The sequence below is a fragment of the Astatotilapia calliptera genome, chromosome 7 (genome assembly GCF_900246225.1).
Source record: "Astatotilapia calliptera chromosome 7, fAstCal1.2, whole genome shotgun sequence".
Classification (NCBI taxonomy): Eukaryota; Metazoa; Chordata; class Actinopteri; order Cichliformes; family Cichlidae; genus Astatotilapia; species Astatotilapia calliptera.
The window spans coordinates 35,203,924-35,276,012 of NC_039308.1; the positions used below are offsets into that span (position 1 = coordinate 35,203,924).

The 72,089-nt window shown below is 38.2% G+C and overlaps 1 protein-coding gene across 2 annotated transcripts; it reads right to left on the reverse strand.

The window, feature by feature from the left end:
• Positions 1-11,848: 11,848 nt before the first annotated feature.
• On the reverse strand, positions 11,849-50,281 carry onecut2 (one cut homeobox 2). Of its 2 annotated transcripts, none has more exons than XM_026174502.1 (2): positions 48,507-50,281; positions 11,849-12,161 (listed from the first exon to the last, which is right to left on the reverse strand). In XM_026174502.1, the coding sequence occupies exons 1-2, from the start codon at positions 49,726-49,728 to the stop codon at positions 11,872-11,874; spliced, it is 1,512 nt and encodes a 503-aa protein (XP_026030287.1). In that variant the 5' UTR covers positions 49,729-50,281; the 3' UTR covers positions 11,849-11,871. The 2 variants fall into 2 exon arrangements, with proteins under 2 accessions (XP_026030287.1, XP_026030288.1); XM_026174503.1 differs by having other exon boundaries at positions 12,102-14,604; positions 48,507-50,280.
• Positions 50,282-72,089: the final 21,808 nt, after the last annotated feature.

Here is a 72,089-nt window from a genome sequence, read left to right on the forward strand (position 1 = left end):
AAGAAAAAAGGGTTTTCCAAAGTCAGACTGTTAATTTTCAGGTGATAGATGCCATTTTCTGACTAGTTTCTCTAAGTTAGAGTAACACTTTGACCACGTTCACAAAACACTAGCCTTAAGTGAGCTTAAAGATTTTTTTTTCCTCACTGAAACACTGAAGTAACTTTTGTTTAATTTTCATTTTAGTTATTGAGTTATGAGGGGCCATTTGTATCAAGATTCTCATCACTTAAAATGTTCTTTTCCTTTGGATACTGAAATAACTCAAATTTGATCAACTGTCCATTTGTTCTTTGGCTCTTTTTGTTCATAAATAGCCTTTAAAAATGAATTAAATCTTGAGTTTCTCCTAAACATCCCTCTTATAAATGGTCAGAGCATGAGATACATGAACAATTTCTTAAAGCTTTGCTGCTTAGTGGTTTCAAGTTCACGTCCAGCAATATTCAAACCAAGCAAAAAACAAAACAAAAACAGAATACTACTTTGATTATTGTTTGATTTCAGTCAAAACCGTTTCTACGTCAAAGGCATCACATTTACTTTAACGATCACAGGAAGGGCCAGCTTCTAAATTGTATGATAAATTTTCCTTTAAACTATCAGTACCCTGATAATCCCTTCTCACTGTGGGTGCTGATGCTTCAATACTCCAAATGGAAACAAGTTATCAGGTTAAACATCAGGAGGTCAAAGGTGTGCCAATGCGAGATGCAACACAAGGGTCTGTGTGTACAGCATATAGTCATGAAAATGAATCAAGAAGATGACAACAAGAAGATGGTTAATAATAAGACTCACAATGCATTACATGGCTAGCTAATTATACTCATGCATAAAATCTGGGCTATAGAACTGCTGTATGGGTTATGTAATGTGATGCTAGCATTACGGCACTGGTAAGGAAAGAAACCAAAACTAAAAATGTAAAAGAAGTACATGAAAGCAGCCGTTATTATTCTGGGCTGAAACATGTAGATTGTGACATCATTCCAACAATGTTCCCAATCCCAAAAATATCCATACGAGGGGACAAAAACCCCCTTTAAAAGAGCCAAAAAATAAGATTTAAAATGATGTGTCCTTCAATCCTTGGCAGATGGGATAGACGGAGAACAGCAATACATCAACAAGAAAGAGCATAGAAGAAGACAAGCATTTTTAATTTTTGGTTTTAGCGCACCTTTTTAGCTATCACAAAAAAGAAATCACAAATTAAAAATGTATAAAGCTTTTTCCCCACATTTGTTTTATTTTAAAGTCACAGTTACCAAAAAAAGAAAGAAGAGCAAGTGAATAATTTATGACATACGCTATAATAACATCATCCTAACACTAGTGTCTATGAGGTATATCTGCAACAGTTTGGTAAAGAGAGCACGGTCTGCGCACAACGCTCATAAGTTTGTCTCCATGTTTAGTTTTATTTTTAAAGCTTTGCGACCATTTAAAAAGAGAAGAAGAAACAGAAAAGAGGAAAACAAAGAGCTAATTTTCCACCAGATCTGGTTGAGTATTGTGGTTTCTGTCTTGCTCAAGATTGCAAAATTTTCATTTCAAGAACAAGATCTACAATTGAAACCAAAAATGGAGTCAACATTAGAGAATCTGCACAGCTTTTGCTGTGTGAAATGACTTTAAAATTCCATCAGATTTGCACACTGGAGTTACTTTCACAAATAATAAAACTAATGCAACAATTGTGAAATATTTTTTGTTGTACTGAAAATCTTTCTTTTCTCATCACTTTATTTACTTAAAATTTTATGTCTCGTTGGCTTCAGTGCACAAAGATATTCCATATTTCCCTGTGAAAATTCCAGGTCACTTGAAATTATGTGTATTATAAAACATTTATTTTTGACTTTCTGTACACATAGAAAGCCAAGAATTAAAAAAAATTAATTTATTTCAAGGATGTCATGAAGTAACTGGATAAATTGAGAAAATTAGTTTGTTAGCATATTACATTAAACTGAGAAAGAAAAGCAAAGACCAAAAATGCAAATTGTTTGTGTCTTTGGCCAAGATGCCAAACATTTCATTCATCACTGTCAAAGTTTGACAATTGGAATCATCAGTCATGGTAAAATGGTAAGTAAACTTGAAGCAAGCAATGATTAATCATGACATTAATTTTTGTACATTAGACGCTGAATAAAGCCACAATGAAAATGATGAATTTTGTGGTATCTAAGAAACTGCTTTGTAGCATAATCATAGAAATATCTAATAAGATTTTATCTGTTTTAAAAAATTACATTTTTAACATTGTAACAGAATACATAGGCTTTTTGTTCTACCACATTATGGAAAAACTGTTCATTCTTTTACTGTACAAGCAAAATCCTCGCAAAACTGGGATTTGCCTTCTTGTGATCTACACAAATATTTGTACTGATTTGCAAAGTCTGGAACTCATAAAGCAAACTTATATTGTTTGTAAAACATAAGAGTTTTATTTTTGTGGCTTTCCATATCTATGGAGGGTCAAAATCTACTTATCTTTGTGTTGGTTCCTGGTTGGACCAACATGCATTAATTGTGAAGACAGGTTTCTTGCCTTTTAGAGTATTGCTTGTAATAAACAAAATACAATCTGATTGGCCATCCTGTTCCAGTATGCATTAAACTTACAGTAGATGATTATAGCATTAAGTATTTTGTTTTTTCTTTTAACAAAAACAAGGAAAAATGGCAGAAAAAAAGTTTTTATGTCTCTTTGGCTTTCCACATTTACAAAAGGACAAGAGGTCAAACTTTTCATTAATGTCTCTGTTAATTCTAGCAAATATGACATTGACATCTTTCAGTCAGTTAAAACAGGCACAACATCAACCAGATCATCCTGTGAAAGCCCAGCTGGGAAAAGACAAAGAACAGGGAAGGAATAGTACGTAGAAGAGGAAACCTTTGGTATTTAATGCATTTCTTCACTTTCATTACACTGCAAAGCACCACAGAGCAGTGAAGACACTCAGTGGTGGCATCCACACTGAGGTTTTTCTTATTTCATGGGAACAGGACATTTAAAGCACATCAACAGATCTAGACTTTGCTTTGGTTCAAAAAAGGCACTCATCCAAAGTTATCTCATACTTTGCAACAAAAGCGCTCTGTTTGTTTTCAAAGCATCCTGGTTTGGAAAAGCAAAGTGTATTTTATTTAGTATTTAAATAGTATTTAAGCAATTTTCTACAATGTTTTACTATGACCCTGATGAAGGCCAAAAGCCGAAACGCATCGGTCAATTATTAAAGTTGTTCATCTTCCCTCAAGTGTTGCTGGAGTTCCTGCATTGTGAATTCTTTCATCCTCTCCATGCACCTTGGAAGTAGGTGAAGTTGTGCCAGAAATTTTTGCTGCGATAAATATAAAAGGTCCCATTAAGACTATAAATGTAGAGCCATCACAAGTTCCAACTCAGCCTAGTTTTCAATGCTAATTACCAAGTATTTTTTTGTTTAAGTAAAATTAGTCTAACTGGCTTTTATCACCATCATAATGGACATGATTGAGTCATTTTGACACATCCTGGAAGTAGTTCATTTGGCTTCTTCCTGCTCAAACACAGTACTGATGATGAATAAACATGACGTGGGTGTCTGAACAGAAAACATCTCATACACAAGGTGTTGGGACTTGTTTAAAAGGCTATTTTTTTCACTCTTGTATAATTTTTGGTAATTTTTACTTTTGTGTCTCAAAGTAAAGGCCTTACTTCATATGTCATACAGTCAAGTTTAGTTGAAACGGGCCTTAGCAAAGTCCAATTTTAGCTCAGTGACTCTTAATATTAATGTTGCAGTAGATTAATTAGAAAAGACAAACACTATCAGTTAAGTTTTAGCTTCGTTTATTATTTTTTCCTTATTTTTAGGCCAATTAACCAGAATATGAGTAGAGGAACTGTACAAAATCAGACTTTTTTTATATTATCACATCACATTGAATTTTTACATTTTTTTAAGACGTTACTCATAGTTTAAGTGACATTGAGGCCCTTTTATTTACCAGCAGTTAATTTACCAACTACATTCAGCTGTAAAATATTTATAACAGATGCTAATTTTTTTTTACATTAAATCATGGGGCTGTTTTTGATCTTCAGTTGAGTGTATTTCTGAATTTGGAATCCAAACTCCGAAGCTCATCGCATGAAATGTTCAAATGACTTAGTTGAAGTCATTTGAACATTAATACCCCTACAACTGATAAAGCCCTGATATTCTGCATATAGCCCGAGCCTACACAAAGTCTGCCTTTTCACCTTCTTTGCACTTTTTGAAGATAAGAGGCCAAGTGGAGCTAAAAGAGAAACATGTAAATGTGAGAAAGAGAAAGTAAGAATAAGAGAGACAAGAAAATGTAGAATCTGTGGGATTATTAAACAGAACAGAAAGTACAAAAGCATGGAGCTGAGCGCAGACCGTACCGAAGAGGAAACAAATCTTTGGTTTCTTTGGTTTCATCAACACGATTAAAAGGACAAATGGAAAGTCAGTGAGGTAGCCTCTCTGGTTCTCACTATTGAAATAGAAAGTTTTTTTTTCTTTTTACACACAACAGACAAAGTCAGTCTTGGAAGCAGCTAGCTTTAAGGGACTCCTCATTTTTCCTTTGTAATAAGTGAAACAAGTTGGTGTGTTGGCATTCACGCAGTCATACACATTTAAATCCTGATACCAGCAGTTATTTCACATCCTGTTTATAGTGCCTGGGCAAGGACACGGTTTAAGTTTGTAGAGGACATGCTTGAGAATATGGTTTGATTTCTTGAGAAAAAAAAATCAATTTTTGGCAGCAAAATACTTATATACTGTGTATAAAAGATGGATGTAACCTTTGATCTTAGCCTGGAAAGTGAAGCCAGTGTATAACTGTCTTAAACATACTTTCTTTATAATAGTCAGCAGAGGTTGCTGCTCTGGTTGCAAAAAGAAGTCAAGTTACATTTACGTCCATAAGAAAAGGACCCCATTTCTCACAGTATTTGCAACCATGGTAAAAAAAAAAAAGCCCCAAACCTTTCTGATAAGTTTATGGTCTTAGTTTAAGTCTTCTTAAAGATATAACAATGTTACTTTTTATAAATTATGGTCGCATTTAAAGCAAAAGAGACAAGAGACTGACCTACTTTTCACATGTGATGTTTTGCTTCATAAAAACAAGATGGTAACAACCAAAAAGTGAGGCTTTAAAATGTGGTTACACCCATGTTTTATATACAATATACAGGTGCCCTATAAAACAAATATCTCGTAAACATCTGACATTATGTCCTACAGCTGTAAAAGTAAATTAAAAATTTTCTTTATTTAGTCCATTTCTTATAAATTATTTTTGTTTTGCTGAATTAAAAATGTGACAAATATACCTTAAAAAAGTCACTACCTCAAATATGCTTTTGAAGAAGTGTACATGTGGTTATATGAATACGAGCTTTACCAGGGTGTGAGCTGCGTGGATGTAAACACACACAGTTTATTGGCCTCTCAAGGACTCCAGTTATCTTTGGCGAGTCAGTTCATATCAACATGTGGCCCTTCACTTCACCTGATCAAGTGTCACTAGAACACCAGTCTCAAATTCATTGCTTGTTCAACAATGGTCAGCAGGATGCAAACAAATTAACAAAATTAAGCACAAAAATCACAGGGAAGAAAAGGGAAACAGATGCAGTGCTCATCATTCGGTAGGCTAATATTTGTCATAAAGAGATTGTTTTCATTACAAAAAATTAAAAAATAATTACCAGGACAAAAACAAAACAAACAAACAAACAAAAAATAAATTAGCTAAAGAGTGAGAGCAAGTGTTCACATTCAGAAGTACGCAAGTCTAATCTGACATTTCTACATTGTTCTGTCATTAAGTCTAAACATTCATAACACAACATCTCATTTGCTTTAAAGTAAAGCTAGCTAAGAATAAATTAACAGGCCTGGCAAATGCACTGCATCTTTGATGCACCTAACATTCTTAAATACTCATAAATATTCATCAAAAAACAATTACATCTAATTAAATAACATAAAATTATTAATAAGTACAAAACTAGCGTGTTCTAAAACACCTCATAAATAAATACAGCATCGAACAGAAAGGAAAAGAAAAATACAGTGTAAACTTTGGCAAAGCTAATCATCAAGGGTAAAAGGGTTAAGAGGGAGATTTGGCAACAAAAATGTGTTCGCTTAAATTAATTCACAATTAAAAATATAAATTACATTAAATAAAAAAATCGCATATTGCAAAAACACACAAAAAAAAAAAAACCCTAAGAAGGAATACAGTAGTAGTAAATTTGGCAAATAATTTTTAAGTACTTAAAAACAAGCAATGAAAACCTCTTTGGGACTGTTTTTGGTTTCATACCCTTCCTATTTCATTTTCATTTATCTTTTGTTAGTTTGGCAGGTTTAGCCTGTATTAAATCCAGACGAACTGCAACTAGGAATGGAAAATGGCCACCACCCCCTGAACTGTAAGTCACGCCCCCTCCTTGGGCGCTGTTAGCAGGACGGGACAGCCAGGTGGGTGGAGGATTTCTTTGGACTAGAAGCTTTACATACAGAAAGACAGAGAGAAAACTAAGGATAAAGCTATTTGACCGATATTTTAGCAGTTTCTCTCAGCAGATGTCGACTTGGTCTTTTTTGGTTTGGTTTTATTTATTGTTGTTGTATTCACGGAGCAGCAGCATAGTTCTTCCCCCCAAGGAACAAGCTAACATGAGCTTTCTTTGCTACAGAAAGGGGATTTTTAGGTTTCTCCTACAGCATGGCAAGTGGGGCTACAATTTTTACAGAAACCTTCTATCCAACTTTAAAAACTTTTTAACCCTAGCCAGCCGTGCTTTAGTCCGTCAGCTGAAATTCACTTCAGGGTTACAGTAATTATTGTTATATACTGTATGATAGAATAGATTATTGTACAGGTTTGTAAGTGGTCCAAATCTGATCTTAAACAGCATGCAGCTTTTTCTTCTTTAACAGATTTTTAGCTGGGTTTGGGTTGAAAAGCACAAAGTCAGACTTGGCATAAAATAAACTGATTGAAAAGTGACAGTGTGCTACTGTTAGTACAGCAAAAAATCTTTGGTATGCACTGTACAGTTCAAATAGCACTACCGCTGTCATTCTTTCCATAGCAGGAAGTGTGCTAGACAACAGCAACTAGCTAGAATATTTAAACTGGGTGCAAGCATCACAACTAGCTGATGTTGTTTCTTAATGCTAATTCACCAAGCTCAAATATGTTGTCCTATTGGAGTTGGAGGTAGACATTGACCTGTGTGAAAAGCTAAAAGGGAGAAACTTTTGAATTTTCCAAATACTCAAGTAGTTCTCCCTCGGTGTGCAGCAGAAGATTGTTTTTATGTGTGGTGTGGTCTGGTGGTAAAGTTTGCAGGTAATGATGGCTACATTGATGCCATGCTGAAGGAACAACCAATAAAAGTAAAAGCTGTAAGTTTGGGGTAAATGATCCACAGAAAAATAAAATTAGCTTTTTGCAAGCTCATGACCTTAAAAGCTTAGAAGTAGCTAGCTAGCTAGCTTACAATCAAACTAGGTTAATTGAAAGAGACATGTTGGGTAAGTTTGTTAGCTAACTGCATAAAGGAAATGCTACTAGTTTTAAAATCAAATGATAAACAAGGCTTTGGGATGGCCTTTATGCTAACTTCCAGAACAGCTTAAAACTATCTGATAAGCTAGCTAGATAGCTTGCAATCCAAGTAAAGTTTTCAAAAGAAAAATGTTGGCTAAGGTTGTTGGTTTTAATAAAGCTAAATGATTGCTGAAAATCCAAATTGTTTTAAAATACAAGCTAGATCAGCTAATATAAGAATCCAGAATAGTGTATAAGCCAGCTAGCTAACTCGTAATCAAAGTGAGTTCTTTGAATGAAACACGTTGACTGAATTTGTTGGTTTTAATAAAATTAGACTGAAGGTAATACTACTTGCTTTAAAGTCAACCAATGAACAAGTTGAATTAGCCTTTAAGCTAACCTTTAATGTTTAATGTATAACAGGTGATCAACAATAATAATAAAAAACAACAACACACCACTATCAACAGTACATATGCTGCAGGTATGTTCATGCTGGTTAACAAAATGGGTATTTTATTTGGGGGGGGGAGAACTGCTACTGGAGTTAACGGTGAATCTTTGGTTTGTTAGCTGATGAGGTTTCTGTTGTTCTTTTAACCTTTTTTTTACTTTGAAAAACTGCATAGGCACACGTTAAAGACACTCTTCAACCGTGAGAAACACATTAATGTTCTGCCTTTTTTTGGGTGGATCGAAGGGAAGAAAATGGTCAACGGTGTCCTCCGTTCGTTCCTTCCCTCCTTCTCATGTGGTTTTACCCTTTTTCAGTCCCCAACTTGCTTCCCCTTAAAGATTGCCTGACTTAATATCAGGCAGAACAAAGCTACTTCTCCATTCTCGTGGTGTCATCCTTCCTCATGTCCTCCCTTGTCATCGTTGTCCTCCATCCTCGACGTTGTCGGTGCCACTCTTTTTTTCTTTTTGTTTTTTTCTTTTTTTTGGTAATAATTCTCTTCCATCATCAGTTTTTCCCATTTGTTGGAACAGTTAGGTGCAGAAAAAAAGTTTTCTTTGGTTTCGATTTGTCAATAAATAGAAAAAGTCTTAAGTGTCCTTTTTTTTTTTTTTTTTAATGTTAAATCGTTCTTAAAGCCTTTGGCTTGCCTCTAACCAGGCCAAGACTCAGCCTGGGGTTTCTAAGGAGCAGGGGCTGCTGACTGGCGCGTTTCCTTTGGTTTGGTTTCCTTTCTTTTTTTGGTTTGATAGCTTGAGTGAAAGATGATTGATGAAGTGACTGCAAATGGTAAAGGCTGCCAAAACTGAGCTGGAGGTGATGGTGCTTGAGGTTTTGTGGGTTTGTTAGTATTTACATCATGCGTAAAGGCTGTAAAGTGTGACAGTAAAACCTTCAAATCAATGGGTATTGGAGGATTTGGTAGCTATGGATGCTTGGACACAAGGACAGTCACAAATATGGGGAGAAGAGTCTAGTTTTTGTGTCACAGCCCATCTGTCTGTTGACTGTCCATCCCTTTTACCAAGCATCCAACTTTCCTACACTGCAAACAAACTACATTTTTGAGTGTTGTCCTCAAACTTGCATTGCATTAGAGCTGATCTTTTCAAGTTGACATTTGCTTTATCTTAATAAATCAGCACAATTTGATGTACACATTTATCAAAGATCATTTGTTTGCAGCAAATGCTCTTTTCCAACCCACTGACCCTCTGGAAGAGACAGACTAACCAGGCATCGTCTTTAGATTGTCCTCTTTAACTATTACAAAGGCCCTGATTCGCCTGGACAGTTTGTCCTTCTTGGGCTCAGATGGTTAACTGGTTCTGCGGATGTGTTGATGCAGTGGGAGGTTTTGGTTTGCTTACCTGTGGTAGCAGTGAGGGCAGATCAAAGCTTTCCAAAAAGCATCTTGGCTTAAAACTGGATTTATACCAAAAAATTTTCAATCCAGAACATTCTTTATTCTTAAAAAAATTTAAAGTTTTGGTTTCAATATTTTTTGTGGTTGACTAAAAAAGAGCGGTAGAAATCACTCTCAACATAACGTAGCCTTGTTTTCCCAATAATTGTGCTTTTTTTTTTCACAAATTTTGACTTAAGGGTCCAAAGAAACCAATGTAGGATCATTTTTGTGGCATCTTTCCGATTTAAACTGGGGATAATGTCAAGATTATAAACCTAAATGTCACCTGCTTAGTGTTTGAATAGATGCAACTAGATGGTGAGAAAAGGCGGCTGGCCGGCCGATGCTTATTTAATGCCAAGATGTTTGCAGGGTTCTTGCGGATGACTAATTTAAAGCCCAGAACTTCTTGACATTTTTTATTGTCTTAGATTTTATGTTAATAATATTGAACTATTATCCCCATCCTACTTTTAGTTCACCACCTTGAGGATCACAGATTTTGGTCACATGGTTATAAATTTCAGCTCTAGTCTGACTTTCATTGGTTTGAAAACCTCGTTTTTCTTTGCAAACCAAGGTGGTATTAATGCTAAGATGCTTTGTGGAGTGTGCTGCCCTAATGGATGCGTTTATGGTAACAGAAGTGATGGGTAGGTGAAGCAAGGGTAAACTGGAGCTTAGCTTTGGTTTGGCTGTGAATTCAGGGAAGTGATTGGGAAATGACTCTTTAAATTTGTGTGTGTGTCTGCAATCAGTTTGTGTGTCTGCATGTTTGTTTGTACATTCGTACAGTACATTATGTGACAACAGACGCTGAATGGATTTCAGCCACTGTTTAAAAAAAATGGCATCCTGAGTTTTCTAAGATGTGATGACCACTCGGCTTGGCAGAGAGCCCCGGTTCTATTGCAAAGAAAATGTGCTTCAAGATTGTGCTCACGTACATCATATATATTCATATATTATACAGTAATACTCCATCAAACGCTAAATATGCTGAGAAAGCTTGTAGTTGGCTCAAATTATGAAGAAGTTGCATGTGCCTTGGTGAGTATTTGTGTGTGTGTGTGTGTGTGTTTGTGCTTGCATATTTTGCCATTTCCTAACTTAAAAAGAAAAAAAAATCCTCACGTTCCCCTTTAAAGAGCCAAATCTTTACATGTTTTATCCAAAAAGCTATGGAAATTTTGTCATTTTATAAACAAGAGTTGGTTATTGATCACATGCATTTAAGGGATCGGCGTCCTATTTTCACATTAAAATTTGTATAGAACATGTTAGAAATCAACTCCTCAGTTGTGATAAAAACAGAGACTGCACAGCCAAAAAATCTTCCTGAATAATATATAAAAGACTCTTTGAGCTATTAAAGGCTGAATCTGAATTTTGAGGGGTACGATTTGGAAATTTACAAGAAAAAAGGCTAAATTAACTAGATTTTTAGTGTGAAATTTACAGGAAATATACCAAAAAAAAAACAAACCCTCAAAATCTTTAAGGAAGAAAAGAACATCAAGAATTGTATAACAAATAAGAAATCCTGAAATGAATGAGGAAAAACTCTAAACTTTTTTAAAGATTGAAGTCATAACCTACAGCTAAAATTGTGAGATTTTTATTGTAAAATTTTTAGACTTTTTTTTTCTCCTGAAAATGCTGTTGTATATCAGATAAACTGATACATTTTTATCAGCAGAATACTGAGCTGGAGTAACTATTAATGTTATTTTGAATAAAACTGTCCAGATATCCTGTGAAGAAAAAGAACTACCTTCTGTTTTCAAGATAAATAACAAACTTTGATTGTGCAGTTTCTGAAACCCAGCTTCTAAATTAGGATTCTTTCGTGAACTGATGTGTCGGCTTTGGACATTTGAGATTAGAAATACCACAAAATTTCCACACAACTCCTGCTTATCTCCGAGCTTCTATCACATTCTGTGGTCTTAAAGCTTTCCTTGCATTCCTGTTTGGTTGGTTTCTAGCTTATATTGCATAATAGAAAACACGCATCGTCTTCTCGTCTTTGGTATTTGGGCTAGCGTGTCAGCTTATTGTCCAAAAGGAGACATCAGCAGTGAACGTCAGTGAGGTTTGAATGCACTAAAGATTAATTTACCCTTCAGCTTCTTAATGGATGTATGATGAATTTGCAAAAGGCGGTTTGGCTAAAACAAGTCGTGGCAGTGAGCAGCCCCTCTCTCAGTTTGTCACTCTTGACAAAAGCAAAAAAAAAACCCAAAACAAAACCAGACAAACAAAAAGAGTAAAAAGTTTGGTTTTCCTCCACGCTTCAACTGGACGAAACCTCAACCCGCGCCCTCCATCCCTCCCCAAAATTCCCACCCCCTCCCTGACTCCCCATTCCCCTCCTCGCTCTCTATTATCACGCTTTGGTACAAGTGCTTGACGCTGAAGATTGGCCGCCAGGGCTGGCTCCGTCGTCTGTCCATTTGTCCAGGCTCCGGCGGCGGGCGTTCATGAAGAAGTTGCTAACGGTGGTGAGTTCGAGGCCCAGCTGCTGCGAGATAGTGAGCTGCATCTCTTTGGACGGCCGCTTGTTCTCCTTGAAGATGGCCAGCAGGGTGCGCCGCTGCAAGTCGGTAAAGACCAGCCGCGACTTCTTTGGCGTATTGTTGCGGTCCTTCGACGTGTCCTGTTCCTTTCTCTTGCACGCTGCAAAGCAAGTGTGAGAGGGTGGGGGAAAGAAAAAATAAGAGGGGAAAAATAGAAAAGTGTTATTGTTTGCATTTGAACAACAGTTAAATATTGGAGGGGGATCTTGCAGTGTCCCTCACACGAAACACAAACAGAAGGTCTTGTTTACAGATGCTCATGTTCCTGTGTTGATCTGATCTGTGTACCTTCTGTCTCGCCATGTTTTCCATTGTGCCACCGGGCTGAACTTTACTTACTTGGCTCATGCTGTGATGTTTCACTGATTAGAAAACACAGGAGTTGCATGATCGTTTGGTATCTAAGTGTGCTTTAACCTCTAGCCTACTTGGTTCATTTCCTGATGGATTTGGTTGTATAGACTGTGGTAAAATCTGGCAATCAAGCTTTATTTGTGTAAAGTGAACAACCAGAGTAAGACTGCACTGAACTTTGAATTCTCATCTGTTGAATTATGACAGATATACTCTTATGTGTGATTTTGTTTAATACCATCAGGACTGTGTACTGTGTTTGCTTTACTTGCCACCTTGCTGTGAGTGTTTCTTCCAACCTCTGATTATGTTAAGATGGTGTACTTGTTTTTTCTGTGCACCTTTTTCCAAAAAGAAAAAAAAACTTTAGTTTTGCATCTGCCTGCCTAAAGCACATCATGTAATGCTCAAAAAGTGACCTTTAATATTTGAAGTCACTCATTCTTATTCTCATGTCTGCTTTAAACTTTAAGGATCCTAACTTAGTGAAGTGGCCTGGCAATATCTTCTTACAGTCACAGTAACAGCTAGTAGGATTCTCTAAATAGTAAGGAAAGTTACTCCAGTGCTTTCTTTTTTACTTCCTTTAGCAGAAGATACACTGGAGCATCCTTAATGAGAGGAAAGCAGACATTTATTTTCCATAATTCAAAAGGAAGCACTATCTGATTGTCATTGCGTAAACTTGTTTCTGCCACTGAAAAAACAAACAGTTGAGTTATTACATTTGAGTAACTCTAATGTAATAACTCAAAAATTAACTCAAAATCAAGAAAATAACTTGAAATTTTGAGTTATTAAGTTGAACTTTTGAGATAATAACCCCAAATGGTGACTTCTGGTTGCCAAAAAATGTTATTTTCAGTGGAAGAAACAAGCTTCTATGTGATGTTTTTCCAGCAAGTTGAAGGTAGGCTGACCTGTGCTAAGTCTACCACACCTGTCCCCAATTAGCCAATCAGCCCTTCTAATACATACACAGCCCTCCAGTCTTTCTCCTCCTGCTCGCTCGACTTTCTTGCCACTTTTTGTTCTTGTTGCAGTTCAGCAGCTCTTTGTGATTTTCTGGTTTTGTTGTTTTTTTTATTCGTGTATGACCTTTAAAGCTGTTTGTTTTTAACCTGATGCCTGCTCCTTTCCTGTAAGTGTTTGTTTTCGCTGACTGCCTACGTGTACAACCTCAGCCTGAATCAAAGATTTGGATTATTGTGGGCTGGAGCTGTCTCCTTTATCTTGGTGTAGAGCTGCATTTTAGCCCGATACTTGCATTGACCCTCTCTGACTAGATCAGAGTGCCGAGGGATCACCATTTTCCATCATGAAGTAACTGTAGTTTTTCCTGTCACTGATTAACACCTGAAATGTGTCTGCTGCTGTATAGCAGCCAGAGAGGGCAGAGGAGGAGGATGAGGAGGTCTGTGTGTTTGATTTGATTACCTCCCTGAATTAAGTATGCACGAGTCAGAGCTGATCAATACGAATCAGGTTAAGGACTCAATTCAGTCACAAAACTATTATGTAAGGGGAAACTATCCTCTCTGTAAACACACACACAGAGTGACATCCCTCTCCCAGCTTTGTATCTCAGCATTTAGCGACCTGACAAGATTAAATTAATTAAGGACAGCACCTTTATTTGTTTCCCTGTCTCATTACAGGAACAGATGGATTTAAAAATGCACCGTTCCCCCAGATATTACCTTTTAAGCTCAGAACTGGCCTTTAAGGAGTGACTAGTCCTATAAACACAATCAGTCCTTGTACCATAACGACAACTTTGTTTTTTTTACTTGGTCTGAGAGACATTTTTCTGTTGGTTCTGACCATTCATGACCCTGAAATATTGTACATGAGTAAAACAAACACCAATTAAAGAATCTGACTAAGAAAGGAATTGGTGATTTTTGCTGGCTAAAACCTCGTTGCGGAGCATTTATACAGGTTCTGGTATTTTTGGAAACACTTTTTTGGACTTTTCTAGGAAAAACTGCCTTAACTTTGAAATATGTTCCCCCTTTGAGTTGAATTTCAGGAGGTGCCTTTCAAAAAGGCGTCTGGAGATAAGTGTGAATGTCTTTGTGTCTGTGCTGTTAATCATGTGGGGAGAGATTCCTCTTCCTTTGTTCTCGCTGTCAGGAGTCTTGTGGTTGTAGTTAAAGTGTATCACTGACAGGTGGCACTGTTGATCTCTGAAAATGAAGGCAGCTGTTACCAAAAAAACCAAAAAACCAGCATTGAGAAAATATATTCATCCTCAGAGATAGAAAGGGGAGAGTCAGAGAGTCATCTCAGAATCATCATGACTGTAGAGAAGAGATATGTACAACAAATATCAATAATTATATTTTAAATCACAACTAATGACTTTATTCTGTACCTGCTCTGCATGTTGAGCCTTTTAACCTGTTTCCTATATATTCCTAATTATTTAACTATTTTTTTTAACAGTGCATTTATTTCCTATGTTTTCTTAGGACTCCTTTTATAATTTCAAATTAGATTTTAAAGATTGTTGGTTATTAATATGAAGGTAATTAGAGGGCTTAAAATCTGCCACAGGTTTGTTAATTCAAAGTTTAAACTAGAGGCAAATGTTGGACTTTGGACACGACTATTTACTGGATGATCTTTGTGATAAAATATTTAACTGTGAGCTAACAGACTGAGGGAGGTACACCACTCTTCATACTTCTTATTAACAGCTTTCATTGCTACCTGTTTCTAATACTGCTGCTGTAGTTTACCCCCGGCTTTACACTCGCTTTAATAGGCGTGAAACAATGTTCTCGACTTTGAGAAATAATATTTCATATTTTGTGTGTGAATTTGAAAGCATGCACAGCTTCAGTTCTACTGAAAGGCTGAGAAGACGGAAAAATGAAATCTTAAGCGATATGAAATGGTTAGAATCAGCTTTTTATCAGGAATATGTGACCCCTGCTCAGCACATAATCCCTATAACTGTTGTTTTTATGTGTTTCTAAAGTTGATTTCAGAATAAAATGTCACAAAAGAAATATTTACTAAAACATTTAAATTCAAGTCCGAGGCATTCAGAGTCCTGCAGCAGTCAAAGCCACCACAGACTGAAGTTTCAGCATCATACACTCCCAGATGGAAAGCCTTTTAGTAGGCTGTACACATACTCTTGAAAAAAATTTAGATGATCCGCGTGAAATTTTCAGAGCTGCAACCAAATCAATTTTACACCACTTCAAGTGCCGCAGCCTAAAGATATTGTAGCATCATCATTGGGAAAGCTGCACCAGTTCAGCCCAGTGTGGCATGTTTGATGCAAGTGTTTTTGTGAGCTTTGAGACCTCTATATCATCAGTGTTAAATAATCTATGGATGTAGCAAAAATCATACAAATTATAAAAATGTATTTTAAAATGTTAAAATTTAATTTCTTTTTTTTTCTTTGTATAAACTCCAGTTTCTAAAAGGAATTTTTTTTGCATTTCAGTGTTAACATCTGTGACACAGAACAAATTCTTTTTATATTATGGGACTCATTTTATATTAAGTTCACTCAACAGTGAAACTACCCTTTCTGTCAGTTTATCTACAATTTAAATCCTGATATTCCTTAATGTATGCAAAAGAATCACAAATTCAACAATAAGTCTCAGTTTTTCTGCGTGATGAATAAATGCTGCTGTAGTAAATGAAACAAATCTGTCAGAATGACTATTTAGGCTTAAATTGTAAGAAATAAATGTATAAAATTATAGGAAAGCTCTATTATGTCATTGCCTAAACTTATGTAATTATAAAACCAAGTTTTGTTAATTCACAGAACTCAATGTAAAACAGAGAAATTTAAAATATTAAAAAATAGGAACTTACTTGTCATTCAATTGTTTATATATTGCTCAATTACTTTTCAGTCACAGGGCAGGTTTTTATTAATAGGAAAAGATACAAAACCTTTGGAAAATCCACTTAAAAGTCCCCTCCACATTTTCCAAACCTGTCCAGTGGGCCAGGTCGGAGTCTTTGCTGGGTTGATTTTGTCCCATAAGCCTTATGTTTCACATCTGTGATGTAGAGGAACAGTAATACCCATTGGTACCCTGGATGGTTAGATCTGTGTTCTGATAATTCACTGAGCTGTTTGGCCATGGAAAAACCCCAACATGGTGCACGTTTTTTATGCAGATGTTAATCTTAGAGCGTTTCTCATCTATGTCGTTCAGCAGTCGGTGATCCTGCTCTGTAACTTTATGTGCTCTGCCACTTCTTGGGGTTCCTAAACACTTTACAATAATCCCGCTCACAGCTGATCGTGGAATATCTAGGCTGGAATGACTTGTTGCAACTGTGGCATCCACTTGAACTCAATGAAACTGTATGTTTGTAAAGGCAGTATGCATGGCTAGGTACTCGCTTTTATACACCTATAGAGGTGTGGTCTAATATTTTTTATCTGCCAGGCTTTGTTAAAGATGCTCCATTTAAAGTAGTTTGCCATGCTGTAAATAGATTTTAAATGTGCTCTCTCTGACTTTCTCGCTTCCTGCTTACTGTAGCTAAATTAAAAGCAGATCAGCAGCAGTTCACCCCACACAAGTTTTTTTTTAACTTAAAAAAAGTGCAGACACATCTACGTATAAAAAAAGGGAGCAATCAAACACAACCACCCCTCTTCCCTCCCGTTCCCCACACACACCCACACACACACGAACACACGACATTCAATGGAAGCACGCTTGGGTGGTTCATTCAGCCTTTTTTTTTCTGCCCGCGCCCTCTTCTGTTCGAGGTTACAGTAAGGATCAAACACACAATTATATTATTCAAAAGGGGTTTACCGGTTTGAGGAGGGGTGAGAGTAAAGGTGGGGTGAGGGGGTGGGTGTTCTTTAAAGGTAAGGGCTGAATCAATGGGATCAATAAGGCAGGGCCCCTCTGCCTTTCATTAGCTTTCTCAGCCACTCTAGACATCCGAGTGTTGCTAAATGTGTCTCTAACTGCACACGAGATCAGCAGAAAGTACTGAGAATCACTCCTGTTTTTTTCTCTCTGAATCAGCTGTCATGTTATTTTTACATCATCTGAGTAATCATCACTGAAATCTCAATTAAAGCATTTCCAGCACAATATTTACTCTCATAGTCATCTATGTAGTCACAAGTTAGCCTTAAATAGAGCTAAGGCTTTTATTGTCTAACCATTATCTAAAGTCTTTGATCTGCACTGCAAATTTTCCACTTTTATACTAAATTGCAACATTTATAAAAAATGATTAAGTCATCCAATAACAGTTTACTTTTGTTGTTGAATTGTTGCTAGAGAGCACACCAGAGACGTTATAATCCTGATTCTAATGGAAAACTTCAGTCTACCTGGGGATGAACTTTTTCTAGTTTCTGAGATGGGTGATACATCTTCAATACTTCAGTATGGCTATTAAAAGTAATTTGGCGAACTGAACCAAGACTGTGTTTCACAGCTAACTCAGTTCTATTAAAGCAGACATAGGTCATTAAGGGTTGGCCAGTTACTATGATCCATTTTATGTGAAATCAAAAACATGTTTCAGAGTAAAGGAACAGAGAATATTTTTTTTGCTAAGCTGCAAACTCTGGGTGCAGTTTCTCTAGTGAGCAGTTGAGGCTCACTCCAAAAGTGTGTCAGTTTCCACAAAGTCTTTACAGCAGTGATAAACATCTTTACAGACTGCAACAGAAATGGCTTTTATCTCGATAAACAGACTTTATTGCTATTTGGAGTTTGCACAAGTACTTCATGTTGGTGGTCGATTGGTCTAAATTTTTAGACCAAGTGGGTAAAAGGATCAACTAGTCGCGTGCCACACCTTCACCCCTGAAAGGCAATCTGTCTCCAACAATTGTGGTTACATTCAGAGTGACCACTGTCATTCTCAGACAGACTAATGAAGGTTTTACAAATAGTTGCCATCTAATTGCTAAATGGAGACAAATTGCCAACACGCCAACAAATCAGTCTGAATCAGTCTGCAGTAATGAGCACGACTTCCGACAAGTCTCTGCAATAGGAGACTTGACTCTACCACCTATGCCATTTTGTTGTTAAATCGCTATACTGCTGCAATTATGTCAGTATTTGTGGATGAACTTCTGTTTCAGATCTATCAGGTTCTGGCTGGACTCTCTGGCTGGATGTAGTTAAACAGAATTTCTTTGCATGTAGAAGGCAACAGATTTGTAATTTTCTAATTTCACACAGTTTTATTGCAAACAGATCGCATGTAATTGCTCACTTGGCCCAATTCACCCACCACTGATGGCAGGCCGACACAGGCTTATTGTCATCTTGTAGCCATCTTGATGCACCAAAGTCACTTTGCAGGCGACACCTGACTGCGAGTGGTCTCAGGCTGCAGTCTGCTCTCATTGTTTTTCTGAGTGTGACTAACATTAAAGAACAGTATAATTAGTAATATTAAACACACAATATTATAATAGACTATAAAAAATTGCTGAATTATTGTACATATACATTAAAATGCATATGTTACCACCTTTCTAGTGGGAACTACAAAGAGCTCTTTGTATGAAGAGACATGGAAGGTCAGGTAGTAGACATGGCTACAGTTACTTTGCTTCTTTCTTTGAATCAGCTGAAATATTAGTAACAAAAACCAACAGAACCAGTGAGCTGGTGGGAATAACATATCAAGGTGCACAACCTGAGTCAGTGAAGAGCTAAAAACCACCAGCTTTACCTAGCATGGGCTCTGAGATGCTCATTAATTGCTTGGATAAGTGAAGACTTTGACCGTGCAATGCCAGATTGAAACCGCACTACATTCACTAATAATACATGATGAGAATCTGCACAAAACAAAGGATGGAGCACCGCTGTTGCAGAAGAAAGGGCCACAATCCAGCTGACAGTCCCTCACTTTAACACACATTTAAGAGCACTTCACTGAAGTTAATTATTAACCAATTCTGAAGAAGGCTGATATAAAAACCGATCTTATGTATCTGAATCGCAGGTCAAACACAGATGTTGTGCACATCTGTGCTGAACTGTTTAAAAACACAATCAGCTTCTCTCTCCCACCTCAGCTCATGAGGTCAAGTCTTCCAATATGGCAGCTGAGAGGCACTACTCCACCTTAAAGCCCTTTCTCTTTTCATTTTTGAATTGGGGGGGGGGTTGAGTCAAGTACAGAGCCTCAAGAGATGGTAACACTCACAGCAAACTCATCAGTGTATCATACAGACGCTTTAAGAGTCAAGGGCCAATAAATGTCAATAGAAACGTCAAGTTGATGTTTTATTGAAGCAGCGATTCGAAGTGAAAACACAGATATGGAGCTCAGATACACCCGTGATTATAAGTGGAAACTGAGTGGAAAAAGAGGGGTGCAAGAAAAAGTTAGGAAACACAGAAAGGAGGAATGGATTATCAAAGATGAGGAGAACGTGACATAATAACCAAAAACAGGAGGGCTTCATTTTCAAACAACATCTGTTAGTCTAGGTTAGTCTGTGTACTGGGTCTCTACTTGCTGTTTTTGTGAGCCTCCTGTCTCCCATGTCTTGCATTTAGCTTTACATTCCTTCCCTATATTCTGTTCACCTGTCGCTCATTTTTCCCCATTTGGGTTCATATATCAACCTTTGAGTGTTAGGAGTGGCTGTGTGGAGACAGGAATAGGACCCAAGGTGCAGACTCCGGAGACAGTCGTGAACTCAAAACAGCTTTAATGTAAAACTCAAAATATAACATAACTGGAAAAAAAAAATCAAAATAAACTTAAACCAGCGGACTGACAGAACACAAAACTAGGTAAACGGTAGATCGCGACTCAGACACAGAGAAACACAGGGCTTAAATACACAGAGGGAGCAATCAGGGAATGGGTAACAGGAGGGAAACACAGCTGGGGCAAATCAGGCCTAACGAGACAAGGGGAAGTGAAACCAGATACATTAACATCAGACATGGACTTTCAAAGTAAAACAGGAAACACATAACACAGGCTGAACCAAAGACACAGACTCACATGCAGGCACTACAACAGAGGGAACAGAGACGTGGGACCAGGGCAGACACAGACACTGACTGGACACGGGGATATAGCGGACAGGGGAGACAGCAACTAAGGATTACACAGAGACAACCCATAAGACATAACTCTAACAAAGAAACCAAAGCATAGAAATGATAAATAATATATAAACTCAAAACCCTGGGTCAACGACCCAGGCATCCTAACAGTACTCTCCCCTAAAGGGCTGGCTCCCAGACAGCCCAAACCGAAACACCAAAACAAAAAAAACAACCCAACCAGGGTGGGCGGCGGTGGAAACAGGATGAAGGGCTCGAAACAAACCAAACAAGGAGTCAGAAACCAAAAAAGAAAAGTGCAAACACCGGAGCCCGGAAAGCAACATAACAAAACACAGGCTCATGACAGGCGCAGGCAGCCAGGAAAAACAGGTCACACAAAGTTCAGGGGGCCGGCCCGGAGGCTGACGACCCAAGAGCCCAGAAAAGCGTTCAGGGGGCCTGCTGGACGGGAGGCACCGGCGGCGACCGAGCAGGTCAGGAGGCCGGCCGGGCGGGAGGCACCGGCGGCGACGTAGCTCAGGGGGCCTTCCATGACGGCGGCATAGTCCAGGGGGCCGTCCATGACAGCAACGACGTCCGGTCATCAGCCTGGAAAGCGGCCGAACAGGACGTGCAGGACGTGCAGGACGAGCAGGACGAGACGGCATGGGAACCTCAGGCGCAGACGAAGCTGAACACTCGGAGGCTGGACCAGGCGGAGCTGCAGAGGCTGAGGCTGGACCAGGCGAGGGCGTGGGAGCCGCAGATGGTGGCGCTGCAGGCGAGGCAGGCTGCTGGACGGGCCCCTCGGACCCTCCGGCGGAGACAGGAGGCTGAACAAATAGGTGAGCTAATGTTTGAGCTATGGATAGAAGCTTAAGTTGTATTGACTGTTGTAACGATGGTAGTAATGGTGGGTGAGGTGGTGGATGAGCACCAAGCTGAGCTATGTCTTCCGAGCCTACGGAAAAATGCTGGACGGGCTCACCTGAGCCTCCAGCAAGGACAGAAACCGGTGCAGGGGCCTGCTGGGCAGTAGCCGCTCCCACCCGCGGAATAGGCACGGGCGCAGAGACTAGCGGAGCCTCAGCTGGCCTGGAAACTGGAGCAGGGACAAACTGGGCCCTAGCCCCCCCTCACCCGAGGAACTGATACAGGTGCAGGAGATGGCTGGACCGCAGCTGCCCTGGGCGGAGGAGCACCGGAAGGCAAAGGAGCAGGCTCACTGAAAACTGGCTCATCAAAAATAGGTGACGACCCTTTCCCACCACGTTTAACAGTCTGTACAGCCCTAGGTTTAGCAGTGTTCACAGTCTCAGAAAAAACAGACTCGGCAAACTCAGGTTTTAATTTGTTCCCACCCCAACGAGCAGACCTTGAACTAAAAATCTCAGACGAATGCTTATTGTGATGAACTAGCGCGGGAAGATTCAAACCAAAACTGGCCTCCCAATCCAAATCCTCGTCGAGAAAAGAAATCCCAAAAGTGTCTGAGGTGAGTTCATAGTCTTTACTGTTTAACGGCTCTGGTGGCGTTTGGAAAGTGTAGTCCTTTTGACTCACCACCGGAGGTTGCTCCGAAGTGTCCTTATGACGGCGACGTGAGCGCCGTTTCCTTTGGGCAGAGGTAGCTGGCGGTGTGAGCAACTGAGCCTCTGGTGCACAGAACGGTGACGCTGAGGCCGGAGCGTGAGCGCCTGAAGCTACACGGAGGACTCCCAACTGAAGCGGCCGCATCTTGAGTGCCAGCGGAGCAACAGGTGGAGACTTCTGGCAGCTCCGGGGACCGCCGAGAGCCAGCCGAGTGCCATGGAAAATGCGCCCAACGTCAGAGGTAAGCCATGGCTTCCAGCGGAGTTCCTCCTCCAGCTGGGCAAAGGCTGCTCGGCGTCGCTCCTGAAGTTCAATGTCTGCTGGGTCCATAGTATGGTCGCGATCTTCTGTTATGAGTGGCTGTGTGGAGACAGGAATAGGACCCAAGGTGCAGACTCCGGAGACAGTCGTGAACTCAAAACAGCTTTAATGTAAAACTCAAAATATAACATAACTGGAAAAAAAATCAAACTAAACTTAAACCAGCGGACTAACAGAACACACAACTAGGTAAACGGTAGATCGCGACTCAGACACAGAGAAACACAGGGCTTAAATACACAGAGGGAGCAATCAGGGAATGAGTAACAGGAGGGAAACACAGCTGGGGCAAATCAGGCCTAAGGAGACAAGGGGAAGTGAAACCAGATACATTAACATCAGACATGGACTTTCAAAGTAAAACAGGAAACACATAACACAGACTGAACCAAAGACACAGACACAGACGCACTACAACAGAGGGAACAGAGACGTGGGACCAGGGCAGACACAGACACTGACTGGACACGGGGATATAGCGGACAGGGGAGACAGCAACTAAGGATTACACAGAGACAACCCATAAGACATAACTCTAACAAAGAAACCAAAGCATAGAAATGATAAGTAATATATAAACTCAAAACCCTGGGTCAACGACCCAGGCATCCTAACATTGAGTCCTGCATTTGGGTCCTAAACCTGCACTTCATGACAATTTTGTGTTCTGTGTATTGCTCTTTGCAAGTTTTTAAATTGTAATTTTAAGGACTTTAGTTTTGCATTTGTTATAGATGCATATTGTTTAGTTTTTGTAACTTTTTTTCATGATCTTCATTATTATTATTAATATTATTATTACTACTGCTACTACATAATAATAATACAATAACATAAACTCAAAAGTAAATGAACTAAGGGGGAAAGAATTGTTTCCAATGCGTGAACATCCACAAACCAGGGACCAAACCAAAATTGTTAGTGTGAATATATTATTACTATGTTGTGCAGGAAAAGTTAAATCATGCATGCACATTCACCCTTTTTCTGAGTTCAAATACGTTATGGAAATGTTTTTTAAAAATGAACATCTGAAAATGTGTGCAGTTTCAAGACAGTTGCTTCACATGTGGTGAGAACTTACAGGTTGAAGTGGAAATACATTAAACCTTCTAAAGCCCAGATTTTTCTTTCACATCTTTAAGAATTAAAAAACACGGTCTAGCTCTAAAACCAAGTTTAACTTTCCCTTCATTTTCCCTCCTGCGTTGTACGATGCTATAGGAATGAAGCTTATTATAAAGAGTAAAAGTTTGAAGGGAGGAAGTGAGCGAGCCAGCGAGCATTGGTTTCATCTTACAGACGGGGAGAGGGGAGCTCAGCAGAGTCATTACAGACTGTTTTCATCTCCACCACAGAGATAGATCACAGCCTGGCAACTCCTCCGTGACAGCCTCGGTCTCCACAGTGCCATGCAGGAGTCCAGCTGCTGATGGACGCCAATTCCCACTTTGCAATACATAAAGGGAATGGACGAGTCGCTCACAAAATAGTGACAAATTCCTGTCGGACGGTGTGATGGCTCAGAAATATAGTGGTCTGAATGACAGTGGATAAAACGGGGCACAGTTCAGGGACAGGGCTGAGTTTTAGATCACCAGTATTAGAAGTGCTTAGAGATGAATGCACAATCCCTTTCTTCTACTCGTAAAAACAAAAAATAGGAAAACTATAAGCCAGAATAATAAAAAGCACTAATACATGTGTTCAACATAAATAAAGGATACAGATTACCTGTGACATGAAACCACATGCTTATTGGCTAAAAACCCTTCAATCACAAGTCAACAACTACTGACTGCGTGGGCTTCACAGTCAGACCCCGAACAGAAACTTCATCATCACCATCTTGTTTTTTGCAACCAAGACGGTGACGATGGAAACATAAAGCAGGACTTTAGAAACCAAAGTGATCTTTTATACTGGCTACAATCAGTCCTCACAGACTCCAGTGTTAAAATGTTCAAATTTACATCATAAATAAACATGTTTAGAGACTGCTACAAACATCCGATTTGGTCTTCATGGACAGTTTACCCTGTCATAATAACCATCTGAAGGTTGAACTCTTTTGGAACTGACATTAAGGCTTCAGTTTTTGTGAAATTGTTATATTTTACTAATGTGCTACTACTTACTTTGAACTAATGAGCAAGTATCTGTTCCTGTGCTGTAAACACCATAAAAGATGGACATAGCCTCAAGATGAACATCTTCATCACTTGCATCTTGGTGTTTTGAAACGGGACGTCACAAACACAGACTCAGATTTAACTGAGGACATAAACTCAGAAGGAAGGTGTTTACTGGGATCAGACCTAATGGCTGTTCTTCCCAGAAACTTCTATAGTCTAAAGGAAGACAGAAGACAGAATGCCAAAAGTTGATTTGGGTTATTTAAACTGTTTTACATGATTTGTTGGCCTATAATCTGCCAAACGTGTCAGTCATGAATTATATCGATTCATTTTCAGCCAGAAAGAAAATTCCTATCAAAAGATAGAAGTTGCAATCAGCTTTTGGCACAGTGACTTTTAGAGATATGGTCTCGAGGAAAGCAGAAATTGCAGCAAATATAACATTACAGTTATGTAACGAAATCTTAAGTGACCAAAAAGGACTGGATTTATTATAATGTGGGTACAAAAATGCAGAGTCATAAAGATACTTGTAAAACAAGTTAGTTATTTAATACATAACCCCTTCATAAATAATGTTGATTAAAGTCTGTTTACCAATATAACCAAAAATATCACACATAAAAACATAAAGAAACACTGAAAATTACTTTCTGGCACAAAACCTGGAAGCTAAATCCATCTTTTTATACAGCCTACAGCTATCATCCAGTCAAACTGTCAATGTAGAACTGTGCCCTCTCGTCCAAAGATGGTCACTGCTGCCTCCAAGAAGAAAAAAATAAAACAACATGGGCCAAAATGGTCAAAATGTTGACACAGACAACTCAAATCAATCCTTCAGCATTCAGTCAAGCAGCTGTCATTAAACCTGCAATGCTCTTAAACTTTTGGGAGTAAGAGTAATGTAAGAAGTCAGGGTAGCTTATGTATATTTAACATTTGGAACTGGCAAATTTAAAGACTCAATCTCTCACTTTCACTTGCCACACCTGGCTAGCAAACATTTCACGGTGAATTCCAGTGATAAAAGGTAGTTAGCAGCCCTAAGATCAAAGCACACTGCAACATGATTGGAGGCTTTTTGCTAACTTAATGCAGAAGTTTTTCCAGGTACCACAGTGGTGTCTGCTTGCATGGTGCAGAGAGATGAATTGTGGGAATTGACCCCACACACAGGCTACAGAGATAAACTTGAATTCAGTCCTCCTAACAAACCAACAGCACGATGGCAATGACGCTACGCCTGGGTAGAGGGCCGATTAGTTAATAAGCTGGACGCCATGAATAAAAAAAACACACCAGAGATCAACAAAGCACAGAAGCTCAAACAATGGCTTTAACACAGAAATGAAGCGAGGGTCATGTCACCACCAGATATTTACTGGAATGTGCAAAAATGTTTGTATGCTTATAAACTTCACAGTTAACACATGTCAGACAATTGATATGAGTGAGAGGCCCTCAAATCACTCTGTGTCAGGGTTCAGTACGTATTACTTACATAGTTTCACAGTAAACAGGTCACACTGATCACCAAAGCATATTGATCACAGGCCATTGTTTCCTGTGTGAAACCACCTCTGTATTAAAATCAATGATTCTGACTAAACTGCAGCTGCCATTTTACTTCTCCTCTGTCTGAGACGGAGGCAGATGGAAGGAAAAAGAGGAAGACTGAGAAAAAAAGAAACCGAGACGCAGACGGAGAGAGTTTGAGGATCAATACAGCTGAATATAAAGCCACAGATGTCTGTCGGGCCTTTGCAGACAGACAGGCTTCATTCAGCAAGAAACAAAAAAGGATATTCTTGCACAAAAGGAAGTTCCTCTCTCTCTCTTTCTTTCCCTGCCTTTCTTTGCATCTGTGTGTGTAGATTTTGTGCCATCTTCTGTTTTCTGTTCATCGTTATTTCATCTTTTGTCCTCTTTCTGTCCGATCCATCATTTCCCCCCCTCTTTTGTCTCCATTATCTTTTTAACTATCTTCTCCCTTGTCCTCCCTTCTTCTTCTCCATCTCTCCTCTTCCTTCCTGTCTCCTCACCGCTGCCTCTCTGTCATTTCCCCGCACCTTCTCCTCCTCCTACCTTACTGTTTCTCTCTCCTCCTTCTCCACGTCTTCCTTCTCGCTCTCCCTCACTCTGTGATTCTTTATTCTTTTTTTTTTTATTGCACCATTACCACTTAAGCTCTGATATCCATTACACAAAGGGCATATAAGTGCAGGGTAAGTAGTAAAGTCGCCCTTCAACACACACTTCCAGGCTTGTGTGTGGCGCCATGTTTTGGACGCTTCGACACTCCGTCATGGGCCGACCAGGCCGAGCGTTGTTTGGGTTCAGTCGTTAATCAGCTGTGATGCTGTTAATGTGGGCGAACCTGGCGCGGTGTCACACGCCCCTACACTGCAATAACCGTGACTGCTAACTGTCATTTAGTGCTGTCTGCTTATCTCAGTACTATAACTGTAATCTGCTGCTATGTGCTCAAGGTTTATGTCTTTATTTTATTACTTTTCTGCTAAAACGTGCAGTGACAAAATCCAGTTGACTAAATCTTACTTCATTTTAAAAAACTAACAAAAACAAACACTTCTAACTGAACCTTTAAAAGGTACTTGTTGTATGTCATTTGTCTTTTTAATACAAATACAGACACAAAATGACCTCTGCTCCTACAGACATCTACAGCAAACCAGCCCTCAGCTCTGAGTTCTGTAAACACAGCTTAAATGTTCATCTCAAGACCTCAAAACAGAACTTCACAAATCGATGGCTGATATTGGTAGTTACATTCAATCATTACAAACACGTCCTTATTTACAGTGGTGGGCTGCTGAATGAAAAGACCTCGGAAAAACCTAAAAAGAACCACACACACACACACACACACACACACACACACACACACACACACACACACACACACACACACAGACTGATATAATAATGTAGAACCAGGTCTCCGGCAGCCATATGTGTGTGTAATGTGTAAGACAGAAGCTAAAGCACAGCATGTCAGCCTGGCAATCATACTTGATGCATCATATCTCAGCACTCAGAAACAGGACTGTAGCACTTAGCAATGAGTACTCTACTACTGTATAACACTGTGTGTGTGTGTGTGTGTGTGTGCGTGCGTGCGTGCGTGCGTGCGTGCGTGTGTGTGTGTGTGTGTGTGTGTGGTCATGCTTAATGCACCATGGTGCTTTCCTGCTTCCGTTTTAAGAAAATAACCGGAAATGGAGACACAGACTAAAGCCTCTTTGTGCTTCTTTCTCACACAGACACACACTCGAGAGCATGAGTGAGACTGTAACAGTTTATCCTCTGATGTCTCCTTTAAGAATACAGTGTATGTCAGTAAGTCAGCTGAGAAATAAAGAGCACTCACTCTGTTAGACTCTAAACCAGACAAATCCTTGTTACCTTCATCTCCTTTGATCTTACACTATATCTTTTTTTGTATTGTGTCTATAAAGGCATGTAGATGTGTCTGTCTAAAATACACAGAACATGTTGACAAGGAACAGGTTTCCCTGACCAATCGCTTTTGGCAAATAAAAAAAGAAATGCCATAGCCAAACTGCAATCACCTGACAACTCCTTAGCTTTTTACAAAAAGCATTTGCCTTCATATATGGACTGTAAGAAATAACTGGGAAACACAACAGGAAATCTTGGCTGGGAGATGTGTTATCTGTATATCTGCTGCCTCTGTGCCTTTTAGCTGAAACACTGGCTATCACCCACAGAGGCTAATTCATCATATGACAGGCGATGGGTTCCCACATTGCTTATGTTGTGACCCAAAGCCCAAAACTCAGAGAAACATTAATCCCAAAGAAGCTATAAATCAGAATAGGAGGACCTCCTATAATTATTGTCAGCTGCCCGTACTCTTCCTGCTGATGCAGTTGAACCAGTCTCGTTATACTGAAATGCCTGAAGTGAATCCTAAGACTCGGCTGTGTTTATGAAACTGTTAATCTTCAAATACTACAGTGTTCTAACAAGCCTGCAAACCACCTGGAGACGCAAGCATCATCAGACAAAACAGCATGAAATTATGCCACAGGATGTAATGCATTGGGTTCAGGCTTTACTTTACTGAGGCTTTACTTTGGCCTGTGATATGATCAAGTTCTTTAAAGTTAATTATTCCATCCGTGTTCAGTCTTGGTGTGTCAGAAGGGTTTCCACATGTACAGACTGATCTGTTTCATGAGTGATGTACCGAGGAACAAAGAGAGTCTGAGAGAAAGAGTATTCAGAGTACGTAATCACTGAATCAGTGTGTGTGCAAAGATGGTTTATCAGTGTGTAATCTGTATGTCCACACAGTCTGTGGTGACATCACCGGACAAAGGTCTCTCTGCCCGCCCGCCCGCACACACATAAACGCACACACACACATTAATGTATCTCTACTTGTTTACCAGGACAAACGGGCTGCCCAATCACAGAAACTGGTGACTCAGTGATGTCATTGAGCTGATGAGGAAATGGCCTCAGAGGAGTTTGATGTCATCCACCTTCATCACTCACCCTCTGTCTTGCTTTGTGCCGCCTTCTCTAATTTTTCATTTTCTCTCATTCACTTGCTTCCCGTCCTCTCTAGTTCCGTCCGTGCAGGAGCTAAGGAAACTTTGTTCAAATTCATGCTTAAATAAACATGATGACAATCATCTGAGTACATTACAAATCTGTGTTTTTATAGATATGTTTCCAATCACTTGGTATGTTTGCAATGAACAGGGTGAACCCAACTGCAGAGCCTCGCAGCTCTATGAGGCAGGAGGATGCAAAAAATACTATAAAGAGGAAAAATATAGTATGAAAAAAGAAAAAATATAGAAAGTCTACCAGAAAAAGGGAGACTGAAGGGACTACAGAGGACAACCTGACAAAGGCTGAACGCAATATAAATATCCAGAACCAAGGAGGGATAATAAGGCGCACGTGAACGACATCTTTATCTGCTGACTCAGACACTGGGCATTATCCACAGAGAACTTAACACAGACCAAGGGAGAAAATATTGGTGAATACCGACACCTAAGAGATGCACAGATGAACTATTGCTAGACCTCCAGTCTGTACACGATTCGGCTCAAACTGCCTAAAATGTACAACCTGATATCACTGCTGTTAAGTCTTCAGGTTCTGATCTGTTTGACAAATTGTTCTCTTATATCCTGAACAATATTTTATACATTGTGGATTCACTCAGACCAGCCATAAAAATAAAACCAATAATCCTGTTACTATGTTAGATCCTCATATTCACGGACCTAACATAGCATAGCATCTTTATTAATAGGTTACTTGTAATGCTAAGAAACCAGGCAATTTTAAACCAATGACTCCATGTTAGCATCCTTCCCGTTTACATCAAATATTATGAGAATTGTAGTGGCAAAAAAGTCACATTCATCCAAAGTTAAAAACAACATAAACCAAGGACATTCGCTTTTTTCCACCAAGATTTACAATACACACATAATAAATTATATCCCTGTATAAATGATTAAAAACCCATGCATTCAAAGGGTTTAAATATAACAAAGTAAATAAAAGTTAATAAGAGCAAGAAAAAAATTACATTAAAACATCCTTCCAAGAGAAAGAATGAAAATGTTGAGAGAAAACACCCACTAACCTTTAACCTGCTGAATATTGACACTGAGGATAAGTCAGAGGGAAGCTCTGTTTGGACATTACACACACACACACAGTAATAGGTGATGAGTTAACTGATCTCTCAGTACCTCTTTCTTATCAGCAATGTTTTTTGGAGGCCTGAAGTCATCGCCGCTCTGTCTCACAGCACAACGGTCCAACAGAGAGCAAACACGAGCAGAAAGATAATAGTCTCTGATCAATAGATTGTATTGTAATCGCTGATTGATCAAAAGAAGGTTGGTCAACTATAAACGTACATCCTGGCAAACCGCTCACCGCTATGTTTGTCTCCAAACGATCAGTGGCGAGCGATTTGAGTTGATCAGGTTTCCTGCTTTGAGAGATGCAGATGCAGCTCACTTACGTTTAGTCTGAAAATGTATTTTTAAAATTGTATTTAGATTTAAATATCTGATCTAATATGGCTTAATCTTGATCAAAAAGTTTAATATTTATTAACCAAATCAAATCAATCAGTAATCTGCTTCCTTACTTATTTGTACCTTTATTTCCCGTGTTTATCTTTGGCTTTTTTCTCTGACAAGCTCCTGCCCGCTCTCTCCTGCTAAACCTGTCTCCATTAAAGGTTGTAATATCTACAATTGGATCCCATCCATCCAATATGAAACATAATCCAATAACAGACAGATTCAGCTAAATGAATCCAGTTATGTGGCCCAATCAAATAGAGGAGGATTCCCTTCAAACCCATCTGTCTGATACACATCAATCTGGGTGCTTTTAATGCTTTTACCACCAAACTGAGCGGAGGTGAGCACAGAAGAAAAATAAGAACAATCTGACCTTCAACACTGGCTTTCTTTTCTCTGTAAATTTGGCTTTGATTTGGACTTTGTCACCACAAATGATAAGAATAAAAGGTCAGCAAAACAAAAAGTACAAGCTCTGTAGGTGAGATAAAGAAAAGGCCATTACTGCAAGAAGAAACCATGAAGTAGAAAACAACAAGATTCAACAAAAGAGGAAATTTGGCTTCATGCATACATTAGAACAAAGAGAAATTAGGCAGTCATGGCCCATGTTTATTTTTAAATGTCTGTAGTTTTCCCTTTTCACAGGTTTTCTCCTGTGTTGAATTGTGGTTTTTAAACCCTCATCTTTATTTCCTGAACAGTTAAGGTAATTGTTCCCACCTGTGTCTCATTTCCCAATAACGCTTTGTAAACAGGTTCTCTTGTGTTTTGCTGTTACTGCCCTGTTCAACTGCTTGTGCTTATTTTCTGTGATCATGAAAACTGTCTTGCCTGCGCGTGTGTGTATGTACAATTATATACATGTTATCTATATATTTTTTCTGTGTTTATGTCCTTGTTTTTGACCTGCAAAGTGATTACTGTACCACATGCTGTACAATTTCTAATGTAAAAGCTGTGCTATCAAGACATGCATAGTGGTTTGCAAATGGTTATGAGATGAGAATCAATACTGCAAAAATCATCCCCTAAACAACACAACATTTTTCACTGGTGTATTAAACTGGTAGAATGGTAGTCCACGTGGCTTTAAATACAAAAATAAAACTATTGTTGCTAACAGTTTTCCACGAAAAACAACTTAAAATATAAGGAGTTTTTTCTTTAAAGGGGAAAAAAGAGTTAAATGTTTGAACTTTAAATGTAAAACCTGATTCCATTTAAATCCATTATTTCCAAAAGACTAGATAATTTTACTCTCTGTATATTTTATATATTTTATTTATATATATATATATATATATATTTTATTATTATTATTATTATTATTATTTTATTTTATTTTTTTACTATTTAATTTGTAAAAATGTGTATACACACACACACACACACACACACACACACGTAGGAAAATATTTAGTATACACATCCAGAAATACATACACTATTATATATTGTACATATATTTATTAGTTTCAGGTTGGCCATTCTTGTATTTTGCTCGTTTGTGTTGTTGTGTTTGCACATCTCTGTTGCTTGTGGGGCTCGCACACAAGAATTTCACTCGCATGTGCTGTGCCAGTGTGCCTGCACATGTGATGTGACAATAAAAAGTGATTTGATTTGATTTGATTTGTGATTTGATTTTATGCTATTGATGTGCAGTGACCTTTGCATAAAGACAAGCATATAACATAAAATAAAACCAGAGTGGTTGCCAGTGAGGATCACATCTCTCTCTCTCTTTTAAAGAGTATTAAAATATTAATATAACAATAAAAATCACAGCTGAAATATATAAGACTTGAGCACTGTATGACATGGTTAACTCTCAATATCTAAAAGGGGGTTTAAATATTTAAAAATAAAAGTCGTGTTTCGAAAATGACATAGAGTCCAATGGTTTTGAATCAAGCCCAGAGACAATAGTGAACTGTGGCCACAAGACATTGGTAATTTATAGAAAAAATGCAAACAGCCAATATAATATAATATAAGCAGAACAATCGCTTGCACTTCGCTGGTTTTAACTGATGCCTATTTTTAGATTTCACTGGGCAAGCACTGCCTCTTTGCTTGCCCTGAACTTGGAATTCCCATGTGCTTGGTCACAGGTATAGGCCATCAAACTCCCTGGTTTCTCTGTCTTTTGCATGTGTACACCTCAGTTATTCCCTATTCCCTCAGTGCCTCACAACTGGTGTTTTATCAGAGTGACAACTCTACACTTGTTTATTATGCCAGTCAATACCAGCTGTAGGAGCATTTTTTTGCTAAACATCCCTAGCATGCTCCCATAGGTGGGAATATGGACAACAGCTTTCATATTGTGTTTTACAACATGATATGTTGCCTACAATAACACCTGTATCATGTCACAGCGATTCTATGATACAAGTAAACATCAAAATGCATTTTCAGCCTTAAAGTATCTGATATTGACTGGAAAATGCTTTTCATATGTTATGATGCTGATTATAACGTTGTTTAATGCAAGTCTGGTCCTCTCTTCCTTTTCCTCCTTCCACAAGGGGAACTACTCCATTCTCCCTAATAAATCATACTGTTATGTAATAAAAATATTAAGATCTAAAATTTGACCTAAAACAGTCCTCCAAGTGGGGTGGACCCCTGGGCCCATCTCTAGAATATTCATTGACTAATCTGGCCAAAAAGAGGCAAAAACCAAGAATATGTCAGTAAAACTGACTAGCTCACTATTTTAATTGTCACATTTTCCCCCTGTGAGTTTCTTCCTGTCACATATTTCATTTGCTTTCCCTTCATTCATGTTATAAGTGCCACCATGTGGAATTTCAATAGCAAATTTCCTGCACATGAACATGCAGAAGAGTACTGACATTCAAACAGGCTCTGGATGCATGAAGGTAAACAGTCCATGTGGAGCATTAAACAGGGAAAGCATTTACTAAAACACAACCTTGAAACCAAAAACTAATGTCACTGGTGAGTCTAACTGGTGAGGGAATCGGTTTAGAGCAGCTACATCCTTACGTACAGAGATATTGATATATTTGGCTTCAGCGTATCAATAACATATTGCAAGGGAAATCGAAACAATATATACTCATATCAATATTTGGTCCAAAGTCAGTGAATGTCACTAAAGCAATGAAAGTGAAACATGCTGTTCTCATATCAAATATTCACAGAAGACTAAAGAAAACAGTCAATGTAAATGTCTCCAAACACCAGAAAAAGAAACTGGTTTCAGCAAAACCAAGTGCAAAACCATTTTAGCCACATTCTCCAGCACGAACCAGCACACAAATAAAGTAATTCCTGTACTGTGATTCAGATTCTTATTGTAATCGTTATGTAGTGAGCCATTGGCTCCAGAAGGCTCTTTGCTGAGTTGCATGTATGCCTTTCACATAAGTAGTTTGCTGCGTCTACTATTGCACATTAAAGTGTCCAGGTTGTTGTTATTGTTTTGCAGCAGGAGACATTCAGATACAGTCTCTCTCTCTCTCTCTCTCTCTCTCTCTCTCTCTCTCTCTCTCTCTCTATTGTATGCTGTCAGCTCTCTCGGCCTACAACCCCCTCCCCCATCTCTTCCAGGAACCGGTCTGGATCAGGTTCCTGCAGATCAATGGAGATCTCGGTCCACACCGTTTACGTTATCGTTGCCAGTATTAATGCTCTTTTAATCTGCTCGGGATTACAGCCATCGATCCACGTCATCCATCCACGCACACGGCCAAGCCCGAACTGCAGCTGCTTTACACACAACAACACACACACACACACATTTCAGAGGAAAACAGCAGAGGAGAAAACAACAGCATGAGCAGAGGCTGGAGCAGGAAGGACAACAAACAAGAATGTGCATCAGCTTCCTTGTTTGTGTCCGATCTCAGTATCTGACCATCAGAGCATTGATCGGTTATAGATACACATCAGCACATTTGCATAACTGTCAGCTGAAGCAGCAAACTGAAATATCACAGACTGACAAGAAAAATGAAAACTTTAAAATGAGTTTGGTGCATTCTGATGTATAAATTGTGCTTGAGCAGTAAGTGGGTGGAAGTAAAATGAGTTGAAAATGTTTCAAACTGTGACTATTTAAAAACTGAAAGATATTAAAAATCTGAATTTAAGCTTAATAGTCCTGTGTCTCATGCCTATTTTTGGTGTTTAAAAAAATCCATGTTTACACACTGACACAGTTTTTCCTGTAATAAATTAATGTTTTTACTCTAAGCTAAATTAATCAGCCTGTCATCAGATGTTCTTGTGCACCAGGATTCTTCTTCTACTTCTTCTCATCTTGATATAAACATTAAGCATAGAAACCATTACCAAGAAATTCAAGTTAAATTATAATAATTATAATTAATTCTATTCAGCAAATAATCTATAAATTATCTATACATATTTTGATGCTGTGTTTTTTCTTGGCAAATTAAGCATGTAAAATTTAAAACTGCATAATAATAATAAAGAAAAGGGCTCAGTGGCTACCAGAGTATGAAAGTAAAACTGTTAATTGAGAATGAGCAAATCACCAGAAGATCAATGTGAAGCAATGAAAACACTTCAACTCAGGCTCATGTGATGAGCACAGTTGTTATTAAAGATAAATTTTCAGATTTCCAAATGCAGTCTGGAGTAAGGGAATGACTGAGTTAGGTGATAATAAAATAGACATCTAAAGGTTTTTGTTGTGCGTTTATGTTCCTTTTTTCCTTAAACACTGTGTTTTCACAGTAAACCCTGCCTGCAGCCTGACAGGTTTGTCCTGCCTGTCGTTGCTCATTACGCCTCTGGACAGACTTATTTCAGCCAGGCAGTGACACCAATACTAATGAAGCTGAGGGAGGAAGGGTGAACAGGATGGAGGAAACAAAGAGAAAAAGAAAATTAGGAAGAAAACATACAAACCCCACAAAGATAACTACAGTAAAGTAACAGAAAATGTCATCAATGGGATCGGTCTATTCAAAGGTGCTGCTTCATGTGTGGATCAATAAATGAATCCTAACAACCACTAAAATAGCACAAACCAAATAAGGCCTCACATCCTGCACCTCCTCCAGTCTACTTCTGACCTAAACTGCTGCGGGGCCTCACTATTGATTGGATAACGTCAGCAAACACATTCTGCAATCTCCTGAAAAACCCCTTGAGATATATAATGTGGTTAAAAAATAAATCCAACAGCAGCCAACAAGGACAAAAATAGTTGAAATTAATCACAAATGCTGTTCTACGTGTCACAATCATTAGATGTTTCCCATATTTTTAGTCTGTTACTGGAAGCAGTTCATTCCCAATTATACGTGTATAAACATTTTGTTTAATTGTAACTTCAAGGATTAATAGAATCTACTGCATTGTCTTTACACATCACGACCAAATTGCAGGCTTTTACATACCAGTCACTAAAATATTGACCTCCTTTTAACTGTAGCCTTTCCATTATTCCAGAAATATCCATGATGAGGACCTTTGGCCATGAAAACATACTTCATGATAGATTTAATAGATTTACTAATATTATTATTATTATTCTCTTGAAATAGGTTCTAGGTTACCACATGAATTGGAAGATAACTAATTGGCTTCTTTTGAATATAGCTGTAGGAAACATGCAGGGGGTGACTTGTTTCCTATGTAGACAGGTATCATTTAAACTGGAAAAATGGCTTTAAACTGCAATGTCTGACTGTTTTTTGTTCATTTTACAGTGTTGTGAAGCTTTTTATATGGAAACCCAAGTAACTGGAACAGTGCATAGATAAGCTAACTTAACTGTTGGTGCTTAGAACCTGCAGAGGGGATCAAATAAAATCCTGTAATTGTAATCCACTGGCAGAAGCCAGAGTTCGCTCATGCTAGTTCCCGAGTTATTTTCTCCCAGACTACAGCAGCTCTATACTATTACACACTACTGAGCTCTTTATGAGGTTTATGAGCTTAAAGCAGACCTGTTAATGGAGTAAGTCTTATTCATAAGGTTGAAAGAGGCAAATTTCCAAATGAATGGTAAGAAATTAAGACTGGCATGCTATAAATTAATACTATAGGGCCAAAGACATTGCATACTACTTTTTCCATAATGTATCTCAATAATACATTTCATTGAACCTAATGTCAGAGTAGAGTAGTTTTTAACTATACTGAAATATAAGATATTATCACCAATAAATAGCAAATTTTCATAGCTAGGCTAATCTTTATGAAAAGAAAGCTAATTTGGCCTTTTGAGCATGATTCAGGATTGTTTTCTCGTCCTTGCTGCAGCTCCGACTGTCCACTGTGCATTCTCTGAGCACTCGGCCTCAGTGAGTTCATGGTCCAGGTGTCACATTTGATTTGACCGTCCTAATAAAGAGGCGACAGGACCATTTTCTCCCCTGAACCCGAGCCACTCAAGCAGCCCCAGCAATGCTTCTACTGCCCCAGCAACACCAGTGCACCATAATTGGTGTGGACAGTCTTAACGAAAAATCTCTACACCACTCTTCTGATATTCTTATTGGGAACGGTGAAGGTTGGAAAGAGTCTGTAAAAGGAGATCGGTGCTCTGCTAAATGAATATAGTGCAGCCAGAGCCTCTAGAGTCATAATTTTTTGATTATCTGAACCTTACAAAACATACAAACGAGTTGTGAGTTTTCGTAATTTTAGACACAAAAGCAAGCTAATTATTACAAAAATGCACAGGCACAACCAAAAAAACATTGAAAATCAGGAGTGACCAACAAATGCAGACTTTGTCATACTTACAAACACAGTTAGTGTTTGGCCTCGGCATTGAATGTCGCTGCAGTTGGTGTATTAAGACACCAAAGTCAAAGATCACCTTTTGGATATCTCTGACATGGGACCAGGTTGGTTTAGACACAAAAAGGAGGAGCTCAAGTGAAGGTGGGTTGTAAAGTGGCTTGCAGATGTGGAGCAACAGCAGCCAGGTGGCTTAAAGCATCTTAGATATCATGCCTTACATGAGACTTGTCAACTCTGTGCATAAAGAGAATCAACTGATATGAATCAATTTAATTCAATTTAGTTTTAGTTTTATAGCCTTAAATCACAACAACAGTCACCTCAAAGTGCCTTACATTGTAACATAAAGAGCCTACAGTAACAGGCTTTATTAAGCATTGATTTAGACTGCTTCATCAAAAACACAGCATCTACACTGCCCACCATGAAAATAGTGTGCATTATCAGCATAATGTCATCACCAGCTTTTTGTGTCGTAGAGATAAAGAGCTCCTTCTTTCTACCTTCACAACCTGAAAATGTATATATTTTCAGTCTTGTAGTGTTCAGAATCATCATCGACCATATATAAGAGTTTGATGTAGCCACTGTGATGTTGTGAAACCTCAATCTCGTGGTTTTTGCCATCACCAACTTGATGTTTTGAAACCAAACGTGATGAGTGATAAGACTAAGAAATCAAGGGATTGCTCGAAGGCTAGCAGCTTGTCAGTTACACAGTAATCAATAAGTAACAAGTTGTACTCAGTACATCTATAAACCAGTGACTGAACCCATACCCTCATCAGGACAGTGTTTGCTCAGCTCATAGAGGAGCTGAGGGTTTTTCCACAATCTTCTTTAAAACCAGAAGAGTTGACCATTAAAACAAATGTAGGTTTAAGACACATCTGCATGAACTTCACTTTTCAGACCCAGAAGGTACAGCCATCTATTACGGAAAGACCCATCAGACCTGCTGGAGACACAGAAGTCTGCATTCACTTCCCAAAACCTGAAGACAGACTTTGTCACGTCTCACTTTCCAGCCACCGAAAACTGCTATCGACAGCACGAGACAGAGATAACAGCATCTGTCAAAGCTTCTCACACCGACACACAAACAAACATCACAAGTCTCCTCTTAGCAGCCTGAAATCCATTATTACAGATCGATGGCAGTCTGTGAATATGCAGGAGGTCAGAACAAAAACCCCGAAAACGGACACAAGCTGTATTCCCACAGTCTGAAATTGTAAGACTACGCACACACACACACACACACACACACACACACACACACACACACAGACAGTAACTGCTGGTAATCTGTGTCATAAAGCAGAGTCCGACTCATTAATAATGCACCCTGTCTGCTCGCAGCAGGATGCATAAAATGGAAAATATTTAGGTTCAGTCACTCAGATTTTCAGCACAATTTGACTCTGAGTGGATTCATTCTCTTCTGGAAACATTAAGGTAATCCCTGGTGATCATATTCTGTATTTTATTTTCCGCTAAAACAACCAAGCCAACAATGACTGTATCCTATTGATAAATAGACTGTGCTATCTAGAAATTAGTTTCCCTTTCTACCTAATTTCCTGTTTTCTGAGATGCTTTTAATGTGAAAAACTCCATAGGAAACAACTTCACAGTGCAAAAGAGATGCAATATGAATACATGTTGAATTTGTGGTATGTAAAAGGAGAAAAGAGGGATCATTGTTGTATCATTACATGCACATTACTCTGAATAAACCATGTGAATAGCGGTTCGTTGATTCAACACCAATTTGCCCATCATTTTCCTGTCATCCATAATTCAGTCGCAGTCACGGGCGGACTCTGTCCTCCATCCAAACAATGGACTCCTCCTCCTCCTCTCTTCCTCTCTCCCTCTCTCCCTCTTCCTCCCTCCCTCCATTTTGCCTGGTTAACCCGGCTGTGAGGTGAAGAAGAAGTGAAGTGAGCAGACCGAGGCGGGTCACGCTGAGATTCCCATCAATAATTCATCGGGCCGCTGCTGCCTCTGCTCTTGTGTTCAATTCCCCTGACGATCACATAATACCTCCACCCCCAAAAGAGAGAGAAGAGGATGGAGCGAGAAAGAGGTCCAGGGGACGAGAAAATGGTGAAAGAAACAGATTCAAAATGAGGGAGAGGATGAGGAGGAGGCATCGAAAGAAACGAAGTAAAATATTTAAACAAGCACATTTGTTTTCTTTTAATATATTGTCAGTGTGCAAGTTTATATTGTTTCTTTAAATTTCAGAATTAGGATTTGTATGTGACTTCTCTTTAAACTGCCGTTGCAAAATGTACTTGCCTTTATAGTATGTGGACACAAAGATACTAGCACATCTGATGAAGAGCAAATCCAAAGGCTCTAAAATGTTGGAAATTGCCTTTTTTTTGTTCTGCCAGACAAAAGTGACTGATTCATCTGTCCTGACAATTACTTTTCAAGTGGAGACAGAGGTTAATAGGAACACATGACTTGGTTATTAAGATTTATTTATTATTCCAACCAAAAAAAGGTCCTGGTGGTTGATTTTCCATCCACCAACTGAAACAAAACCTGCTAAGGGTTTTTCGTGAATATAATGATTTTTGTCACCACCCAAAAATCCAAACCTGTGATTTTTAAATATTTTTTTGTGGGTTCTGGGTTCAATTTACACCAGCGTGAAATAAATACTTGTTTATTACATGACTGAGAACAGGGAAATGCACAGACTCTTTGCCTTAATCCAACCCACACAGGCCTCTTTAAAGGCAGGAACTGTTTTCTTATATGAACATGTACAAGTACAGGAACTGGGGCGTCCAGTTACACTGTCAGTGTAATAATGGTTAGAATTTTAGTTAATATTATTTTGAAAAAGTAAGGAGAAATTGTGACGTACAATGATTCATACAAGCTACTTAAGTGTCTCAAGAATACTTAATCTTAGTCCAAAACAGCAAACTCACTGCTTTTATTATTTTGTCTAATGTTTTTGACCACTCAAAATTCTTTACACAAAGCCACAGTCACTTATTCTGGCACTTATCCTACCAGACACTGGGAGGAATTTGGGGTTTCAGCATCTTACACAAGAACACTTCAAAATGCAGGCCAGAGAAACTAGGCTCTTTTTTTTCTCTATTTCTATTGGTTATTGAGCCACTCTACATCCTGAACCACAGCCAACACCAGACCTTAGCTCTCTCCTGCTGTACACAGAAACCCATCTGAAGCCCATTTACAGCTCAGTATCTCAGTTCCTTTCGTTGTGTGTGAAGAAAGCTTTAATAGTGCAATCAATTCAATTTTCAATTCATTTGAATTTTATTTACATAGTGGCAAATCACAAACAGTTCAAGGCACTTATTACTGTAAGGTAAATAATACAAAGACAGATCACACAAAACGCAAAGCTAAAAATTATAGACAAACTCGGAACAATAAGAGTGATACGTACAGAGAGTTATTCATGTTTGCTGGACTTAAAATGTTTACATTTTGGCAAAAGATTTGCTTCACACTAGGTTCTGAAAAAACTTTCTCCAATAATTTGCAATGCAGGACAAGCGTATGATCACTGAGTTGGGTTCACATTTGCAGAATTGTAGGCTGATTCACGCTACTGGTTATTCTCTTCCTCATCACATTAGCGATTAGGGACAAGTACTTAGAGCTTTCCAGTGCAAATGTATCCATAGACATAGCACAAGGAAAAACTTTGTGGGCACTGGATCTGTGAAGTCTGTATCATTGACTTCCTTGTCACCGACTTTTCCAAACTGACCTAAGTGTATGTGCTGAACATTAACCGTCATCATTTGAATTTCTCTACCTACTTCTATGCAGCATGTAATACTTGTCTAACATCAAATATATATAAAGCATTACTGAAATTCTGCTTTCTATATCCATCCATCTATCCATCCATTTGCTTCCACTTATCCAGGGCCAGGGATACTTAAACCCCTCCACTTGGAGCACTAACTCATCCGTGACCCAGACTGGGTAATCCGCTCTTTTCCGACTGAGGACCTCGCCCTCAGACTTGGAGGTGCTGATTTTCATTCCCCCTCACTTCACAAACCACTCCAGTGCAAGCTGGAGGCCACCACCTGATGAAGACAAGAGAACCACATCATCTCTGAAAAGCGAGACCGCCCAAGTGGAAGCCATCCACTACTTGGCTATGCCTAGAAATTCTGTCCATAAAAATTCTGAACAGAATCGGTGAAAAAAGGCAGCCCTGGTGGAGTCCAACCCCCCCGGGAATGAGCCTGACTTATTGCTGGCTATGCGGACCAGGCTCTTGCAGCGGCATACACTTTCCCCAGGAGACTGAAGAGTGTGATCCTCCTGGAGCACACCGTCTGGTTCCCCTTCTTAAAGATGGGGAACCAACACCGCGGTCTTCCAATCCAGAGGTACCCCACCTTATCTCCACACAACACTGAGGATGAACCTCATCCACTCCCATGGCCCTTCCACCAAGGAGTTGTTTAACTGCCTCAGTGACCTCACCCCTGGTGATGGATGATTCATCCCCTTCATCCCCAGATTCTGCTTCCTCTATTTTAAGATGTAGAGAAGTTGCTTGATGGTTTGTCAGAATCTCCTCGAGGCAGTCCAAAAGTCTCTCCAACTGGCCTCTCCGAACTCCTCCTACAACTGAGTGCCGGGTGGCGGCCAGACACGGAGACCCTGGCGGACAGAGCCCCAGCTGCCAAGACTAGTGGTTGGGACATGCTTTTTAAAATTAGAAAAAAATGATAATGCTTTGTTTTTCCATGCCCACAGTCTCACAATAATTTCCTGCAAAAGACCCTGAACAAAAATATGTTTATAGACTGAAAAGCATTCAACCCTCATTTATTACTGAAAACTTTAGTTTCCAAACTTTAGCTGATGGTTGGTTGTCGAGAAATAAATACAAAAAATAAGCAAATAAGTGGACTGAATGAGATGAAAGTGTATCAACTTCCTTCTGTAGTTTTCCTACAGTTTCTTCCGACCTGCGTATTTTTTCCCCAGAAATATAATATGGATCATATTCAGAATTTACGGACAAAGGCATTACTAAGACATTTCTAGACAGAGTCTGAGATGATAGGGAGAGTAAAGAAATTGAAATATATGCTTAAAATAACCACATAATTATTATTGTCCTTCATTGCTGTGACTGTAAAGACCATTATGATGGAGAATTTAGCTACCAGATAAACCTGTCTCCAAGCTCTCAATTCTTTTCTTTTCCCCGTGCATGCTGCTCCTCCCTCTCCTCTCTGCTCATCTCAGGGTCAAGGGAATATTTGCTCCATCTATTGTCTGAGTGTTGCAGCTCTGACCTTTGACCCCACCTCTATTGGTTGCTTGTAGCGTTGCTGATCTAAGGATTGCACCTCCCTGTTTCTGCGGTAATTTTAAAATCACCGTAGAGGCGAGAGAGAACAATGGAAAGAGCAAAAGAGCAACACCTGGCCAACACTCAAATAAAGAAACAAAATATTGACCCATTCTCTGAGAAACCACAGGATGCCAATTACACATCAAGAATCAAACAGAATTAATATTTAAAATCAAGGCATCAACATGTAGCATCTCCAAAGCTGATTTACATTATACGGAGAGCGCTTTTCTATAGCCTAGCTTAGCCCAAAGAGCAGACGTCGCAGCCAAGTCAAACCATGATGTTTAGACTTTGTGTAAAACTACCATTGCTTTCGTGTGCACAAGAAATGTAAGAAACAAAACAGGAGCTGGAAACAAAACAAGGTCAATAGATAACAGCAATTTAAAAAATGATGGCGCTGGATGAGCCACAAACCCCAGTTTCCTGAGTGAAAGTCCAGTGTGGGCCGAGGCCAAAAGAATTTTATAGCCTTTGTTGTTGTCTCGTACATTTTATTCTGTGAACCAGCTTCATAGCTATTACATAATATTTATAGTAAGCCTATTGCCAGAGGAGGAAACTACTGGCTTAGCAAAAGAGAGAGAAAAAAACACTTTTCCACTTTTACTTTTACAGTACTATTATGTCATCAGTTCTAATGTACTACAGTTTCCTACTTTAAACTGATTTACAGTAGAGAAGAATAACAGCAGTATCTGTATATTTTCCCACACTCTTTATGGTAATATACTGCGTAAAAGGTTGTGCAGTATCTTACACATACTACAGTTGTTTAGATAGATGACAGTATGTTATCATAGGTTTCTCATTATACAGCCATTTAAATTACATGAATTCCAGTGTAGCTTTTGACAACTGCTTTAGACAACAAAGACACTAATAAACAGAAAACTTAATTACCTTTTACTCTATAAATCAGACATTGTACACTTAGTTAACTACCTAAATAAAAAAAGGATTATATTATATTTCTCAATGTTTAGAATTAAATAAGAAGAATCTTTAGCATTGGTACAATAAACTGCAGGCTTTGCAAAGATTTGAAGTTAAAAAAGACCGAGAGTGTGAGATATGCAGTTTAATCCTAGGGAAAGCAGATGAGTGCAGCTCACTCAGACAGAGGTATAACTGTGAGGCTGTCCTGTGACATTTTACAACACACAGGGGAGCACAGATCACATGAACACTCCCCTGCTCTCTTCCAGCTCCAACCTTCACCCACTCTCTCCTGTCATTTTCTATTAACCTGTATCGTCAAATACCAGCATCGAAAATCAAAGAACCCCTAATGAAATTACAGTCAAATCCTGCAGAGATAATCTCATCCACATCAGCAATCTACAGACAAATCCAGCCTGCTTAAATACTGATTTCCAATCGAATGTTAAAGAATCAGCGCTCCATGTTGGGCTGATGTCACGCATTGTTATAGTCAAGACCTTTTCTGTCTCTGCAAAACTCAGAAGGATACTGAACTGGTTGCATCATATTACAAAGTACATCATAGGATGTGTCAGATGAAACCACGGCAGATCTGAAGGTTTAAGAATAAGATAAAATCTTTTTAAACTCTTAATAAAAACCCTGCAAAAACACTGACATTCACAAGGTATAAAAAGGGTTATCACAGCGATAAAATAAGAGAGGACATAAGTTCATAAAATGCTGTTACGATGTTATTATTAGTAGGAAAAACAACAGAAGATATATAGTTTTACGAAAATGTAGGAACACCTTTACATTGACATATTACTAATAAACAAGCTGTTTGTTTTAATTAACTGCGTACTCATTTGAATTTCTCAAGTGCAATTGTTTTTGTTATTTGGATAAATCTTTTAATAATATTTTGTTATATGACTGCATTGTATAGATGAATAAATACATTTTTAATTTCAAATTTGACCCAATCATTCATCAGTTGTATATTTTTGCCTCATTTATTTTGATTTGTGTTCTTATTTGGTAGATTTTTTTCTTGACATAAAGTGTTTTTTTTTTAATCTCTTATCTCATTACAGCAACAATAATTAAACCTAATTAAAATATTATGATAATATGAGTATTATAAGAAAGCTGTAATGATATAAATTGAAAGACATATGCGCTGTATGATAACAAACATATTTATTAGATTAGACCATATCTATTATATTTTTGGATAAATAGAGTTTATTAAAAAGGAAAAAAAAATAAATGAATGAAAAACTGAAGAGACGCACACACATGACAAATGCACATATCCAGGAGTGAAAGGGATCAATTTCAATTTACTTAATTTCACCCACAAAATCCAATATCAATATCCTATATTCATGGAAAGTCCTGGAAATGTATATAAACAAAAGAAAACCCATAAAACAGCCATGCTGAAGACTTATTGTTGGATATTACACCGACTCTATAAAAGCAGCTAGATATAACATTTAAAAATGTACTAATCTATAAACACATTAAGCCGGTGAAAACGATTTAATGTATTTATCTGTGACTTAAAGAAATGTATAAAATGATTATTTGAATGCTGTATGCTATCATCTTAGTGTCACTGTATGCGCTTATAATCATGCAGGTTTTAGAGGGTTCATTAGTCTGTGTGGGAGATTTTACAAACTCATAATGAAGCATGTAAATGTGCAACTTATCAAAACGTTATAGTTTTTATTACTTTTATAATGAACATTTTCAATTTACAGTGATTATTTACGGAAATGATGAATAAAAAATAAAATACAAAAGGTAAGAATTCCTTATCATGATCATTTTAATACAAAGATTTTAATTTAATACTACTTCCATGTAAATCTGCATTTGTTCTCTGGTATCTTGTATGTACTTTTGTTTGTTTAGAGCTACTGAAATCAAGAGCATAATTAAAATGAAAAAGATAGTGATCCCCTAAAACAGAGCATTTACCAGATTTCTTTATTTAGACTAATTCGGTGCTGATTATTTCTCCTATGAAGGCAGCTGGGATTAATTAACTTGAGTCAACCAATAAAACTGAAGTGGATTTCAGCGGATAGCAAAATACAGGCAGACATTGTTCCTGAGAATCTTTTTTAAGCTTTTAAAGATTATAATATTCCCAAGTATCCCAAACTCTACAAAGTCTATTCGTCAGAAATCCTGCGACTGAATGTTTCACAAATCTGTCACTTTGCTGCTCCACATGTCACTCTTTTTATTTGAAAGTGAAAGCCACGTGCCTCCCAAATTTAAAAACAAGGTATATGGGTTTTTTTTTTAAATTAAAAATACGAATTAAAATACAAATTGATGCATTTTGAAAACTATTTATTATTTAAACTTGAAACATAAAAAGTTGATGTTTAATGGTTTACCTAAGCAGTACAGTGAAAATACTACTACTACTACTAATAATAATAATAATAATATCTTTGTTGGGGCTGCCACACAGTTTTTACATCCATTTCATTCATATTTCCTCTTCTTGCTTACTTTTTAATCTCATGTTTATTTGTGTTTTCTTTGGAATTTTGCATAAATAAAAACAATGTAAAAGCATATTTACACAGAGTGAGGCACTGACACTACATATATAAATTAAGCTTATAGATTTAACACAACAAGGGTGCATGCACCAATGAAAATATGCAGGTTATAGCTTAAATATGCAATAATTACAAACTTCACACATCAGGTAACTATAAATACCGTTTCGCTTAAGCCAGGACACCATGACGATAAAGTATGCTTAGTGTAAATGTAATAATTTGTAATATTTTGGATTGTCTTTGTGTTTTCTCAGCTTTTGAATAGTTATAATTTTGCATATATATAAAAAATGTGAAGGCACCTTTCCTGTACCTAAAATATCTCGGCACAGAGTTTTGGCTTTCCTTCCAAAGGAAAATCAGCAGTTTTATGATTAAAGAAAAACATTTTTAATCTGTGTTTTTAACAGGGCATAATTTACTGAAGTTTGAATTCATGTTTGTTTAACAATGGTCAGAAATAAGAAGAAAATACAAAGATTTCTATCCGGTGAGGTAACACACACTTTTTGCCTTTATGTATATGCGAAGCATTTGTACTTACAGTATCTGCATATTTAAAACTTCAAAATGAGTTTTGAAGCCACAAGAAACCCTGGCATATATTTTTAAAACAAACAAAAAGAGAATAATTTTAACGATTTAAAGTCTTATGGTAAACCAGATAAATATAAACACTCATCATTTATGCTTTTAATGGGACATAATGAAAGTAAAGACAATTTTAACAATATGGGATCTTGTTTAACTTATATAAAAACAGCAAAAGTCATAGGTGTGAATGACTGTGCAAAAAAAAAGTAATTTTGAATCACTCACGGTGCATAAATCATGCAGTTTATAGCCAAAAAAAATGCAGCCCTAATGAAAAACACATTTTTTTTTCAGATTAACATGAAAAAAATCATTTTTAATGTGATTTAAATAAACTGGCCTCTCTTTGTTTTTTCTGTTTTTGCATGTAAAAACAATATAAAGGCATATTCGTATCGTGGGAGACACTAAAAAAAGGTTTAATAAAAAAGCTGAAATGATGTGGAGCTATAATTTACTCCCAGCAAGCAAGCTATGAAGTATGCAGGCATTAAGATGTGGACGTGCAGTGGGTAGTTTAAAGTCGTATTCTAAACCACGTAAATACAAACACTGCTGTCACTTGTGCTGCGCTTTACATTTTAACATGAAAATAAAGAACCTTTGATATAATTTAAGACTCTAAAATTACTACATATTCAAAGAAAATGTCTCTGTTGTGATATATAGATGACCAAATCCCAATAGAAACATTAAACGTTTATCACATCTTGGTGTGAAATTAAATGCAAGCCTTTCCATGACCTGACCTTAAAAAAGGGGGAACTGGCCCGTTTTAGTTCTGCTCCTGCAGACAATAGAGGCTGGGACAGGGAACAGGTTCCTCACTAGAGGGGGCACCAGACCCACCGATTCTGCAGACCTTCGTGTGTTTATGTCACAGCTTTCTGATCGCTTGAAGCTCCACACAATCAAAAACAGATCCTCCTGAACGCCCCCATCACACTTCTCCACCCAAATGCTAATGCAATCGCAATGCAATAAGCATTTAAGGAGCTAATGACAGTAAAAACACCAGCATTATAAGAATGTTCAGCCCTGAGAATATATATTTACACCCGCGGATGCACATTAACAACCACAAATTATACCAAAAATATTGTGCGATGTTTAGCAGGTTTTTATTGTTGTTTTATTTTCTTGGAATTTTAAATATATTTATTATTAATCTGGGTGTTATTTAAAGCAGAATAACTAGTAGATTTTTTGTGTTAGTGCAGCGTTTTCCTCGCTGCCATGGAGGGACTGGAAACTGAAAGAGGAGGATTGTTGGAGGGAAATCCCATGACCTTGTCATTTCCCATCGATCCTTTTGTGTTATTGATCAATAATGGTAATCATAGCACCGGTGAGTCTAAATAAATCCCATTCACCTAAATTGGAGTGGCGCGTGAGGAGCCACGAGGAGTGAGAAAGAGAGAGAAACCAACCAAAATAAAGCCAGCAAGAAGATTAAAAGTCAGCTAGTGATAAATGCTGAGGAATCATTTGAGGATATTTTGTTTTAATGTGGAGGATTTCTCCTTTTTCTTCTCGCTGTGGCACAAAAACAAATCAAAGCAAAGCAGCAGCAGCAGCAGCAGCTCAGGTTGTTTTCCTCTCTTACCTGCCAGTCTGAGCGCGGACATTCTCTGAAACTCGGGCTCCTGCAGCCACTTCCACATCCTCCTGAAGGTCTCCCGGCCTGACTTTAGTTTACTCCAGGGTTTGGGGTTCCTCAGCAGGTCCGACAGGGTCCCCTGGGAGCGGCACAGCACCCTCTGGGCGAAGATGGCCTGGGGGATGCTGTACCTCTTGAGCTCCGCCGTGATCCTCTGCGCAACCTCCTTAGTGTTGATTTCTTCCAGCTGTCCCGAGCTGTTCCCCCCCTGCGTCCCCGAGGAGGAGGGCGTTCTTTCCCGGGTGGAAGCCAACACGGGCCCGTGGGATGGAGACTGGAGGTGGGGGTGAGAGTGGGGGTGGTGGCCCGCCGAGGAAACGACCGGGTGTCCCGGGTGGTGCATTCCGTTCAGGTGCGGCATCATCCCGCCAGCCGGAGCGCCGAGGCCTCGGTGCTGGTGGTGGTGGTCCCCTCTGGCCAGCATAGAGGCTGTGTGGTCGAAGTTCAGCATCTTGTCGTGGCTCCCGTGCGTCGTGGTGCCGTAATTGTGGAGACCCTGTTGGGTGTTGTGGATGGAGCCAAGGCCGTTGCCCAGCACCGGGGAGAGGTTCTGACCCATCCCGGACATGTGGTCCTTGTGGTAGGGGCTGTAAATGTTGTTCATCCCCGGCAGTCCCCGCTCGTCGCGCATCAGGGTGAAGCTCCCGCTCACGTTCCCGGAGAGCCGCTGGTGGTGGTGGTGGTGGTGATGGTGGTGGTGGAACTTGTCGGACACGGTGGAGATGGGGGGCAGCGGCTGCAGCGGGGTGAGCGTGGTGTAGGTGCCGCTCATCCCCATCCCGGGAGAGGAGGTGTCGCAGGGAACGCTCATGGCGTGGTGCAGCGGCAGGGACAGCTCCGGCCGGTACTCCCCGCTGCCGTCAAGAATCGTGGCCATGCCGGACACCATGGCCGAGCGGGAGGACGCGGCGGCGGCGGCAGCCAGGTCCTGGTGTATCCGCAGGGTGGACGCCGCCGCAGCCGCAGCCGCCGCTCCGGGTCCCGACGAGCCTCCGCGGCCGTGGTGCGGGCTGTGGCCGCTCATCAGCTCCGCATCAGGGGCCACGGAGCTCACCGCCACCCCGCCATGCAGGCTGCCGATGCCGTCCATTGTCATGTCCGTGTTCATGGCGTAAGCGTCCAGGTCCTTGGCCAGGCATCTATAGGCGTTAGTGTAGGCAGTCTTCATTCATCTGTCCTCTCAGTCCATCAGGTCGAGCAGAATTATCTCTCCTTCTTCTCCTCCTTTCTCTCGCCGCTTCTCCCGTGATGCGCCGGGATGGGTCAGTAGCCGTGTCCCCGTGTTTCCTCCACTCCCTCGGTGTGTTTCCCCCCCGGTCCTCCTTAAGGCCTCTCCAGCTCGCTCTCTTTGTAAAAAGTGTTTTATCTCGATCATACGGGCCTGTGCGGTGGCTCCCCCATATCCAGCCCTCTCCTCCTCCTGTGTTGCTCTGCTCCTCGGACGGGAGCTGTCCACGGTCCCCTAGCCGACCTCTCAACCCAACCTGCTGGGTGAGGAGGCGGAGGGGGAGAGGCGAACTCGTATACGGGGTGACTGACGGTGGAAGAGATCAATTAGAGGGACGGAGAGGACTGTGAGGGCGTGGTTGACTGAAAGACAGGCCAATCAGCGTTAATGATTGCAGCTGTGGGCGGGATCACCGCTGTTATGATATGGGTCTAAAGAAGACTTCATACATATTTTTATGTACTAGTTTAACATTTTTGATTAAAAAATAAAGACCAGTCCCCTGCCATTTTCTGTGCTTATTTTAATTATCTATTTATTTATTTTCTTTTATTAAAGTTATTGAGATATTTTACTCAATGAACTTTATACACCACATTTTACTGTATTTTAGTCTGATTTCCACGTTTTGATCTTCTTACGTTGTGATACTCAGCTTTTACATAGCATTTTGCTGTATATCATACAATTGTTTTAAAATGATCGCGCTAGTGGGCTTCTTAATATTATATATTCAGTTCTTTATATAATATTTAATTGTATTTAATGAGCTGTTTTACTCTATTTAGCTTTAGTTCTTTTTAAATGATAATTTATAGCATTTTACTTTAAATGTTATTGAATTACACTAATCTTTTTGCATGGCCTATTGAGATATTTTATTTTGATTTTTACTCGTTAAGCTCCTTACTTTACTATATTGAGCTGTTTATATGATATTTGATTAAATTTGTTGAGCCATTTTACTTTATGGAGCCAAATTAGAGTTTTTTTTTACCAACTGTCTTATTTTCTTTAATCTCATAACTACTTATTGAGCTCTTATTATAATAAATAAACTTTTTTGCTTTGCATGTCACTTATTTACCTTCTTCAGATTTTTGGTTTTGTCATATCCTGTTTCATTTAAGCTTTTTTTTTAATTACAGATTTTCTTTCGTGTTTTGGCTGCTGTACCGTTATTTGCTTTTTCCCAGCTTCTGGCATAAAGAATATATTTATGTTGTTTTCTTATCTAATTTTTTAAAATATATTTTAAAGATGTCACCAAGAACATGTATGACATGTCTCCTCCTGAATTTATGGTATTGCAGTATTGTCTGTCTGTATATTACTCCCACAAACTGTGATAAATAAATTCTGAAATTGTAAAGACTGTGCTGTACTTGTGCAGTGCAAGGCTTAAAGGTCATTATTGACATTGGGAAGGAGTCTGTCTGTTCTGGGACTTTCTGTCATGTTACACGGCCTTCCGTGGCACATCTTGTCCAGTTTTAAAGACACCACCATGAAAAAGTCCTTCATATTCAAATTAAATTTTTATTGTTAACTTAACTGACAGCCTGATCTACTGGCGACACAACCAGAATATAGTGAGACCTATTCCAACCAAAATTTGAAATATAAGGCTTTACAAGATTTAATTGTTCCTTCTAAACAAATCTGTTTAATTATTTATGTCATATAGGGCTTTACATTAGACATATAAATAATTTAATACACATGACTGAATAAACTAGAAATAAGGAAAGGAAAGAGTTTCTTTAAAAAAAATAAATAAATAAAGAGGTGTTGAAAATAATACAGAAAGCTTGCTCCATAGTTTGCCAAAATTACAAGTGCTAACATAAATGTGGTGTAAAATCATTATATGGATTTCTGAGTGTGAGCATAACAGCTAAGAAACATTTCCACTGATATGAATGTGAACTGAGCCTTTAAGGCCAGTTTGGCTGAAGGTGTTCAGCATTAAGTGTGCAGATTCCCTAAATCACTTCTTCATCCTGCGGACATTCGTCTTGGCGCCTTCCTGCGAGTGAAACCCAAAAAACAAAGACTTTAATCTGTGCGTCCTTTGTAACAAACCAAGGATGCTGTGTTTTCTCCTCAGCTCCTGCAACAAAAGATGCAATTTGCCCACAGGGATCATTAAAATTTGATCTCATCTCAGCTCTCATCGCATCACCTGCTGTCTCTGACTGTTCACCGTCAGTGTGGGGACAGGCAATAACACATGACAAAAACGTGAAGCACAGAGGAAGTGAGCCTTTATGCTTGTCTGATATTAAACAAGTGATGTTTTTGCAAAATACCACATGATCGTAACACTGTTTAATCTCAGCAGTCTTTTTGCAACTTTTTGATGCTGATATCTGAACGGACTGCAACAAAATGTAAAACAAAAATACCTATAATTGAGACTCACCATGTATATTATATTTATTATCATTAAAAACTACCAGGTTAGTTTTAGCCAATAAATATAATAGATTAAGTTTGAACAAAAGTCATGGTTTGGGTTAAAATGAGTTTTTCCAACTTTTCCTCCGTCGCCATGGTGATGCACCCCCTCTGAAGAGTCCAAAATCGAGGTATTTCATGCACTGAATATAAATATTCCATGTTCCAATTACCACTTTTTACAACCGAGAATCGGATTGTGAAGGCCTCCATTTCTGAATGCTACTTTATCCAAATTGCAGCAGATCCCTACAGGCTCTCCTGAGGGTGGTACGCCCATAGGAGGGCTGGCCCACAGAGACCAATGAGTCACACAGATGAAGGCCTGGCCAAAAGGCCCTCACCAATTAGCTCCTCCCTCAGGCTTAACTCCAGGGAGGTTCCCCTGGTAACCCAGAGCCCTGGCTGGGCAAGGTAACATGGACTACTGTTGTTCTCTTCAAAGTGGTCTTCTGAATCTCACATAGTCCTTTCCCCTCATCCTGGACCATTTTACCTTTGGAGACCACACAAGGAGAAAACTGGTGCTGAAGGACAACACAGCTCCTGGGATCATTCAGGCACACAAACCTTTCCGCCATACTAAAGTGGCATTTCATTGGACCATGGACTCTGAGAGGAGCCGGTACTCCTGCAAAAGGAGCCAGAGCTTGAGGGGTTTTGGGCATGTCCAACCTGGAGGAGCTCTCAAGGCTGACCCAGGACACAACACAGAGATCATGTCAACATGTACACAGCATAAGTTATCAGTCCCTAAATGCAGTATCGGCACCTTCAGCAATTCTAGAGCTAGTCACCATGCAGGATATAAAAGACATACTGACTGACTAATAGAAGATTTTCATTAACTTCAAACTATCTAAAACGCATTTGTGAAAGTAATTTGACCCATCACCCTAAAAACATGTACTTTACACAGTTATAGCAGAACAGGGCAGTTTAGCCAGCTAACTCAACTCAGCGCTGAGGTTCTGCAGACATGTGACCGCTAACCACATGACATTTACTTATTGGCCACTTTGGATGTGTCACAATGTCATCACAACTTTTACTTTGATGGCAAACCTTCTCCAGTTCCAGTGTTCGTTGTACTTTTTCAAGTTTTATTACCACGTGGCTAATAATTAAGGACTGTTTGCTGACAACCATGAAAAACCACAGGCAACGTTCTTTCCAGTGAGAACCAGAAACCTCCAGGAACCGCTGCTAATCAGTCAGTCAATGCACATCTTTCCCCAGAAACCAGTGGTTGTCCAGCATGGCTGACAAATATGGAACAATCTGCAAGTAATCTCACTTGAATTACCTCAATACAGGAAATCTAATGGTTTGAAGAAAGAATTGACAGAAAGAAAAAGAATGGGGAAGTATTACAACAAAACATTACATGCTTTAATATTAAATGAGACCAGAAGTGTCTTAGACAAGGCATCCCCACCAAAGTCAATACTTTATTTTCTAACTTTAAAGAAAATTATCTCAAACCAAACCAGATCTTTATGACTTTTTCCTCAAACTCCACCTCTCCACCAAAATTCAGTTGGGTAATAATGAACCTATGTACCTCATTTAACTGGTAGATGAATATTGTGGGTGTTAGTGCAGCTGGACTGTAGTTTGATGCTGGTTGGATAGATGTTTGCAGCCGTGTAGCTCACAGTGTTGAGCGCTGGCTGCTGCAGCGTAAATGATGTGGTGGTGTGTCGGGACGTTATCGACAGACTCCGGGTGGAGTGATGAGCGTGGGAGCTGCACTGAGAGAGCATTATAGCCCGTAGCCAGTTCACTTTACAATTCATTACACTCCCAAGGACAAATGACTGCTAAATAACTCTGTCTGCCTCTCTGTCTCTGTGCCCTCTCCAACTGATCACTGCTATTGTTAGATAACAAGAAAAAAAACATGCAGTTATTTTAGATCCAGTCAGTAAAAGATCTGCTTTTTATGGCTATTTCTGTGGCTTCATGAATCTTCATGAATCTCATCAGTGCAACATTTTCTAAAGTAAGGTTTTGGATGGTGAGAGTGCTGATTGTTGGAGAATAGCTGCTTGGTGGAGCATTGCTAATCACTATTTTAGCTTTACTTTGGCTTTGAGAGAGAAATATCCAGCCTGTTCTCATTCTTGTGTCATGGATGGAGCTGAACAGGTAGAATGATTTTTAACACCGGCTGCTAAACAAAAATATCCACCTTTTTATTTCTCACATATACGATCGGACATTTAATCTATGCTAACACCGGTCGTTTTTCTCACAGGGCAAAAAGGACATTAGCATTGTTCTAATCAGCCTGCTAAGGAATTACAGTACTGTGCAAAAGTCTTGAGCCACCCCTTAGTTTCTGTACATTTTGCCAGGAAAATGAGAAAAGCAACAGTAGCGTTTGTTCAGTTAAAGTAAGCTTGAAAGTCTGCATTTGGCAAGACAACCTTTGTTCTTCAACACAGTCTGAACTCTCTCAGGTGAGCATTCTTCTAATTTTTTAAAGTAGTCTTCAAGAATAGTTCTTCAGGCTTCTTGAGTTACATTCAAGAGGACATTTTTAAGGACATGATTTTCAGACACTGCTCATCTGTTGTAGAGATCTTTTATCTTTTTTGTAAGCCTGGCACTTCTTTGCCTCCTCCACTTGTCCAGTTGATAAAGTAGCCACAACTGGAGGCCCAAAGAAGAAGTGGGAGGACTAAAAAAAAAAAAACTATATCCAGCAGATGAAAATCACATCTTTAAGAAATAAGAAAAATCCAGCAAAGACCTGACTTTCTGAATGTCCTTCAGAAAGTCCGGAGAATTATTCCTGAAGACGACTTAGTAAAATTATAGGAAAGCTTCCATGAGTAAGTTCAGATTTTGTTGAAGTATAAAGGTGGTCATCTCAGATATTGACTTTCAAACTCATGAAATAGCAAAATGGATTTTAAAAAAGGGATAGCTAAAGACTTTTGCACAGTTTTGTGTATAATAGAAACATAATCTAAAACAACCTGCAGAATAATCCAAATAAAAACAGACGTGGTAAAGTGTAGGAAACAAAATTTGTGTCACTGCCAAGACTTTTGCTCATGACTGCAGCTATACGAGACGGCAGGAAGATGTCGTACTTAAAGTAAATAAATAATAGTAAATGTAAGAAGGAAGTGTTTGTGTACACACTGTGAAATGTCTTTAATAGACACTTTTGATATTTCTAGTAGGGAATTATAATCACTCAACAATATTCTCAACGTAAACAATTATACTCAGAGCGTTTGTGATGACTATATATATGACTTTGTAAACATTCAGCACTAATACAATATTACTAGTTGTTTCTGGATAAATGACCAGGATTTGCTTCCACTTACAAAAAAGTCAAAGTAAAAGTTAAAGCTGCTCTAAACAGTTTTTTAAAACATGATTACTTATTTTCTTCTTTTTTGGGTTTTTTTTTTTGGTTCTCTTTAGTGGACTATGATAATTATATAAATTACATTTATTTAGTATTATTGGAAGTTTTATTCCCCACAAATATATATATACAATATTTTCTTTCCTAAAACCAAAGTTTATTTCTTGCAGGTTCAGCTCTCTGACTGGGTAAAAGTCTCCCTCAATTATTCTGTATGTTTTATATTTTTTCAGCTGAGGGCCCATAAAATACAGATTTTGAGAATTCACTGATGAGAAGGAGGATGAACCACAGAAGAAAAGGTGGTGGATGAGACAGAGAATGGCGAGAGGAGCAGTAGGAGGAGGAGCAGGATGGGTAGTTGGGCAGATGTTGCTTTGTTTAAAGACTGTTGTGTAATTAAGGCCAGAAGAACAGAAGCCTGACCCATTTTCTCCTTTTGATCAGTTGTCAGAGACTCTGCAGGAGGTCTGCTGAGGGATAACCTGTCCGTCTGTCTGTCTGTCTCTTCTTGAAACTTTCAGCTGCCTTGCTGAGGAAACACTGCAAGAGAAGCAAACTGTTTATGTTTTATGCTCCACTTGATATTTTTAACTGCACGGAGAGGAAGAAAAACAACAGAGAAAGGTGGCATGCCGAGCAGGATGAGCAAGCGAAGAAGAAGATGAAGAGCAGGAAGAAAGAGGTGAGGTAATAAGGGAGTTTGGGGTCGGTCAAGGAGATTGAGGAGAGAGGAGCAGCTGTATGCTGAGGTGGTGGTGATGGTGGGTTGAGGGGGAGGGAGGGAAGTGACTGAATTTGGAGTCAATGTGGGGGCGTAAACAAAACAAATCACTTCCCAGCAAAACTTTAAGCTCCGCCCCTTCTGAAAAAGTTCATATCAAAATTTCCGAAACATGCATGAACTTTTATAAATGACTGGCTGACACTCAAATACCAACATTTTGTCTTAAAACCAGTAAACCTGTATTTTCCTCCAATAGCTCCAGCTCCCATGAGACGTGTACGTGAATCATCTCCGAGGGGTACACTGTTGGCAAACATTAGCTAAAATAAATAAATACAAATATTTAGTAATTAATAAAATCAGTAATTAAAAGATCCATGTGGTGTAATTCTGGCTGTCAGTCAATCTGTCAGTTGTTTTCTGAGAAACAGTTTAACACCTCTGTTGTACTAGAACACCAACCCACTGGAGACTGATATTTTAACAATTCCCAGATATGAAGTTTAATTATTAGTCTCAGTAATGTCCTTAAAGAACTGCGCACTGTACTCTTAAATAATAGTTGTTCACCGTTTGATGATGCGACACCATAAAGAACTATTTTGTGCAGGCGAATGATACACATTTTTTTATTCCTTACAATTTGAGTCCACAAATAACAAAAACAGAAAGAAACATGTACCAAATACTATAATAGGGACAATCATAGATACACCAGTGACCCAACCAGTTGCAGCAGATGGCCCCGCCCCTCCCTGAGCCTGGTTCTGCTGGAGGTTTCTTCCTGTTAAAAGGGAGTTTTTCCTTCCCACTGTCACCAAAGTGCCTGCTCACAGGGGATCATTTAATTGTTGGGTTTTTCTTTGTATGTATTATTGTAGGGTCTACCTTACAATTTAAGTGCCTTGAGGCTGTTGTGATTTAGGGCTGTAGAAATAAAATTTACTTGAATTGAATTGAACTGAATTAAAAAGCATTATCAATAAAGTAAGAAAAAAGTAAAAGCATATCATTTCTGTGTGAATCTGGTCCTCACCAAAGAACAACGTTTTATCATCAGAAATATAGAGTTCATTATTTCAAAGGCTCAGGAAAAACAAGCATTGCAAAAGTTTAAAAAAAAGTTTAAAAAGAAAAACAAGAGAAGGAAAGTCACGGTTTTATTTTCAGTCATTTCTTTAATACTTGTTTTGTATTCCAGTGAATGATGGACTGAGAGCACATTAAGTAATTTCCAATGAAATTATTTAACATAAAAAATACTGAGCAATTAATTTACTGACTATAATTTTTTTTTCATATACAAACTGCAGTGCTGCTGACTTGTTTTTCATTTATTACATTTTTTTTACATCACCACAACGTTAAATCTTACATTATTTAATAACAGTTATGTGATTGTATTCAGTTGCATGTTACATTATATAGAATTACAACTACATTACTTTACCTTCACAATGATAATAATACATTTTCTGTGATGTTTTACTGCATGTAAATGTTTTGTACATTTGGAGCACATTTTTGCTTCTATACACTAAGAAGACATCTTTCTGCAAACTCGAGGAGCTCTTTAGATCACTGACCTGTCAGTGTTGCGCCTTTGGTGTCCCTGTACATCAGCACACACAAATCCCTCAGTGATGACGCATTTAGTTATGAACTTATCTGGCAGAGAAATTACTACCTAAAGCAGCAACTTACTGAATGCTCTTTGCATGTAAAACAGAACATCCATACATTTATTTTATAAGGAAAACAGTCAATTTTAGGACTGGTGGTCGTCACTGTTCCAGAGACTCTTTTTCTTATTACTTTTATCAGAAAGCACTCTGATGTTTTATCAGAGAAACCTGATCTTCATCCTGTTATTAAATTAAACACACTACAGATTTATAGAGGCTTTAACACATCATTGCAAATGCTTGACAGACTCAGTTGGCATCTTCTTGATAAAAGACTAATTCACGGTGCAATTTGTGTAAAGGCTGGGAAAACACAGCAGGTTCCTCTGCCGTGTTTCCTGGTGAGTTTTAGTGGCTACGGCTGGTTGTAAAATGTGAATGAAGCTGAAAAAAAAGGAGAAAAAGCTGCAGGATGATCTGGATGCTTCCTCCTGCTTCCTCCTCTCTCTCGCTTCCTCTCTCTCTGTGTCCCGGGCCATCTGCTGTGCACAGAGCAGTAGTATTGATCTGCAGCTTTGTGCTGGAGACCACATGCTAATCTATAGTGTTAGTGACAAACACTGCTCCGCTTTGCCTCGCATCTGTCCCACTGACTCTCTCTCTCTCTCTCTCTCTCTCTCTCTCTCTCTTCTCTCAGTATAACTAGTGTCATCCTCCCTCTCCCTCTCTCCCTATCTCCCTCTAAATGAGCCAGCAGTTTTTAAACGGGGGTCCATCTGTCCGGCTGTAAACTCTTCCTCCTCCTCCTCCTCCTGCTGCAGTGGTTGGTTGCTGGTGAGTCCTGAGTCGGTAGGCTTGTGTTTTGGTGTTTCATGGCAGCCATCTTTGGTGTTGCATGTAAGACCTGATGACGAGCGGAAGCAGAGGTAATAGAGACATGCTGTTGTACATATGTGCTGCATATAAATAGATGTGTGTTTATTTTAAAAACAGGGATATTTCAAATTAACATTTCTCTATTTACAGGCATATAAAGGATTTTTGCTCATGTATGCTCTCTTAAAACAAGCAATGATTTCATACAAAGATTTACATAAGTGCATACATGCATACAGATAAATAAGAAACTATTAAATGTAAACCTAAATGTATACAAACCAATAAAGTGGCACTTTTAAGACACAAAGATTCAGCTGTTTACAGATTGTCATGTATATAAATGGATTAATGGAAATATACAGAGAGAATACGTCTAGAAAAGATACACAGGAAGAACTGTAGAGCTTGAAGCAAAATGTAAAGACTCAGATATTTCTGATGTAAGTTTAGAGATTTACTGAAACAATGTGAAGGTTGATATGCATAAAACAGATTAAAGCAGATTATAGGAGATTTGAATTAATTGTTGGTTGATAAAAGTGTTACACAGTACACAGTATAACATTTAACAGTAGTAACATGTTTAAAAGTAAGATTTTGTAGAAATATATACAGCATATGCAATTTAAAATTAAAGGCACACACAATCAATATAATATGTAACAATTTGTGTAGCTGATGACATTTTGTCAGGTGATTTGCATTTAAATTCATAATATAGAAGAGGCATAGACAAACATACACAGTATTTGCATATTTATATGATTATAAAAATACAATTTCTGCCATAAGTCCAATTCATAATTAAATGTGCATAAAAAGACACTAGGATAGTATCACCACAGATACAGCCATAATTTGTGTAACTGATGACATTTATTTAATTGTTTTGCAATAAATTGGATGTTTATATGAGTATTTATATCCAAAAAGTTGAAATATGAACAAGTTTAAAATGAAAAATAACCACAATATAGACATTAAAACCAATACAATTTGCATAAATGTATCAATACGTAAAAAGACTATGCATAGATTTTTATGCTTAGACCTATTGTTGAACTTCACAGCATCCTTGCTCTCAGCATTTGTATTTATAGTGCAGTGATACAGCCTATTTTATGCTTCATGCATTGTATTTTTAGTTTTTCTGAATTGCTAAAACACATTTCCTAAAATCTCATCTCTTTGTCTCAAAACACTAAACACAAACTCCAAAATTCAAGCTACACACGCAAAACCTTTGACTTGTCTCGCAAAACCAAACATTTGACCCAAAACTATTTTAACTTAACTCAAAATCAAGCACTACTGTCAAAAACCACACAAAACCAGCCAATGTGCAAACACAACTTAGCAACGATTACACACTACAGAAATAAATACAAAACACTGTGAGATAGTGGAAAATAATATGTATTTATTCATTCATTTATACTTGTACTCACATTTTAACAAAAAAGAACAGCAGCAAAAACAAGATATATATATGCATACATATTCTATATTTTTACAGCATAATCAGATTATTTAATCTGCCTCAGCATCAAGCCTCTGTGCTGGGTCAGGCCACAGGACTTCATCCACATCACATGTTATGGTCTCCCTTGCAAGGCAACGAGGAAAGAATCCTTTAGCATATCGAATCCAGCCCTAGCAAGATTCCAGTCCTATCTCACCACATGCTCCATTCAATGCTTGAAGTAGATTTTCCTTTGTGAAAGGGTTTCGGTCGTACACTTTCCATCACCATGCTGAGAAAAACTCCTCGATAGGGTTCAAAAAGGGAGAGTATGGTGGAAGAAACACATTGATAAAATGCTGCTCATTGTGAAACTGCGTATTCTTGGACCATGGTGAAAGCTCGCATTGTCCCAAATGAAATGGGATGCTCTGCCTACTCGCGATCTCTCTACTCAAGCAAAGCATCCAGGAATCTAACTAGAAGTTCGGTGTTATATGGCCCAACAGTAACATGACTGTGGAGAACCCCATAGCTGCTGATGGCAGCACAGATAGTTACATTTCCACCACGCTGACCAGGCAGTTCAATAATGGCACGTTGACCTATGACATTGCAACCTTTTCTTCTCCTTTTTGCTAGATTCAAAATGTATGTTGTCTTCTGCTGCATTTCATGCAGACAAATTGCATTATGCATGTGGCCGTCTTTCAATTCTAAACAAAATACCATTTTGTTATAAGTATACATAGCACATGTATAGATTATACTATTTCATTTACAGAACTAAAATTAGTTTGTTGTGTAAAGAGAATCTTTGAGCTTGACTCAATGGTTAGGCCTCATGAACACATCTTCATGGATGAAGCTGTATTCAATCTAGCAAAAAGCAGAAGAAGAGGTTACAATATGTGTTTTCAATTTGTGTGTTACAGTTTTTTCTAAATGCTTAAACCCTAACTGTGATTCCTGTAGCACAATCTCTAAAACTATTCAGACTTATAGCAAAACCACTCACTGAGTTTGCAAAACTAAAAGCACAAAAACTGCTTTGCACTCAGTTTGCAATTTTGTAACACACACTTTGCAAAACTGTAGGCACAATTCACTGCACAACACTCAATTACCAAATTTCCAACACACTCCTAGCAAAAGTATACACATGTATGGCTATCATTAACACTAACTTGCCAACTGTCTGGCACACTTTCACATGTGAAAACTTTTTTAGATAATCAGTTCACTTTGCAATCAGCCTAAGCACTATAATACAGGTAAGCTGTGTGTGCGGAGTACAATGGAGGGAGCAGAAAGAGTGAGAAGAAGAGGAGGCCGAAGAAGAGGACGTGGAGGTGAAGAAGTAGGATGAAGAGGACGACAAGGACAAGGAGGAGCAAGAGGAAGACAAGGAGGAGGGAGAGGAAGATGAGGAGGGGGGAGAGGAAGGGTAGGAAGAGTAAGAAATAGAATTGCTGATGACATCAGAGCTACAATAGTGGACCATGTAATCAACCGTGGAATGACCCTGAGGGTAGCTGGCCAACGGGTCCAGCCTAACTCGAGCCGCTACACTGTAGCAAGCACCATAAGGACATCTTGAAATGAGAATCGGTTAGTACAGTCACTTCGCACAAAGATTTGTAGCACTGCCATATGCCAATGAGAAACACACCAATACCATTGATGTAAAAATACTGAAATTGTTACTTTACAGAATTGCTAGATGACCAGATGCTGGGGCAGAGGAAGCATGTTCACTGCAGACCAAGTAACCCATATAGTCATTATGGCGATTGCAAATAATCCTATACTTGGAAATAAACACTTGTGTTTGTTTTGATGTGTTTGAATAAACACCAGTACTTGAAGTTTGGATCCCTCTATGCTTATGGATCTATGACAGAAGTATGAGCTCAAACTGACATAGCCTACCTTGTGCACAGAGAAAGCAAAAGCCAGATGTGTTTTGTATTCATACCATCAGTGTGTAGTTGGCGCATTGTGTGCTTAGTAGATGATGGCTTGTGTGTACTGTTTGATACGGAAACACCATTTTTACGAAGGTGTGAAGAGTTACAGTTTTTTCTGAATGCTTAAACCCTAACTGTGATTCCTGTAGCACAATCTCTAAAACTATTCAGACTTATAGCAAAACCACTCACTGAGTGTGCAAAACTAAAAGCACAAAAACTGCTTTGCACTCAGTTTGCAATTTTGTAACACACACTTTGCAAAACTGCAGGCACAATTCACTGCACAACACTCAATTTCCAAATTTCCAACACACTCCTAGCAAAAGTATACACATGTATGGCTATCATTAACACTAATTTGCCAACTGTCTGGCACACTTTCACATGTCAAAACTTTTTTAGATAATTAGTTCACTTTGCAATCAGCCTAAGCACTATAATACAGGTAAGCTGTGTGTGCGGAGTACAATGGAGGGAGCAGAAAGAGTGAGAAGTAGAGGAGGCCGAAGAAGAGGACGTGGAGGTGAAGAAGTAGGATGAAGAGGACGACAAGGACAAGGAGGAGCAAGAGGAAGACGAGGAGGGGGCAGAGGAAGCATGTTCACTGCAGACCAAGTAACCCATATAGTCATTATGGCGATTGCAAATAATCCTATACTTGGAAATAAACACTTGTGTTTGTTTTGATGTGTTTGAATAAACACCAGTACTTGAAGTTTGGATCCCTCTATGCTTATGGATCTATGACAGAAGTATGAGCTCAAACTGACATAGCCTACCTTGTGCACAGAGAAAGCAAAAGCCAGATGTGTTTTGTATTCATACCATCAGTGTGCAGTTGGCGCATTGTGTGCTTAGTAGATGATGGCTTGTGTGTACTGTTTGATACGGAAACACCATTTTTACGAAGGTGTGAAGAGTTAATCTAGCTGTGTTTGCTTTTGCAAGAGAACTACAATGTTTTGATTATTGGGTGACAGGTTTTCTTATTTGTGTGAAGAGTTTTGCAAAATTAGCCAATAGTTACATAAAATGTGCTTAAGCAATCAGAAAAAACTGTAATCATGAAAACAGTGTGTTAGTTGTGTTTCACTTCTGTAGCCTGTGTGCATCGTTCTGGGTACAAGTGCACCACACTGCTAAATGTGTGTTGTGTTTGAGAATGTGCTTAGAGTTTTGGTAAATGGGAGATTCAGATTTGCAAATGGTGTCCTAACCAGATGAATAGTGTTTACAGTTTTTACCGAATGCCTAAACACTAACTGTGAATCCTGTAGCACAATCTCTAAAACTATTCAGACTTATAGCAAAACCACTCACTGAGTTTGCAAAACTAAAAGCACAAAAACTGCTTTGCACTCAGTTTGCAATTTTGTAACACACACTTTGCAAAACTGTAGGCACAATTCACTGCACAACACTCAATTTCCAAATTTCCAACACAGCAAAAGTATACACATGTATGGCTATCATTAACACTAATTTGCCAACTGTCTGGCACACTTTCACATGTGAAAACTTTTTTAGATAATTAGTTCACTTTGCAATCAGCCTAAGCACTATAATACAGGTAAGCTGTGTGTGCGGAGTACAATGGAGGGAGCAGAAAGAGTGAGAAGTAGAGGAGGCCGAGGAAGAGGACGTGGAGGTGAAGGAGTAGGATGAAGAGGACGTCAAGGACAAGGAGGAGCAAGAGGAAGACGAGGAGGGGGGCAGAGGAAGCATGTTCACTGCAGACCACGTAACCCATATAGTCATTATGGCGATTGCAAATAATCCTATACTTGGAAATAAACACTTGTGTTTGTTTTGATGTGTTTGACTAAACACCAGTACTTGAAGTTTGGATCCCTCTATGCTTATGGATCTATGACAGAAGTATGAGCTCAAACTGACATAGCCTACCTTGTGCACAGAGAAAGCAAAAGCCAGATGTGTTTTGTATTCATACCATCAGTGTGTAGTTGGCGCATTGTGTGCTTAGTAGATGATGGCTTGTGTGTACTGTTTGATACGGAAACACCATTTTTACGAAGGTGTGAAGAGTTAATCTAGCTGTGTTTGCTTTTGCAAGAGAACTACAATGTTTGGATAATTGGGTGACAGGTTTTCTTATTTGTGTGAAGAGTTTTGCAAAATTAGCCAATAGTTACATAAAATGTGCTTAAGCAATCAGAAAAAACTGTAAGATTTTGGCAACTGTGGGATTGATTTGATGAAAGAGTTTTCATAGTTAACAGTTTCGTTTTTACAATGGAATTTAGTGTTTCAGCAATTCAGAAAAACTGTAATTTTGCATGGCTGCAAATATAATAATAATAATAATAATAATAATAATAATAATAATAATAATAATAATAATAATAATAATACATTTTATTTATAGGCACCTTGTACAACAAATTAAAATAAAAAAAAGATTAAAAAAACAAGTATGAAATATAAAAGCTAAACAAGGTAAAAATAGACTCAGAAGGAATCATGATGAAGGATGTGCAGCTTTTGCAGATATTTTGAGTTAGTATTGAAAAAATGAAACAAACAGCTAATTTAGAGTTATGTCAATAATATATAATAATTATAATAATAATATAGATCTATACATGTACAAAGATCATATATGGACAAACATGTAATGATAAAACAGAATATTTTAATGAGAAAATATGAATGTATGAAGCTAACATAAATATAATGAATATATCTATGGACACACAATACATTCTGAAAAATCCTTTTTTTCCTAATTTCTTTATAGATATATAGAAATGTAGGCATGCAAGGTTGTATGAGATCTATAAAATACTGATGTTTTTAACATGATATTTGCAGTAATCTGCTAAGATCATTTATAAAGACAAGAGAAGAGATGGCTTAATTATGGTTAAATGTCTACATTATGAAGTGATTTATAGATGCAAAATCTGCAGCACAAGTCCGCGTCTTTATGGAGAGAAGACTCCGTCCCTGGCTGCCTGTATAACAGCATTGATAAATGTTTTAGAGGCTTTAACTTTCTGCTGTAAAGAAAAAAAAAGAGCTTTCTGTGTGTGTTCTGGGAATAAAAATTCGAGCAAACTTCAAATATCTTCCTTCTTTTTTTCTCCCATCTTCCCCCTTCTCTTCTCCTCATCCCTTTTCTCTTCCTCCTTTATTCTCCTCAAGCCTTTTCAAACTTTCGGGACCTGCTGCCTCTTTTGTTGCGGCTCTGTTGGCCATGAAATCAGTCTTTGATGGGAACACAATGGCCGCGTGCAGAGCCGGCCCGCTGTATTCAAATGTGACCGCACGCCATTGTTGCTGCATTTCCAGCTCTAAATAAACACTCCCTTAACAGCCTTTTATCTCATGCTTTTATGAATTTCTATATTAGCTGTTGGGCATTCTTGAACTGCTGCTAAACTCCAGCCGAGTGCAACAAATCGGCCGTTTAAAAACTTGACACTGATGGTCAGGGTTGGACCGACGCGCCTCGCAGTTTTAACTGGTAAAAAACATGTTATAATGAAGTCAGCCTTGTTTTTAGAAAACAAAAAAAGAAGCAAATGAGCAAACTTTCATACATAAAAGATGCTGGATTCATTATTTTTTAATGGAGAAGGGCAACGCATATAAACAAGTATTTCTATAAATGTATCACTGTTAGCGAGCTAATTATCTCTTGCAGGCAAATGGCGGGAGGTTCTTTAAAAATTAAAGTGGGAAAAACACAAAACAAGACACCGAAATATCATCAAATTGTGTGCAGAGGCGTGAAGGAGCAACAATATAATGAAAACATCCACTGTCCATGAAAAACAAAGACAAGAACAATAAAACTGCAATTATGCCAGCCTCACGTGATGTGTAACATTAAAGGAAAACAGTGACTCAGATAAAAGTATGAAGTATAAGAAATATAAAATATAACAATAGTAAACAAGATATTCCCCAAGGGACAATTAAAGAGGGTGTGAATGCATCAGCAGCAGTGCAGTAACGGACAGAAAGTGTAAAAATACAAAAAAGATTGCCTCTCCATGTCGTCAATGTTTGTTTTTGTTTTTTTTAATGGACTGGTTGCCTTTGTTTTGCAGCTACAGCACCATGCTGTCATGCAACATCAGCAACACGCTAAAAAGATCAGAGCTGCCATTAACCACTCTTTATTTAAACATGCGGATATAAAAAAAAATGCATAAAGGTAAGGAGCTTCATCTTGTATCACTATATGACGACATGTTTTAAAGGTAAAATGATTAACAGACATATACATTAAACCCATGCATAGCACTCTTACACTATACACTCTTAAATGAATATTAGAAAACATTACAGCTTGGAAAGTAAAGCACACAAATGCAGGAATTCAACCAACACAAAGCCAAAGAATCTTTATCAGGTCATGTGATGAGTCCACTACAAAGTCCAAAACGGGGTAAACAGAAATACAAATCTTCACAGGGAGAACGAGGAGCAGACCGAGGCGTTTCCACACATAACAAACCCAATAATTAAACCTGCACTACAACATGAAGTGAAAGCTCAAAATCCCAGCGCGCATGAAAATCAAATCTTCAAACAATGAGCAGAAACAAAGTGAGAACTTAGAATCACGATAAAGCTGAACAGAAAAAAAGCCCTGAGAACACAGAGTGCAAAACTCCAAAGAATCCACACTTCACTCTAAGACCAAAATTCCTTTACAGAAGATTCAACAATATACCCAAGGATCAAATTCACCACACACCCAAAAATCTAAACTTTACAGTTTAGACAAAACCCCACTGAGCGTGACAACAGAATTTTGTTGTTTCAAGGGGTAAACACAAGGGTGAGGGTGTTTATTAGTTTTTCCCGTAAATGTGAAGACTCGAGAGAAACATTTTAAAGGTGAAATATTTGAATCTGTAAAGTTCTTTAACTCTTTTGAATTAAATTAAGTGAATTTATGTTTTTTTTATAGTATTTACCATCTTTCTAGTATTTATATATAGTACAGACTGCCTTGAAAAAAATGATGTATGTTACTTGTGTGAGTATTATAGTGCTCAGTATTTTTAAACAAGGGGACGAGGTAAAGTAGAATCAGGAAGTAAGTTGATAAGTTGGTAAATTATATTTTCTGCTTATTTCTATTTAAATTTTAAAATTAGTTTTCAAAAATGTGCACTGACAGTAAAGATAACATAACCTCAGTCTTCACACATTTTACAATAATTAACTTCCATGCTGTTATTCTATCATCTGCAACTCATAACATACATTTGAAAATGTACGAATCATAAAGTTTTAATAGCGCTGCTGCTCAGATAAGACAGGAAACAAAGAGGACACAAATCAAACAAAATGAAATATTATTAACTCGTCTTGTCTTTAGTTAAATATTGAGCAAGTAGATATTTTTACATTTTTTAACCTGCACATGGAAAAGGAAGAAATATAGTATTTTTCATAATTATTAATGCACTTATCATTTCTACTCATTAACTAGGTTTTATACACACACACACACACACACACACACACACACACACACACACACACACACACACACACATTTGTGTGTGTTTAGGCAAACATCAGAGGGAACATGGCCACAGGCCGCGACAGCTCATGCTAATTCAGATCAATATTGGTGATGAACTTCCATGTGAGCTCAGTTTCCTCTCGGTGATCTGAGGGCAGCTTTACTTCTCAACTCTGCACTTTGGTTCACACTGCATGACCTGGTGTGTGTGTGTGTGTGTGTGTGTGTGTGTGTGTGTGTGTGTGTGTGTGTGTGTGTGTGTGTGTGTGTGTGTGTAGTATAATGCAGTACACAATGTATAAACAGTCTTGCAATCAAGGTTATTTTTGTTGAGTAAAGTGTTGTTTACATTTTATAATTTACACGTTTCTTTTTTCACTCTGAAGAGAAGATGAACTTGATTTTAACCTAAAGTTAAACAAAATGTTTTGCAGTGCGTTTCATCTGTGCTTTCTCTGGTTTTGCTGACAGTGCACAGTTTGACAAACAACACGTTACTGTGTTGGCCTAATGGGGGGAAAATTTTTTGTTTTATTAGTTCAATTATTTGAAATAATAAAATTAAAAAAGATTTTGGCAGGCACAGTAAGTATTTTCTGTTTGAGATTTGCTTTTGTTTAAAAGGTTTTAAACAAATTTCTGTGATAAAGACTGTGATGTTTTGATTACCAGCTTTAATAAATCTTTAGTTTAAAAACAGAAAATGTGACCTTTTTTTATGTGCAGTGTTTTAGAAGACCCTGTTTTTGAATACCCCCACATGTGTATTAATTTCAAAGCCAGACCAAGTTTTTAAAGTTTGGTATTTGGAGCCTTGTGCCATTGCGATGCAGCGTCTGAATGTTCCTGCAGCAGGGCTCGTTTCACAGAAATGTTGTCATTTTTGATTCTGGACTGATATGTTCTTTTTGTCCATATTGTACTTACTGTAGAAGTCAAAACCAAGAAATATATTCTGAAAAAATTGGAACCTTAATTTTTCAATTTCTTCCATTTACGTCTTTTTCCTTTTATCTTTATCCAGCATTTTATTTCATTTTATTTTATTTTATTTTATCGTTATTTGTGTCTGTGTCATTACAGTTACATCAAAAACAATAAATCAGAACTGGACACCAGATTAGATCCTAGGACTAAAAGCTTAATTGTTCCTGGATTCTGGGTTTATGTTGTGTTTGATTCTTCTTTCATATTATTGAGTTTTGGTTTCAGAGGTCTGCACTATGAGGCAGGAATTGGGCTTATCCTGGTAAAGGGTAAGGGATTCACTGGGTACATCGCTACGTTAAATTATGCTGCAAACCTAACCTGCTTCAGCAGAGACCGACGCTGTCACTGCCTACTGACAAATCAGTTCTCTGGAAAACAGCATCACCATTCCAGGAAAATCCTTCAGACCTCTGTGTGTGGACAGTAGGAGGGTCTAAAGTCTTTGTGTTTCCTTCATAAGCATCGATCATGAATAGAAATTCTTAGATAAAACTTGATTCCTTAGTATTTTTTTTCTGAAAACTGCAATTTTATAACAGTTTCATTGTGCTATATGCACTAGCACCATTGTTGCTAGTGTCAGTATTGTCTGTTGTCTATTCTGTTAAACTGAGAGCAAAGAAATAGCCCAATTCCTTGTATGTGACATATACCTGGTCAATAAAGCTGATTCTGATTCTGATGTCTGTCTAAATCTATTTGTACTTGTTGACCTTATAGCAAATTTGCATATAGACTAAGCCTAAGACTAAAGTCTGATATAGACTTGTGCCGATGATGTATCCTATGTAAGTGTCCCCATGTTTCTAATGCAATGCCAGCCGAGATTAAAATTAAAATCCATCCATTCATAAAATCCTGGGATTTTTTCCTCCTGCTCTTTATAATGGTTAGTTTTTTGATGTCGTTGTTTTTCATACATTCTCATCCATTTCGCCAGTTTCTGAAATCTCCCTCCAGAAATCTGCTGACATTTTTTAGGCCTTCTATTTACACTACAATCATCGTACTTTATACTGAGGTGATGATTGTTATTCTCTCACTGATTACTGCAAAAACTACAGTGAAAAGGTAGCCGGAAATGCAGGAGGAATCGACGATGCTGAACTGGCCATTGTGGGAGGGTCACGTGTATTTACATGACACACAGGACACCAAAATAAATAGACATAAACACATAATTTTACACAAAATACATGCTAACTAAGAAGTGCAATATTACAAAAGTAAGTAAAAAATTGGACTTCCAAGCAATAACCTGCCTTATAAACCAGCTGTAACACCATTATAAAGACAGAGGGCACACACACACACATTTTAAATGCCAAAAATAATTTTAAATAATTCACAAAGATTTTCCCCCTTCTTATCTTTTTTGTCAATAAAATGGCTCATTTTCCAAAATCTGAGCATCTGAAGCTGATTTCTGCAGAGTATCAGGTTTAGTTAGAGACTCGCCCATTAACTACAGGACTGAAATAGGGGGAGGGCTCTTCCTCCTCCTCCTCCTCTCCTTCCTGCATGATTATTTAATGTCCTCTGGCATGTTGCTCTTTTAATCATAGCATTTGATTTATTGATTTCCACTCGTCAAGAAGACGGTTGAGCGTCTCTGAGTATTCACAACACGGATCAAAGAGAGGAGAAATAAGGGAAAGAAGAGTCGAGTTTAATATTTCACGAATCGACACGTTTGAATTGGAGACGACAGCTGAAAAAAAAATCATCTGAGGATTTCAAGACTAATATTTACAAGATATATATATATATATATATATATATATATATATATATATATATATATATATATATATATATATATATATATATATATATATATATCTTTGGCTTTTTATTCTTATTTTTCTCATCTGCGCGATATTGACTTTCGTTCTTCTACACATGATGTCATTTTTTATCTGTCACTTTGAATTTTATGGGTTTATTTTGGTTGGGCAAATAAAAAGATCTATATATCTCACTTTACTTCAATGAGACAGACCTGGTTAATCATTTTAGCCACTTTTACTTCTTTAGGAAGGAAGGTGATTGGTGCCAAATTTATCCTGATGAAGACGTCCTGAATCGGACTCAGTGAGAGATTAAAAGAATAGAGGGAGGACATTAAAACAGCTCTACTCTGTGGTAATAGAACATTAAAATACACCAGCATGAAAATCCAACTTATAATATACACAAAGTGCTTTAATTACTGAAACTGAGATCAACTTTTTATTTTACAGTATGTAAAAATATGAGTTCATGTTTCTCAGTTGCTTCTTCGTTTTATTATGAAAATTTAAATTTGGGCCTCTGAAGCCATCAAACGTCAGCAACTAGTGTTTATTAAATATGCCTTCAAATTTTCTTTTATTCTTTTTCCAAACTGCATGAAAATGCAGACATTCAAATAAAGCAAATTCCAATAAATTTCAGTTTATTAAAAAAAAAGTTTTGATTCTAAAATAATTTTATTTCCTTCAAATCTTTCAGGAGTTTTAAAGACAAAAACTAGCGCCATCTGAAAGTAGGTCAGTTTGTATGTAAATGAGACGGGTCAGATGGCGTGCGCCGGTGGTGGCTGACCTCTGACCTCTGACACTTTCAGTCCTCCCTGCCCCGTGTGAGCAAAGCTTAACAAAAGAAATTCTGCAGAAGTCAACAGCTGGATTTAACACACCATTGTGTAGATCGTTAATCAGTGTGAAAAAGGGATTATTAATTTAGTCATAAAATAATCAAATGGTGCTTTAAATAAAATTTGAAAAAAAACAACTGTTTGTGTGATTAATGTTTAATTTGGTATGAAATCTTATCTTTTTTTTTCACATCTACTCTCGAGCTTTAAAAGTCATCTGGGAGCACAGATATTTTAGATGATCCAACTTTACTGACCTGCTTCTGAAGATGCGTCAACAGTCAAAGACAACTTAAAAAGAAAAAGGTCTTAGGGGAAAAACCTTTATTGATTCCTGCAGAGAGTTTATATAAATAGATACTCAACAAACAAATACAAAATTAGATAAACCAAAAATCAATAGATATGCAAATAGCTAACTGAGTTAATGAATGAATACCGACATAACAAAATGAATAAAATAACTTAATGTTTTTTAAAACATTACAAAAATAAAGAAAACAATAAGTGGGTTAGTGTTATAAATAAAGACCAAACATTGATCAACCACAACATTAAATACATTCACTTCCACCTAATTCTGATTTAGTTACAATATAATAACAACAATTAATAACTGCTAAAGTAGTGGTTAATTAAGTATTACT

What these genes read in the sequence shown, in the direction of transcription:
- onecut2 (XM_026174502.1), bottom strand. Translation starts at nt 49,728, where the DNA reads ATGAAGACTGCCTACACTAACGCCTATAGATGCCTGGCCAAGGACCTG. An exon ending in GTCCGCGCTCAGACTGGCAG is followed by an intron (nt 12,162 to 48,506) that starts GTAAGAGAGGAA and finishes CTTGCTTTGCAG; the next exon opens with CGTGCAAGAGAAAGGAACAG.